Below are 51,106 nucleotides of genomic sequence, written 5' to 3'. Positions count from 1 at the left end.
AATATATGCATGTTTTGTAAAGTCTAATTTTGCGCGCCGAACACTTATTTAAAAACGGAAGAAGTATAAGAAAACCTGCAATATAGAGACTGACCAACCTCACAGTCCTTCCCTCCGAGCAATTAGCCGAGGGAACATGCGTCAGCCTAGTTCGTGAAGGATGACCTCCGGCCTTACGCGTCCAAATTCTTTTACAGCCGGTAAAATTTTTAGGATATCAGGCATCAACCAAGTTCATCATCGTAGAAGTTAATGAGTTAAATTTTGCCAAAGATAAAAGACAAAATTAGTGGAGTAGTGCTAGCCCGTGCCTACGGCACTATACATCCCGGTTTGAAGGGGATGTCAGTTGTGTGATTTAGGTAAAAATCATGGCACTTAACCGGGAAGCGGGAGGATGCATTACAGCCTTTGAATCAAATGAATCTAAGCGGTTCCAACAACTTGTCTCCATACTCTTCTGTTTTATAATAGAGATATTGATAGAAAAATATTTTAATATTTTTTTTTTCTCTAAATTGTCAATAATGAGGGCAATAGCTGATAAGTGGATAGAGACGTGTGTACCTTCATTCTCTTATCGTCTCCACCGATAGCCTCAACTATTGACAATTAGATACTCCGTAATAGACAGGATTAAAACATTTTTTTCGTCAATTAGGATGTTTTAGCATGATTACGCATACAATACCTTTTTAAATTTACTGACAATTGGGTTTAATAGTAATATGTAAGACCGGTATTTAATTAGGACGTGCCCGACACTAATGGGTAACAATAATAGGTATTATGCTTGTGAATTTTCTTTCGCTTTACATTCATGCAGAGGTGGCAATTTCTTATTCGACTTTACGCCATCAATCTCCGGTAAAATGTACAATAACAATAGTATTAAGGGGCGGACCAAGGCTTGTGCCAGCCGGCCCATGGCCCACCCTCATTATATGTATATATATGAAACAGCCATATTTGATGTGATTGTCCTACACTTGAATATATATGATTCTTCATTTTCTGATCAAAATTTTGTATTATCAGCTCACGATTGTTGATTATGTTACTAAACAGAAATAAATCTCTTCCAATTTGACCCCTCTCGAATTCAAATGTTGGTCCTGCCAATATTGGAATACGAGGGGATGAACGTCACGAATCAATGATCTACTCCACTTTTTCACTCCCCTAAAAATTCATATAAGGGCCTAAGTATGGAAACTGCTTGGTGGGTGCGAGACGTCGAAACTAATGTGTATTCGAGAAACTCATTGGAATATTGAAACCTCAAACACCTCAAAGACGACACATAAGTCGGTCCGAACACCCGAGTTATAAAAAAGAAAACTCATATATGAAGTTCTTAATCTACAAGGACAATAAATATACCAAGTTTTTGTCTTGAGCTACCAAAAGGCTAGTGGTACCAAATAGCTAGGGACCATCCGTATGAAATCATGTATTGTCACACACTCATTTGGGTGCAACTTATTAATTAAGGCCAGGTCGGAGAAAGGGATGGCTTAAAATTTTCTTTTCCATTTTTTTCTCCCCACTCTTTTTTGTGAGTCTGTTGTGAGATAGTGAGAGGTTTTCTTTTTCAACGCCAATTCTGGATTGGCTTTTTCGGTTGCCCTTGAAGAGATGAATTGTTTATTAAAACCGAGAATGGTTGAGTAGTCTACACAGAGGACCCCAATGAAGCTGATTCATGCCTAATTTATAACAGCGGTGCTACGCCCGCCGCTCCGTTTCACCGTTCAACATCTCGTTGTCCGTCTCGGCAATCAACGGTCCGACTGTCCAAAACACTTTTGGACTGTAAAATTAAGAACGATAGGAGGAGTTGTAAAAATTGAGCGGTGAACGTAGACTTTGTGAATTTTTAATCATTCACAACCAATAATATATCTGCAAAATTATGGTGGGTAGTGTGTGCCAGTTTTAACTACCATTTACCCGGCAGCCTTTGTCTCCAAAGCAAGATTATCCAATTCCTAATAAGTTTTAACCGCCTAAGGTGGTTAAACAACTTATTTAGAAAGCAAACCTACTTTTTCCTTGCGGGTTAAAAAAAAAAAACCTTCTTTTGTCTTTGGTTACACAAATAAAAGTGCAGATGTGGTACCACGTCACCTCTACCAGAGAATATTGTCCCGTCACATCACACTACTATTTATAGGGACCACACCGCACCCACATCGAGATCGAGATCGAACCTAAGATCATACTCGATACGTGTGGGTGGTGTTGGGCATATGAAAACCAGACCACCTACTAATTACAATTATGAGCTATTTGGTGTCCACAGTGATATACTATATTTCAACTTCCAAAGGATTTCTAACCTAAAGTTTGGCACAAAGTTGGCTCGGATTATGTTATCAAATTAGGTCAAAACATGATGACGTTTATCAGTAGAGGAGCTTGACATTGGTAGTTCTCACGTAACAGTCGAAATTGAAGCTTAAACCAATATAGTAGGAGTAGATACATATTAATTAGTATAACGAAATAATTTCCTCGGCTGGGTTGGATTGGTCTTCTGGGGGAGTATGTGTTCATTAATTGGGTTGTTTATTAGAATTAACTATGGAATATGGGTTCATTAATTAATTAGGTTGGTATTATTTTAATATTTTTCCTAATACTAATGTAATATCTTATGGTATTTGTGATCCATAGTCCATACCCATGAAAAGAACAAAAGAGCTAATCCATGACTTGATCATGAAAACAATCAGCTCTAACTTTAGTAAGGTCCGTTTCGTTAAGATTCTTATTTTTTAAGTACTTAGAGTATTCACAATGCTATAATAAAAAATAAAAAGTTTTTAAAATTAACAATGTTAGTGCAAAATATGGCTCACAATGCTATAATCAAACTTAACAAACTCCTCAGAAATAATTAAATTTTGGATTTTGGATAGCCAAAACTAGTAACCTTTTGATAATAACCAAATTTAATAGACCTTACATATTCTCAATCAAATACACCAATCATTATACAAAAATGTTTCTTTAACCCTACGTATTCTCAATCAAATACACCAATTATTATACATAAATGTTCTATCTCTCTTTCCTTTTTCTCTCTCTTTCTTTTCGAACTATATTTTTGTAAAAAAACTATTTTCTAAAAAAAAACAGAATTTTTTTTTTTAGAAAATAGTTTTTTTCCAAAAAAAAAAAATTCATAAACTATTTTTTATTTCTTGTAGATAGCTTTTCTTAGTTTCAAAATTATCTTTAGAAAAACTAATTTTTAATGTTCACAGTTTTAGTTTTTTTGTAGTTTGAAAAGATGATGTGACAAGTTTTGATTATTCAATCTGGATTATGCCATTATAGACATCTACATTACTAACTTTAACAACCTCTTGAATAAATAATAAAAACCTGATGTGACAACTTTTGGTTATCAATTTTTGATTATAACATTGTGGATACCCTTACTTTGTGCTTTACGAAACAGGTCATTCTCTCACGATGCATCACCTTTAATTCAAAAAAATAAGTACTTATTTGCATGTCTCGGACGATTGAAAGCGGGCGGGCTGATATCTTTACCATGAGGGTTTTGGATATTCCCACTTCCAACAGCTCTCTTTAAGCATTTGATGCTTACCCTGTTGGCCACTCATTGAAAAAGAAAGTAAAAGGCCAATAAGTAAGCATGATAAGCATCAGTACTCTCCCAAGAGTTATGCATGTCATGTGATGCTATCTACTTTACGATTATGAATTTTTCTTGAGTTGGGAATTAAACTTGGAAGGCAGTGGAATCATCTCCCAATGACTATGTCTACCTACCCAAATGACAACCCCCCAGAACAATATTTAGGTCTTATATGAGTCCCGGAATTAGTCGACGTACGCGTAAGGTGGCCAGATATCTTCTGGTTATTAAAAAGAAGATATTTCCACAAAAAAAGATGAGCGTGTTCTTATTTTTTTATTGACTTGTCTCTTTTCTTCAACAAATCCATTACCCAAACAATTCTTCGATGTTTTGAAATTTCAATCGCAAAATGGAGGCAAAAAGAGTAATTTCTTGGCTATGGGGACACAATACGCAGGAATCCATGGTTGGCAGACAAAATCCTTGTTTCTTTGATCATTTAATAGGAGATATTAAAACAGAGGACAAAGTCCGGAGCTTGGCCTGATGTTTTCTAGTAGTCGAAATACATGATTGAAAATGAGGTTGGTAATCATTGAAAATACATACCTCCCTTGTGACTCGACGCTTGATCTCCCCCCAAAATAAGAAAATATACTTAGCTGTGATTAGAGGGGAATAACAAACAAGGAAATTATTAGGCAAGCGAGATTTTTTGAATCCATTACTAGAATTAGTTCAAACGTCGATGGACAGAAACTTATAAGAATAGTTATCGTATCATGTAGCCACATTCGGCTTACACAGCTACGCCCCTTTGGAAAATCAGATTAAAAAAACTAGTTGCGATGTCTCCTTTCGGAACTAAAGTACCATAGGTGGGTGATTTTAAAAACCTCAGTGCAGAGAGGGTCATTATAATCCCTCACATCACACCTTAGAAGATTCACATTTGAACAATTATTTGATAGAACTAATAGAAAAAAATCAATGACAAAGTAGAAGAAGGTCATGGCCTTGACAGAACTGAAGCTTGGATCCTAAGTCATGGGATTGATTTCGTGACTCCACAGTTTCCAAGCCAACAAAGCAGGTGAAACCTTAAGTCATGGGTCGGATTGATTTCGTGATTTCACAGTTTCCAATCCAAAAGCAGGTGAACCAACTACTGCACTAGTCTTGTTTAGTTAGCCACCGAGACATGAACATTTCCACCTGGGAGGTCATAGGCCATGAGGCAAGCCTTGCCACAACTACAAGTAATGTTTTGGGTATTTTCTTCCCAGACATGGGAAACTTTGTTGATGCCTTTGTCCTTGTTGGACTAGTTAACATTAGTATTTATCTATCAATAAGTCAAGAGGACCACTCCTACCGACCACTCCTCTCTCATATATGTACGTAGCATTTCTCTCTACCTATACTTATAAAGAAATGTGGGAGTGTGTTTTTCCGTCTTACTCCAAAATTGACTTCGATACCATTAAATCTTTAACTTTTCCGGAAGGCAAGTGGGCGACCATCAAAGGGACCCACCGCATTCGATTAGCAAGCTTTGTGATCCGCAAAATGTGTCATGTCTCTTTTCCTCATTAAATGAAGCAGGCTATGTGAGATCCGCAAAATGTGTTATGCCTCTTTTCCTCATTAAATGAGATAGGTTATGTGGGATCCGCATCAACAATTTTAAAACTTGGAATTAAATGAGTATAACAATAATGGGGCTCACCACATTTAGTTAGCATATAAATATTCAAGTTTTGTGGAACCTGCAGTATTGTTATGTAGAATATGAAATTGTGCGGAAAAATATTGGATCTATAAATTATAATTTGATGGTCACTATAAAGAAACAGACGAAAGCAATCAAAGATAAAATGTATACACTAAATCATGAGTCTGGACTTGTGGGATCCAACGTCAAATATAAATGCAAAGTGAAGATTTACATAAAAGGTATTATGGTCGTAATTGGAAATTGGTACACACAAAATAGTATTTGTCAAGTTTATGAGTAGCAAAAGTACGACAAATAGTTATAAAGGCCAATGATGCTCGTGGAGGATATTTTTAACAAAATCGTGTATGCAATATTTCCATCGAAATAAAATTTTTACTAATATATGTTGACGGGGTATTGAGCACGCAGAGAGCACGTGCCCGGCACTAGTTGCATAAATGTCTCTCAGCCATTGACAAAAAAGAAAGAAAGAAAATATTTCACATAATTAAGCCCAGACAGTGGGCCTGTGGCCCAAATACGTTATTTCACATTCCAAGCCCATACGGTGGGCCATCGGCCCCAAATGCGTTACTATTTCATGAGCCCATTTCCCGCCTTAGTTTTTGGCATTCGACTTTCTAATAATTCCGTATAATGCTCAATTGCTAATGCAAAGAGAGCTTCGAATCAAACAGTACGTACCAAAAATCGATTCAAATTTTGGGATTCAAACAATCCAACTGATCAACTTCTGAAATTTCGATCGCAAATCGATCCTTCTTCGATAGCTTAGGGTTTCAATCAGTCAAACTCACACAGCTGGCGTTAATTCTCAGTGGTCTCAACCAGTGGTTCGACGAGATGAGGATGAAGATCAGTAAAGCTGTCGATCTCAAATCCATTGTTTCAGTTCTTCCTCCTCACACGAGGTTCGATCTCATCGGCTTCTGTGTATTTGAATGGATATGATATCAATGTCGTTTTCTGAACTTCTGGTGTTTGCTTTTGGTTAAAACTCCGAAAGGAGATTTTCACTCGGACATTCCCTCGTTCGTTTCGTTCGTCCTCTCGCACACTCTATCGTATGTTATCTCATACTTCGAATCCCTATAATTTTGAATGAAAAAGGATCGTACACTTTGAGCCAACCTTTTAGATGCATTAGCAAAGGCGAAAGGTGCTTCGACAATGCTAGCGGTACCGAAATATTGGGGTACCGAAAATGTACAACGGCCCACTTTCGGGACCCACAAGAAAAATCCGAACCGTTTCTTATTTTAATACTCCTATAATTTTTCGAGTGGTCCTGCAAAAACTCGGCTCAATTGGATATGTTTGAGTAGTTGATCCAATCATCCAAGTGTTCGTTCAGAATTTAGGATCCTGAATTGTAAATTCTGAATGAAACTTGAAAGATTGGATTGACCACTTACACATGTGACATATCCAATTGAGTTGATTTTTTGCAACGCCACTTGAAAAATTAATTTACAATTAATTAACGGATTGGTATATTCCTGAGGGATGCAAAAATGAGCCCCATATGCCATTGTATATTTTCGGTAGACCTATATTTCGGTACCCATAGTCGAGTTCAAGGTGCTTAGTGTCCTCAAATGACTGTTCTTTAGAAGGTTGTACATAAAATTGGTTCAAAATAATTATGGACTTAAAGCTTACTGTCATTCCGTGTTTCCGCGTGTGGGTACATTAGTACATACATACTAGATGCCCGGGTACACACGATTCGTGTGCACATCATATTACTTGAAAGAGGGAAAGAGGAATTGAGATTAATTTCCAGTGAAATCCAAGATTGAAAGCAGAAGTGTGGGCCAGCCTCATAACACCAAACGGGGTGCTCCTTTTATAATATTAAATTATTAGTAAGATGTATAGATATATGTGTGTGTGTGTGTGTGTCATTTGTGCATATGCTTGGACCGGTGAACTCATTGAACTGTTGTTTGGATGGCCTCCTGTGGCTTAATCGAGAATGATGTTATTGCATTGTCTCTTCATAACATAGGAAATAAATGAACAATGTTCAATGCATTTTCCATGCAGTATCCCCTGTACGTATGGTTTGGAATGTTTGAGACATTCCACTACTAATTTTTATAGCAAATATTAGTAGGTTTGGAATGTTTGAGACATCGTGGCACCATCAGGACTCCACTCCAGTTTTTGCCAATGATGGGTTTTGAATATCTATTATTTTTCTTGATGAATTGCACTTTTGACTGCAGAAACCAATTTTATAGTTGTACCAACAAGGATTCTCCTATTGAGAAGAACACCTGTTAATTTTAGTGCTAGGGAATAACTTAATTCTATGCTCACTGATTGTATTTTGTCAATTTTCTGTACTAAATCCTTTTGTTGGATTCCGGTGGATAAATGGAGTACCTTGTAGTAGTTTTGTTTTGTTTTTGTTTGCTACCAACTTTGTATTACTTGGTGCCATTTGGAAACTTAGAATGGGCTTGTAAGAGGAAGTGGAAGACTAAAGGCTTCTATTCTCATGCCAACATGCTTAAACTCCTCCCATTCTTAGTGATCTGACTCTTGGCGATTCATTTGCTCTTATCCCATGGAGTTTAATGGTTTCATCTATGGTCCATGTGCAGACCCCCGGGTTTATGAGCCAGTTGATGAAGTATTAAAACTGTTTCCAACTTCGGGGATTCTTATTACAAGTCTCACAAGATTGGGGCTGCCTGATTGCTTCATTTCTATGCACTGAGCCCTAAGTTTCAGAAATTGTGGTACATTCTATTGCTCGGGCCATGTTCCAATTGGTTTTGGTAAGTTGCATGTTTCTTCTTCTTTCTCCTCGCTAGCTATATTCCTTAACAAAAAATTGGTTCTTAGGAAGGCTGTACATATGTCTGCGTAGGTGCAAAGATGGAAGAGAGTAATATAACAAGCGAGGCCCGGTAGGAAGATTTGATGTCCTTCAAATACTAACGTGGCTGTCGTGTGAAAACTGAGTTAATTTAGCGTAGTTTTCTACAGGATTCGCAGGTACAGTCCAAGAGATCTTCTGTACGAAATTGACATATGATTTTGGACTTGTTATAAAAATCGTCATTTCTTGGCCATGGATAATGGCAACAAAAAACTACTTGAGAACAATCAAGCTTTTAACACATTTTTAAGCTTGTTAAATTTTCCAAGCAAAGTTTGAATAGTGTACTTTGTGGCTTACTTCGGATATGTTTATAACTCTACTCAAACGTAAAATCAAGTAAGGCTCAGGTTGAGAGTCTATGTTGTTGTGTTACTGGACCCGGTAAGAGCCCAACTAAGAACCTTTATGGGTCGAAGGTTGGAGGCCGGCTAAGAATCTTTACAGAAACCATCTCTCCTAACTAGACTGTGGGTCTCTGTGGCCTAACTTTTTAGGAGCTTTTTGGCATGGTCTTTATGGATTTTTTTTTAAAAGTTTATAAGATTTTGGTCAAATTTTTGCATCATATTTTTTTGCTTTGACGACAGAAATCGAAAAGTAAAAAATTGTAGACCGTAATTGAATAAAGTTCATATAGGACGACGATAAAGACAAAAAAGACAACCGTTTGGTGTTTTTTCTGTCTTTAGTGAACTTTTTTTTGCTTGTAGTCATAGGTTTTTTTTTACTTTTAAGACTCCTTTCGTCGAGACAAAACCTGATGTCATCTGTTCACGTAGTACCGAAAACGACTATTGGCATGATAATTACTACACCAAAATCCATGCAAACAAGAATTTAACTGCATATTTGGATAGATATTGTATAGTATGTAGACAATATTACCTTCATTTATAAGTTCGTATTCTCGTTACTTAAATCAGCATCAAAATTAAGTGCCAGATAGCATTTGTTTTTACATATTTTCATGGATAGCATAATTAGCATTTGCAATTTGTTGAGCTTTTTTTTTTTTTTGGGTGGGGGGGAAGGTTTGTCTTGACTCTTTCTAGTAATGTCCAAGTGCCTATGATGGCTTCCGAGTGATAGGTAACTAATAAGTCAAGGTATCGTTATATTATGTCAATCACAAACTATAAGACTATCCGGATAAATTGGTCGCATATCACTGAGAAACAGAATAGCCACACACAAACACGCATACACAAGTCACGCCTATCATGGTTGGTCGCTTATACAGCGTTGCTTAGTCCTTGGATTTTACGTCAACCTTAATGTTTTTCAAAATAATGGTGGAAACTATTAGTTTTACTTAATTAGGATACAATGAACTGATCAATACAGTAGTTTTTTTGCTGATATCATTAAACAACCTTTTCTTTCTTTAGATGAACTGATCATAGTAACACGGTTTAGGAATCTTGGAATTAGTCTCAGGTCAATAAAAGGAATCTTTTTTTCTTCTCACTCTGGGCATCCGATTTCTGCAGTTCGCATCCAAATTACTTCGTGGTACAAAATCTTAATTAAGTGCATATCCAAAACCCGACTTAGACAAATTAATCAAGTCAATTTCCTGAGTCTACTTAATTTCCCACCATCAAATTAAAAAGTTGAATCAGTTATCGCCCGACTTATTAGGCAAATTAATCAATCAATTTCCTAAGTCAACTTAATTGCCCACCATCAAATTAAAAAGTTGAATCAGTTATCGTTGATTGATTCCACCAACTGTGTTTGTGTCTTACTAATTTGAAACTTAGAGATAGTTTGGTCCGAATTACTATGTTTTTCTCTTATGTTTAGTTTTTTTTTCTTCAAATTTTGTCAGTTTTAAGTCTCAATTTTATGCTTTTAGATTCATCTTGACGATAAAACTTAAAAATCAATACATTATGACCAAAAGCCAAATAACATATATATTTTTAAATTGTTTTTGTTTTTTCTCTATTTTTTTTTACTCCGTTAGTATTTTTTATGTTTTTCCCTCCGGTTAAATTTGGCATATTGAATTTCTCTAAGATACATATAATTTCACCTTCATCCATGTAATCAGTAGAAGTCTAAGGCAAGATGTCTCTGTCTAGTGTAAAATACTACTCATTCCTTCTCAAATTGTGGGCAATTAGGTTGACTCAGGAAATTGATTGATTAATTTGTCTAAGTTGGTTTTATAATTTCGGATTTCTTCAAAAAATGTATAAAGTCGATTCAATTTATATATTTTATATGTGCAATATAGGTCTTTTTTTTTATAGATCTCAATCACTTTTATTAGACAAAGTTTTTCCTGATATACTGTAGGTATCTTTGTTACACTGGGACGAGATTACACACGGAAGAGAGAGAGAGAGAGAGAGAGGAGACGGAGTCGGCAGCCGGCTACGAAATTGTATGCGCAACTTTACATAATTATAGCATGTATATATGAATAGTATGTACTATGTAGGCTGTTACTTGTGGCATATGACAAGCAACCCCTTTTGAGGATAATCATTAGCGGCATATAGCCATATACTATGATTTCAATCCATTTATCGTAACTACTATCATACAGATACAGTTATTATTTTACTGATACTTCAATCAATCCATTAAGATACCCTGACATGGATATCTCCGGAATCATGGCAAGTAGTAGTGAAACCATCGAGGAATCACCACTGCGGCCAGTTCAAGTTGTTCAAGATAAGATGTATGTTGCAGTGGGAAAGGAAGTTAAAAAGAGCGAATCGGTTATTACATGGGCATTGCAGAACTCTGGTGGAAGAAATATATGCCTCCTTCATGTTGATGAGCCTGCTCAGCGGATTCTGAGGAGTATATTTCTTGCTTCACGCACGCACACACACACATACGGTATAATATTTTCAGTTAACCGATGAATTTTCATATTTTTTTTATCAGAAAAAAAAAAAAAAAATTCCCTGGTTACTGAAAATCCCTGAATTTTCATTTTTTGTTCGATAGTTAATTGAAATTGGATGGTTGACTCAATTTTGATGATGTGAATCTGCACTTCAAACATGATGTGTAGCACGGTCTCCTGGTTACCATGGGGGTTAAAATCATGTTAATATTAACCGCTCTAAGTCTTGCCGCCTGATATTGTGTTTTCTCTGCTCAGTGTGTTGATTTTGCTGCTGAAGCACTGCTATTTTTTTCTCTTTTTTTGTCACTTCCCAGCTTTTCTTGACATGGGTTTTATTTGATAAATAATGAGTATAGAAATGGTTTTCAAGTCAATTGTCAAAAAAAGAAAAAAAAAAAAAAACAGGTTTTCGGTCATTTCTTGGATGTTCACATCCACTCTGTTTTTATTGTCTTTTTGGTTTGCAGTGGGTACCAAATTTCCAACAAGCCAACTGAAAGAGCATCACGACTGGTTATACCGCGAGGCTGAGAGGCAAGAGATGAATAAGCTTCAACAAGATTACAGCACAATGTGTAGCCGTGCAGGGGTACTCTCTAATTCTTCTCTTTTAAAGCCATGCAACCTTTTTTAATTTCATGGCTTCTTTATCATGCAGCAGGATGAGTTTGTAACGTTGTGTTAGTTTTACTAGACACTATAAGAGAAAATTCTTCCAATAGAAAGAAGGAATCACACAATTTCCTTGTTTGTTCTGCTCCACGTAGGACCACTTACGATATTTAGTTCTATGTTTTTTCAAATAGCTCCAAGCTATTGATTTTATATTAACACCTATGATTTCCTTTTGCCTAGACTCTAGAGGAATCAATGGACTCACATAACTTCATTTGTATTGTGTCTTTCTTCTTGTCTACGTACATGTTGACGTGCTACACATTGAAATGAACTATATTGAGAAGGGCATTGTGGAACTCATAAATCAGCATGGTATCAGGAAGCTTGTTATGGGAGCAGCAGCAGACAAGCATTATTCAAAGTAGCAACCCTATTAAGACCTTTTTAATTTACTTGTTCATTGTCATTTCTTTGCGGGTAGTTATTTGGTTGTGGCAAACCTTTTCAGCTGTAGTTCCGTAATGAACTCACCTTTTGTGATGAGGAATACATACAAGCCATTAACTATCTAGTGCTTTTATCTGCGCTGTTTTAACTTGACAAGAAATTTCTCATCGCCTCATCCGTATCGCGCTAGAGAGGAAATTTGTTTCCGTAAATCGCTTACCCTTGTGCCTTCACATTGCAGGAAAATGATGGAGCCAAAGTCTAAGAAAGCCATATATGTCTGTGAGCAAGCACCTACATTCTGTCACATTTAGTTTATCTGTAAAGGCCACCTAGTTCACACAAGGTATGCTTGCAATTTTTGTTCTTACTACTCTCCAAGTCGTAGTTCCAACTATTTGAGATTATGATCATCATACTTTGTAAGTTCGTATTCTGGTCCTTGTAAAGCTACACTTTTTTTAAATTTATGTTTGGTTTGAAATCAGGTACATTGAATGGGTTGAGTATGCATGTGCATTTGTCCAAATGTCCTCAATGGAGAAACTTTAGAGCTATGTGTTTCGTGCATTGTTTTTCACAAATTTGCACTCGTTTTTCATCTTTATTCATTTGAATTTTCAACTTCACCCTTTCTTGAGTGAAAATGTTAATTAGAAGTTATATAAATAAAAAAAACAATGTTGTAGATCTGTCTGAATAAAGGAAAAAAAAGAACCGTGCAGGTACAAAGAGGGAATGCTAAAATCACTTCCCAGTTGTGTCTTCCTATCCTCTTTATGGATCACCTACTTATGATCATTTACTTATGGTCACAACATTCTCAAATCAATTTATAACAGGAGAAGGGAGTCCTGATCGAAAAAGATGCCTACCTTTAAAATTGCTATGCATGTTCCTTAACCATATAGAGAAGGGACATCAGATGGAGTTAGCATGCAGGTTGCATCTTCGATGCTGAGATCACGATCTGATGCAGAAGGGACAAATTATCAGCTCAAACTTACCAGTTCAGGTCCGAATTTTCGTCGTGGAATACAGTCTCTCTTTCGTGGGATGAAAGTCTCAACCTTGTCATCGGATGACTCCGGTGGGGTAACTTCCTGCAGCAGTTCTGCTGCAGAAGGGAATCCTGTTGATATGGATGAAATTTCAATGAGTCGTAATAATTCATCATGGTCTTCTGTTGACATGGCTGATGATTCAGCTTTGACCGTAGATTCGACCAAAGAGGATCATCATCAGTTTTCATTGCGTTCCAGTGTATTGGTATGTTCCAAACTGTGACGATGATGAAGCATGCATGTATATTGACATTTTTTGGGCATTGTAATAAAGGCATCATTTAACTTGGTTGTCTGGTATCTTTGGTAATATGAGTGGGTTCAGTGGCGCGGGCCTTTTGGAATTTTACTTGTCTAATAATTAATAAGTGGCTGAACGGCTAATCATTTTAGCAGGAAGGACATACGAATGACGAACTTTAAGATCAGCTTAAACAATCCATGGAAGAGGTAGAGACTTCCAAGCAAGAGGCCTTTGACGAGTCAAGGAGACATCGGAAAGCTGAAAAAGATGCCATTGACGCTATCCACAGAGTAAACATTTTCTTACAATGCAGTTTGTTTCTTTTCTTTCCTTTGATGAATTAGTTTCAGATTTGGAATATGCAGGGAGATTTGTTGTTTTCTTTTCATACATATCTGATATCGTAGTTACAAAAAGTTACAAGAAAGAATGTTGATGTCTACCTATTACATCTATGGATGAGGAGCGTATTAGTAAATTACATACTTTTTGTACCCAATCTCGGAAAAGGGAATGAAGCCCAAGGGCAGGTGTTTCCTGAGTAGCACAGACGACGACATGAAACACCACACACATGTGACAATGCAAGAACTACAGGGCACGACATGCCGGGGGCATGTTTGTCTCCATACCCTGAGACTAATTTAACATAATACAGAGTATAGAATAGGACCCATAAACATCAACAATCTGAATTGATCATATTTTGAACCACATGAGAAGGGTAGGCATCTCTTTGGATTAGAAACGGTGTTCTACATTTACGTGTGTAACTTGAAATTGAAAGCCTCTATGATCTTGTGCTAGTTGTCAATCATGACTTCCAATTTGCAGGCCCAAGCATCGGAAAACTTATATGCCGTGGAATTAAGACGAAGGAAAGAAGTTGAGGAAGCACTAGCTGGGGGAAAACAAGAACTTGAAAAGATGAAGCAGCAGGTGGGTGTAGTCGCAGAAGAACTCGATATTGCCCTGGAACACAAATCATCTCTGGAAAGCCAGATTGCAAACTCTCAGCAGAGGGTAAAAGATTTGGAACAGAAGATGTTCTCTGATGTGCAACTGTTGCAAAAGTGTAAGCAGGAACGAGATGAATTTCAGATAGAGCGTAACAATGCAATTAAAGAAGCAGAGGAGCTGAGGAAAGAATGGGCAGAGTTGTTGAGGAAAAACAGGCAGAGGTGGTGGCGGCTAATACACTTCCGCCTCAGTTTTTCTCCGAGTTCTCATACTCAGAAATTGTGGAAGCGACTTCCAATTTTGATCAATCCTTGCAGATTGGGGAAGGAGGATATGGAAATGCTTACAGGGGTCTCCTTCGTCACACTCAAGTGGCAATAAAGAAGCTGCACTCTAATAGCATGCAATGCCCATCAGAGTTTGAACAAGAGGTGACGTTTCTACTCAATTTTATTAGCTGCGTCGACAATTTACTATACATTGTAGTTATCATGTATGCAGAAACTGGACATTTATTATACGTTAACCAAAACGAACTTCCTGCATTATGGCACTAATCGGTTATGCAGTGTATTAAACATGCACTCGTATACATCTGAGCTTTTGGTGTTGGTTTGTTTGCTCAGGTCAATGTTTTGAGCAAGTTGAGGCATCCAAACCTTGTCGCACTCATCGGAGCCTGTCCAGAATCTTTTATTCTTGTCTACGAGTATCTTCCCAACGGAAGCCTTGAAGATCGACTGTGTTGCAAAGATGGATCTCCTCCGCTCTCATGGCAAACTCGAATCCGTATTGCAACAGAGCTTTGTTCTGCTCTCATCTACCTCCATTCCTGCAATCCCGGCAGCATAGTTCACAGTGACCTAAAACCAGCAAATATTCTCCTAGATTCCGACTACGTGAGCAAACTCAGTGATTTCGGAATATGTCTTATACTTAACCAAAACGAATTCTCAAGCAACAACACTGCAGTCTGTTGCATAACCAATCCAAAGGGCACTTTTACGTACATTGATCCTTTTTTAATCTCCACTGGAGGACTTACCCCAAAATCGGATGTTTACTCATTTGGGATCATCTTATTGCAGTTATTGACCGGAAGACCAGCTTTGGGGATTGCCAAGGAAGTAAAGTGTGCACTGGATAAAGGGGACTTTAAAAACTTGTTGGATCCAACGGCTGGGGACTGGCCTTTTGTGCAAGCCCAGCAGTTGGCTCACATAGCAATGAGGTGCTGTGAGTTCAACCGTCGGAGCCGGCCAGATCTTGCCTCAGATGTGAGGAGGGTGCTCGAAGGAATGAGAGTGTCGTGTCGGGCCCCACTGTTTTTTGATGAACTCTCTTGATTTGTCGTCTATGGGTTCTTGTACAGAAAATGAAGTCATTGAGGTTGGAGATATCGAGCATATTGACCTGGAAAGTACTGAGGTTGTACGTGGTCAGAGTGTTGAGAAGATTGAAGTCCACGATCTGGAGGTTAAAGATGTTGAAGTTCACGACCTGGAGGATCATGAACTGACTCCCCCCGCGAAGAGTCACCCTCTAGAAGCTGCTGAGGGTAGTGTTGGTCATTTTCTTCAGGGTGATCAGGTTCTGTCTATTGGGGGTCCTTCTGTTGCTCTGTTAACTTCTCAGTCCTTTCTTGCACTTGCTTTCTCGTATTGTCGAGGTTCTTAACTTGTCCACCTTTTGCTTTCAGGTTTTTATGGGCATTGTTCCTGCCGTTGGAGGTCAGGCAGGGTTGAGTGAGGGCACCTCAGTTCAAGGTGGGCGGTACATTCAACATTTTGAAGACGGAATTGTGAAGCTGATTCGCGATGACAAAATCGTGATTCTTGATCCTTCCAAATTGTTTGCTCATTATGGCGACTGTCCAGAGGCTCTTTCGTTGCTAGGCAAAGTGTTGGAAGTTTTGGCCCGTTACCTTTGCAGAAGTGTTGAATAAGGGCGATTACTTCGTCAGGACAGCCGTGGACACCGTCTACTTTCTGATGCAGCAAGCTGAACTCTGTTGTGCTAATCCGTTGAATGAGACCACCTTTGCCGAGATCAAGAATACAGTGGAGGGGCCTCCGATGTTTGGGTGCCAAAGTGGACTGGTATCTCCCTCTGCTTCAAGGCGCACTTGCTCGTACCGTTGCTATGGCAGAATTAACCCGCATGGAGGAGAAGCTTGAGGAAGCTGGAGTTGAGGTTGTGGCTCTACGGGCTAAGAAGATGGAGGTTGAAAAGGAACTGAAGGCGGCGGTTGCGAAGAAGACGGAGGTTGAAAAGGAACTGCACGCGGCGGAGACCGCCGCTGCTGCGGTTGTGGCTAGGAAGGAAGAACTGAAGGCCATGCCAACTCCCCTCGTGTAGAACAGTAAGTCTAACGGTACAGAAAAAGTGTACAGATTTTGCGTACAGATTTTGTATGGGGCCCACTACGGGTCCCACACAAATGATTCGAGCCATTTATTAAATGTAAAACAGTTTTTCAAGGGCCCCCGCGAAAAATCAGTTCAATCCGATACATATAGATGCTCAATCCAATCATCTAACTTTTGATTTCGATTCCCGGATAATGAAACATTCTATTATTGGATTGAGCATCTATAAGTATTGGATTGAACTGATTTTTCACGAGGGCCCTTAAAAAACTGTTTTATATTTAATGAACGGCTCGGATCATTTGAGTGGGACCCGTACTGGGCCCCATACAAAATCTATACACTTTTTCTGTACCGTTAGACTTACTGCGTGTAGAAACTCAGTAGTCTCTTTTCTTTTTCTTTTTTTTTGTAATGGCTGCGAATGTTTTTATTGGACCGTCTGTATTTTGTTGTAATGGCTGCGTTCTCTGAATGTTTTTATCGGACCGTCTGTATTTTGTTGTAATGGCTGCGTCCTTTGAATGTTCCTTTGTAACGGCTTGGATAATTGATTCTATTATTAGTATATACAGTCTCGATTAATTTGTACGAATCAGATGTGATAGATCTTGATGATAAAATAAAATATCAAGTCCTCTCTTCTAGTTCATCCGTTACTACATTTTTATACAGTAAGTTTGTATTCTCGTTACTTAAATCAGCATCAAAATTAAGTGACGGATAGCATTTGTTTTTACATATTTTCGTGGATAGTGTTCGCAATTTGTTTGGGGTTTCTTTTTTTTTTTGGGTGTTTACGATGCATTCCTCTGGGACAGAGTTGCGGTCTTGACTCCTTTCTAGCAATGTCCAAATGCTTATACTGTGTGTGGGATCTACATGTATCTGAGAGGTTGTGTATGGATTGTTGTGTAGAGTCGTAGACTATCCGGATAAATTGATCGCATCGAGAAACATTATTAACTTTTTTGATTCCCAAAGTATTTACTTCGTCTCATTTTTGTCCCCAACGTAAATATTGAAGACATTTAGTCCCCAACATATCAATTTTGTACCAATCAAGTCCTTGGCGCTAACATGATCAGCTCCATCTGTCAAAACAGGGGGCATTTTCGTCATTTCACTCACCCCCACATATCTGTTTTTAATTCCATAGCATCGTTATCATCCTGCAGGATGCGTTTGTAACATTGTGTTAGATTCCAACTACGTGAGCAAACTCAAGTTCCGTTCCAGAATACCTTCTTAAAAAAATAAGTACTTATTTTATATTTTTAAACTCAAAAATAATGTAAATAAAAAATTATTTTTTTACTTTTTTTGCACCATATAAAAAGATCTCGATAAAATCTATAAAAACAATATCCATATTGTTAGAAAAATTATTTGCGTAGACACATTATTTTTTAGCTTGAAATTATCTTCATAAAAAATAAGTACTTAAAATGAGTTTCGAAACGGAGCCTGACAGTGACTTTGGAATATTTCGTATACTTAACCAAAACGAATTCTCCAGCAACAACACCGCAGTCTGTTGGATAACTAGTCCAATGGGCATTTTTACGTATATATTGATCCTTCATTTGTCGCCACTGGAGAACCTACTCCAAAATCAGATGTTTACTCATTCGGGATCATCTTGTTGCGGTTATTGACCGGAAGACCATCTTTGGGGATAGCCGAGGAAGTAAAGGGTGCGTTGGATAAAGGGGACTTTAAAAACTTGTTGGATCTAACGGCTGGGGACTGGCCTTTTGAGGAATCCCAGCAGTTGGCTCACATAGCAATGAGGTGCTGTGAGTTGAACCGTCACAACCGGCCGGATCTTGCCTCAGATGTGAGGAGGGTGCTCCAAGGAATGGGAGTGTCGTGTCGGCCCCCACCCCCATCGTATTTCCAGACGCCATATTCTATTTTCCAGGTTGGTCCACGACTTCTTCTGTTAACGTAGACTCTTCTATACTTTTGTCCCAAACTCTTTGGAATTTTCGAAGAAAATAAAATTGCTGGGAAATATACTTTATTAAGTAAATATCCAACTATGAGGTCGAAATATACTCGTGAGCGCAATCGAGTACCTGAGGGTAATCCAGGATATGCCAATGAAATTGACATTGAGATCGAAAAGATGTGTTGGAAGGGGTTAAACCAGCCACTCATGCGCTTGTGGCTAGGAAGGAAGAACTGAAGGCCATGCAAAGTAACTCCCCTTCATGTAGAAGCTCAGTTAGTCTTTTGTTTTTGTTACAAAGCTCTTGTACCCATTGAATGTTTTAATTTGTTTGGACCGTCTGTATTTTTTTCCGGTAACGGCTGCGTCCTTTGAACGTTCCTTTGTACTAACGGTTTGGATAATGGATTCTAGTAGTATTAGTTTATACGCTCTCGATTAAATTTTATACAGTCTCGATTAATGATTAATTTGTACGAATCGGATGTGATGGATCTTGATGGTAAAATAAAACTCTTCTAGTTCTCTTCTTAGTTCATCTGTTAATACTCCTATACATACATAAGTTGATCTGAAAATTCGGTTTTTTTTGTTTCTTTAAATAACAATGTCAAACTTGCACTCGATGATCACTCTTTTCAAACTTTTTTAGTTATTTCTGCCCAATAGTAGGAAAATGGACCCCACCACTTATTTTTTTTCTCCGCAAGAATGTCTCCCCTGTCAGTTTTCTGTTTTTTTTTTTTTTCCTCTCAAAATGATGATAGCTTAATCTGACGTCTGTAGTAATTATTCAGTGATTTTGAGCGATGGTCACATGACTAATTTGCGGGGGTTTTTTTTATATTTTTTTGATGGGGAGATCTTCTCATATACGTCATTCAACAAGAACAAAATTATAACCACAACCCGATAAAAAGAAAAGAGAAAACAAAAACAAAACAAAATATAAGAAAAGTCTCTCACCGCCGCGGGATTCTTCATTACCATACAATTATGTAAGTTCATGTTATGGGAGATGAATTTGGTCTTGTTAGAATAAAGCACTCCACTTTGCAGCGGTGTTGAGTGGCCGATCATCACGATAATCACCAAATTTGCTTTCAACTCTACAATACGTCCAATTTTCCACGGCGTCTCATCTCGTGGCCCTTAAATGGTTTTTTTTGGGAAATTGCATTCACCAAATCAAGTGCCCAATGGCCGATTTCGTTTATTTTCTTTTGGCTCTATTTTGAAAAATAAATTTCGCCTTGCACTTTTACAATACGTTTTTAAATCGTCTTTCGATGCTATAACCACATACAACACAATTTCAGATGTACAAGACATCTTTTGAGGTTTAGTGTGTGTTTACCAATTTTTCCCTCGATCGAAATCGACGGAGATTTCGGGAAACAAAGCCAACAACAAAAATAAAGGCGAATGCGGCTTGTCTCCACAAACGGATTTGAGGTTCCTTGCCGTATTTCAGGACTTCACCGGAAAAGAAATGGCGAATGAATCAAATGCTATTTTTTGGTGGTGATGAATTGACTCGTAAAAGAAGACCGTCACCCGCCAATCTTCAAGAACGGAATCGACCCATCGATTGGGCGGAGTGGATTGATGGTTTAGTGAAGTGGGGTGGAGCGGAAGAAAAATAACAAATGGACTTTGTTATTTTTCCAACGTAGATTTACAATCAAAAAGGACGGATCCCCATTGAAAGTAAGGGAGTTAATTTAATCCTACTCCTAGGAAGACAAAAATAAGAACAAAGTGAAGACTTTGATTTGTTTGAAGGAGTTTACAATGAAGCCAAAAGAGGCTATTTATAGAAAATACAATGTGTAGGAAATAACTTCCTAACTTCTCACTACTCTTCATCATCTTCCAAGTGTCCAAATAACTTCCCACAAACTCCAAAGTGTGTAGGAGCATGCCACTTGTCCAAATAACTTCTCTTCAACTTCAAAGTGTGTAGGACGATGACAAGTGTCTTGCACTTTATTAAAATGCAAACAAATAAAACTAGTTATATTATTAATACGAAATAATAAAATAGGAAGCATTCCCATAAACGCCACCTTTCGGTCGATCGACAGGCGGTGAAATATGGTACAAACAATGCCCCCCTTATTCATTTGGGTGAAGTGCTAACGTAACCCAAGTGAATAATTCAACTAATTTTAAATCACCCCTATATCGATATCGACGGGTAATTACTCTTTACGGTGTAAACATTTGCCCCCCAACTCTCGAAGCGTTTTTAGATAAATGTTACACCAATGCTTTTACTTTTTGGCTGAACAAAGCCTTCAAGGCTGAATTCTGCCGTCGAAAACCAAGTTTGGCTTTTAAGAGGCAATATTCCCTCTGTCGATAATGATGGGATAATATCGCTTTCGTCGATTAGTTTGCTTCACCTATAGTTCCTACTGATTACTGAAGGAAAACAGGAAATATGGTCTAAGCATATCATAGACATACTATTAGGCATCAACTTCCTTAGCCTTGTCCATTATCGACGTAAGAGTGTTCCCATCGACGGTAACAAAAACCATGGGCAACTGGGTCTAATTACAGAATTTAATAGCACGTGGATTGAATACATTTACTCAACGAAGCCTATATGCAAGCCAATTGACGAGAATCTGCTTTTATAATATCCATGCATGAACCCATAGTGGATCATTTTGTACATCGACCATTTATGGTCTAAATTAAAAACTCTAGTCGAATTATCCTCATAACTTGACTTGCTTTGAGTTTCACCCTTTCGAGCCACATTGGCTCTTTGAAAGATGAGTTTGCCTCCCATGCAAACTCGATATCAAAAGAGGGTTATTTCTCATTTCAATCGTACTTACTAAAATCTGGATGAAGATGTAGATGCCAACAAGACCTTTCAAAATTTTCCAATCTCTAATGATAAACCATGGCCTCTTTTAAAACAGTTGAAAACCATTCAACAATCATAAACTAGAAGGCCTTTTAAGATCATGAGTGGCGCCCAAAATCATAATCCCTACTTTTGTTTTCTGGCATTCTTTGGAGTATTCTGCCTTTCCAAACAAAGCCATGAGGGCCTTTAAAAGATAACCATCTACATCTTGCCGTGTACGTAATTGATTAAGAACCTTTTTTTGTGTCCAGATTTAAGGCCAAACATCCACATACCACACATGGCCTATTTTTTGGACAAATAATTTAAACTTCAATGCAATGCTTAAAATTCGACTCATTCCCATTGGACCTCTGTCGATTCCAAAATTTTCAAACCCAGAATGGTCCAATAAATGGCCAATGCATGGCCGACGTAACCCTTTTGTCTTTTATTCATATTAACAACAGAAAGAAGGCAATCGATAGAACGGCTGAGGTTGGGGAGGATTCTCTATCGATTCGTTTTTAATCGGAGAAGATATCCGTATGGGATAGGCCGTAATGGTCTTATCCTTCTTCCGAGCATTGAACAGGCCAACAAATGGCTTTCTTTGCCCATAAATTGTTCAAGCCTTGCAAGGCTTTCCTGTCGACTTATATTCAACTCCTGTCGAGTTTCAACACCAAAGCCATTTACATTGCATAATTTGGCTTGAGTTTGCCCCCCATGCAAATTCCATATCAAAAGAGGGCTATTTCTCATTTCATAATTGGCCACACATGTTCTGATTTTCTTGTAAAATCTGGAACGAAAAATTTAATGAGCAGCCATTGGCCTTTGTTTGGCCAAAATATAATTAAGTGCCGCTTTCTCTATTGGCAACTTATAAGCCGTACCCTTCCAAAGTTTGTACTGGGCACATATGGGGAAGCAATTCGTGGGTAAAAGGCCAACTTATGGCCAAGGATCTTTTCGCCCCTTTATATCTAAACACAAGTTTTCGATCATAATGTCTTCTCTCGTTTTTTTTTTTTTAAAAACAAAATTGATCAAAATTGTAAACCCCCAGATTGTTCCAAAAATTGGCCAATTAAATGGCGGCCTCCTTTGAACAATTTAATTGATCAAGCCTTCAATGCAAGGCTTAAATGCCATTTTAGATACTAGAGGCCTGTGGAAAGGAAACGAGGCCACAAACTATTGGCACTGATCGATCGATGCATGGCAATAAAATTCTCAGAAGATTTCGGTATAAAAATTCTTATAAGATTGGGCCTTCCATAAATTGGCCTAAGTGTTGGCCATTTTTGCTTCTTCATAAACTGGTGGCCATCACTCATAGGATGCCGACATCCATGCACACGGAATACAGTTTGTTAGATTTTGTCTAAGAAAAACAAAGCCATTACAAATGGCCATGTTTTGCCGGAAATTAGTTTCCTCTGTTATCATAAATGAAGCCTTGAAAGGCACCAAGATATATGGATCTCTCTATCCAGGAATTGGCCAAAAAAATGGTCGGTTTTCTTTTTTGCAAAATTGTTCAAGCCTTCAATGAAAGGCTCTCGTTTACACACTTGATCTTTGCCATTACTTCCGATTTAGTAATGTTGCCCTCCTTCTAGCGCCAAAATTGTTTACCAATTTTTCCCTCGATCGAAATCGACGGAGATTTCGGGAAACAAAGCCAACAACAAAAATAAAGGCGAATGCGGCTTGTCTCCACAAATGGATTTGAGGTTCCTTGCCGTGTTTCAGGACTTCACCGGAAAAGAAATGGCGAATGAATCAAATGCTATTTTTTGGTGGTGATGAATTGACTCGTAAAAGAAGACCGTCACCCGCCAATCTTCAAGAACGGAATCGACCCATCGATTGGGCGGAGTGGATTGATGGTTTAGTGAAGTGGGGTGGAGCGGAAGAAAAATAACAAATGGACTTTGTTATTTTTCCAACGTAGATTTACAATCAAAAAGGACGGATCCCCATTGGAAGTAAGGGAGTTAATTTAATCCTACTCCTAGGAAGACAAAAATAAGAACAAAGTGAAGACTTTGATTTGTTTGAAGGAGTTTACAATGAAGCCAAAAGAGGCTATTTATAGAAAATACAATGTGTAGGAAATAACTTCCTAACTTCTCACTACTCTTCATCATCTTCCAAGTGTCCAAATAACTTCCCACAAACTCCAAAGTGTGTAGGAGCATGCCACTTGTCCAAATAACTTCTCTTCAACTTCAAAGTGTGTAGGACGATGACAAGTGTCCTGCACTTTATTAAAATGCAAACAAATAAAACTAGTTATATTATTAATACGAAATAATAAAATAGGAAGCATTCCCATAAACGCCACCTTTCGGTCGATCGACAGGCGGTGAAATATGGTACAAACAGTGTGAAGATCATTTTTGGATATTTTACAAAGAACCCTACTATGGAAACAGACCATAGCCACTGACGGGAGCCACCGACCTGCACGTGAGGTCCACTCTAGATTCCCAAGTTCTAAAGCCAGAACTTCACAATTCCGATCTTGCGAACAGGCACTTGATGCACTCCGGTGAACCAACACCAGTTACACTAGCACCAAACTCACAAACCAACACCGAAAACATTATTTGCTAAATGCCACCACTGGATTTGGTCAAACCAGAGTCCGGAGTAGAGGTAATTGAATTGGGGAAAACCTAGCTGAGGTAACAAAACCAGTAAACTGGGAGAAGCAACTCCAAAGGAAAAAAACTAAAACATAGTAAATAAATTCACCGGCTTCCCTTTTTTTTTATTCAACCGACGCTCCGTCAACCCCAAAGTATCGATATCAATATATTTTTTTGTTGCATTCCACTTGTATTATTGGATAAACACATACATAAATAATACAGTCTTAGGTAATCAAAATATTTACAGACAGCAAGTTCAAACATATCAACAAGCTTAAGAGAATATTCGGAGATTACTCAAAGAGCTCAGAACTAATAAGATTATGATTGGATTGGGAACTAATACAGAGATTATAAGAAACTCGTGAAATAACCTTGCTAGTTAAGATTCTTAAGAATTAACAGTTTCTTGCGAGATATAACTGTTCGTTTTGGATTTTGAAAGAGGTTTTTAAGAGTAATAAGTGAAGAGGGATGAATAAAGAAAATTTATTGAGAACCGTATGCGCAAGGATTTTGAATATCCCAAACAAACAAGGTCTAGTGACTGATTTAACTGTTAACCAATCAAAACTAATTCAGTTGGTCACCCTTGTTTCCTCTGTATTGAGAGGTCAAGACATCAAATTTTGCCAAAGGCTTATCACTAGTAATTAATTCTCATGTTCAGGAATCTTTCTTCGTTGTTAGTTTATTTCTTTTTCGTATGAGGCTATCTCTTGAGTTATTGTGCGTTGGGTTTAGTTTAGTTTAGTAATTGCGGACGTCACGTAATGGATGTAATGTCCCATTATTGTAAAAATTTTGGAGGCAATTCTTGTACCGCTTGATGACATAAAATAAATCACAATGATTGATTGAGATGGTTTTGAGGACACCTAAAAAAATACCTCATAATTTTCAATTAAATTTTGATAATCTAAGCCGTTCAATGTGTTTAAAACGTGTTTCTAAGAGTACTCGCTAGAAATCAGCTCAAAAAACAAAGCTTTGTATAGACTGACCTTGAATGAGTTGATACCTCAGAGGTTTCGTTAAGGTCTTGAAATTAGTTAGAGCGCATATAAACTACTCCGTAGTAAAACCAATTAATTATTAATTATTTAAATTTAAATTTTCACTAAAGATAAAAAAAATAGTAAAACCAGATAATTATTTAAAATTTTTTTTTTAAAGGTTGACAAGGGAAATTTTTTGTCACAAAATTTTGATGCACATATTTAAATAGAGTACATGAAAGTGCCGGTAACATATAAATATCACAAAAATGAAAAAAGATCTACTAAAGTTCAGATTGTTCAGTAGTTGACTGGGAATAAAGTGCGACACTAGGATATTCGTTCACAAACTGGCCCCACCTACTATAATTATTAATTAGTTAACGATAATAGGGAATTAGGGAGAGTAATAAAATTGTTGGCAAATTGGCAACATTCCCTTTGCAGGTTGGCCACTCACCATCATTGTTGACCATCTTATAGTCTTGCCAGTAATTATCTGAACTGCTAGGTTTTCACTTTTCATGCACCAAATTTTCATAGGATAAAACTTCTTACTTTGAAAAAAGAATTAGTTTGTACAGAAATAATGTGACAAACTCAAATTTGGCATATCGAATTTCTCAAGATACGGACAATTTCATCTATGTCATCACAACTAAATCGCGAATGCATATCTATTGTAAGAAACTACTACCGAATAAACCTCAAATTTGAAAGTGTATGAACAATATGTACTTTCCTTTGCTTTTTCAATTACCCCGTGCTCCTTTTTTTCAAATGGAAATCATTATTCAGTCTCTCTAGCCTACATAGCAGTTGGTCCATAAAACTAAAAATACAAATGTATAATATGGCCCTACTACCGCCCAAGTTAAAGCGGAAATATAAGTTCAGGTGTTTTGATAACTCGTCTCCCCTTAGAGTATATACTCACCTAGTGCTCATTTTGTAATCTGTTTTGGACCTATCTACTGGTTTGGACCCCTCAATCTTGCGATCCGGAAAAAGTACCCCCCTTTCTGAGGAAGTTTTACCCTAGGAAGCAGACACACACGCACTCACCTGGAGAGAGAGAGAGAGCTAAAGGAGATGGAGCCCGCCATGAAATTGTATACGTAAGTTTGACAGAATTTTAGTAAACATATGTAGAGCCAGCTTTGTCGTGGTGTAGTTGTTTCTTTGTAGCTTAAATAGTAGTATAAGACAAGCAATCCCTTTTTGGGTTAATCATTATCATTAGCTGTAAAGATATAATCTTTAGCTGCAAACACTTCAATTTCAAACCTTCGACCGTAGTTGCTATGAAAGTTTGTAATTTTTATTTTTTTCTTGAACTGATGAAAGTTTGTAATTGGTATGAAAGTTTGTATTAGAACTTTCTTCTGTTCTAATCTTTCACCAATTTTAGGGGTTCTGACCATTGAAGAAAGAAGAAGGAAGAAGGAGAGAGAGAGAGAGAGAGAGAGAGAGAGGTTGAATTGATTCCAGCCAACCCTTCCGAATTGATTCGCAAAATTTAGGATTTTTATCGGCGGGAGAGAGAGAACTTATGTCAGCTTTCAGCTGTGAAGTTAAAGTTGGGTATGTAGGAAGATTTACAGAATTTGGGTATTTGGGTGGATCAAAAGAGTGAAATTTACTGAAAAAGGGAAGTTTAAGAGAGAAAATTTGGGCTTGCTACAGTGAGAGGAGTTTTACGAATTTTCCATGGCTGTGGTGAGTCGTCTACCGTTGATACCACAAGAGATACCCTGGAATCGGAATCTCCGAAATGATGGCTAGTGGGAGTGAAATCATGGAGGAATCACCACCACGACCGGTTCAAGTTGTCGAAGAGAAGATGTATATCGCGGTGGGAAAGGACATCAAAGAGAACACATCGGTTCTTATTTGGGCATTGCGTAACGCTGGTGGAAGAAAGATATGCATCCTTCATGTTCATGAGCCTGCTCAGTGGATTCGCATTAGTAAATTTCTTGATTCATGCCCTCCATATATATCTTATGTTGACGTATGAATGAAATTTAATTTCGTGCTTGATAGCCGTTTAAAATAGTATTCGGTGACTAGATTTAAGTTTTGATGATTCAATATCTACGCTCCAGAAAATTGGTATATACTATATAGCGTGGACTCTTGGTTACTATGGGGGATAGAATATCAACATAGACTATGTGAAGTCTTGCTTCCTTCTCTGCTGAATGTGTCGATTTTGGTGCTGAAGCACTGCTCTTTCTTTAGGTTGCCATTGTTGTCACTTCCCAACTTTCCTTGACATGGGTTTTGTGTTTGATGGAATCATGGAGCATAGAGATGGTTTTTAGTCATAAGTTCAATGTTCGTGTACTATTTCTAAATGTTCTTGATGATTTGCAGTGGGTACCAAATTTCCAGTAAGCCAACTGGAAGCGCATCACGTCAGGGCACACCGCGAGGTTGAGAGGCAAGAGATGAATAAGCTTCTGCAAATTTACAAAATAAAGTGTAGTCGCGCAGGGGTAATCTCTAATTCTTTTCTTCAAGACCATGTAACTATTTGTTTTAATTCCAGAGCTTTGCTATTATGCAGCAGAATGAGTTTGTGTTCGTTTTACCAGACACTGTAAGAGAAAATTCGTACTTTTTTGTGTTTCTTAATATGTAGGACCTATTATGACAGTTAGTTCTGTGTTTTTTCAAATAGCTCCGAGCTATTAATTTTATAGTAACACCTTTGATTTTCTTTTGCCTATAGGAATCAACGGACTCACTGAACTTAATTTGTATTGTGTCTTTCTTCTTGTGTAGGTAGTAGACTTACTACACATTGAAATGAACTCTATTGAGAAGGGTATTGTGAAACTCATAAATCAGCATGGTATCAGGAAGCTCGTTATGGGAGCAGCAGCAGACAAGCATTACTCAAAGTAGCAACCCCATAAAGACCTTTTTTATTTATTTGTTCATTGTCATTGTCTTTACAGATAGTTTTCAGTTGCAGTTCCGTAATAAACTCATCTTTTGTGATCAGGAATACATACATATCTTGCTAGAGTGGAACTTTGCTTCAATAAACAGCTTACCCTTATGCCTTCACATTGCAGGAAAATGCCAAAATCTAAGAAAGCCATCTATGTGCGCGAACAAGCACCTATGTTTTGTCACATTTGGTTTGTCTGTAAAGGCCAACTAGTTCACACAAGGTATGCTTGGCATTTTTGTTCTTACTACCCTCTTACTTGGAGTTCCAACTATTTGAGGTTCTCATCATCATGGTTTGAATTTTGGTCCTTGTATAGCTATGCTTATTTTGGTTTCAATGAGGTATATTTAGTGGCTTGAATATGCATGTGCATTTATGTCCTTGATGGAGGAACTCTAGAGCTATGTGTTTCATGCATTCTTTTTCACGATTTGCACTCTCTTTTTGTCTTCATTACTTGAATTTACAGCATCACCCTTCCACGTGTGAAAATGTGAATTAGAATACTAATATAAAAGGACAATGTTGTATATCTGTATAAATAAACGAAAAAAAGAACAGTGCAGATATAAAGAGGGAATGCTAAAATCACTTCCCAATTATGTCTTCCTATCATCTTTATGGATCACCTACTTATGGTCATGATATCCTCAACTCCATTATAGCAGGAACTACCTTTAAAATTGCTAATGCATGTTCCTTATCCATACAGAGAAGGTAGATCGGAAGGCGTTAGCGCTAGTCCAAACTCTGAAACTGGGCAATCTAGATACGGGAGATCACAATCCGTTGCAGAACTGCCAATTGATCAGCTCAAGCTTACCAGTTCAGGTCCCGATATTCGCAGTCTCTCAACTTTATCCCCCAATGACTCCAGAGGGTCTGTTGATTCGAATGAAATTTCAAGGAGTCCTCGTGAAGCTTCACATACATCATGTTCTTCTGTTGACATGCCTGATGTTTTACCTTTGATCCCAGTTTTGACCATAGAGGATCATCATCAATTTTCATCACCTCCCATTGTATTGGTATGTTTTAAGCTATGATGACGATGAAGCATGCATGGATATCACATTTTGGGCATTATAATTATAGGCTGTTTAACTTGATTGTTTGGTAGCTTATGTAATATGGGTGGGTTCAGTGACACAGGCCTTTGGATATTTACTTGTCTAATAATTGGCTGAACGGTTAATGATTTCAGCAGGAAGGACGTACCAATGACGAACTTTATGGTCAGCTTGAACAATCCATAGCAGAGGCAGAGACTTCTGGGCTTGACGAGTCAAAGAGGCATCGTAAAGCGGAAAAAGATGCCATTGATGCTATCCGCAGAGTAAACTTTTTGTCACTATGCAGTTTGTTTCTTTTCTTTACTATGATGAGTTAGTTTCAGATTTGGAATATGCAGTGAGATTTGTTGTTTTCTTTATAGATATCTGATATCCTAGGAACCAAATGTTATGAGAAAGAATATTAAATCTATCTACCTATAACATATATGAATGGGCGACTTGTTACCTGCTTTTTGTGCCCAATATTGGAAGATGGAGTGAGGTCCAAGAGTAGGTTTTTCCTGAGTAGCACAGACCACGGCATGCAACACCTCACATACGTGACCATGCAATCCTAAAACTGCAATGCACGACATGCCGGGGGCATGTTCGTATCCATACCCTATGCTTGCTATGTGTCATATATAGGAGAATATCTCTCATAGCTAGTGAAAAACTCCACCATGAGACTCATTTGAAATAATTCCAAGTAATGGGAAGTACAGAATATTACCCATAACTCAAGTTCAATACAACAATATGTAACGGTTGTATTCCACGTGTAACTGTAGGTAATACATCATACAGGGATTGCTTTTTCTTTTTCTACTTCCATGGATGGTGTGCATTATCTACACAGATAAATAGGTGAAATCACACATTGTTGTTATTCTACCAATGTATCTGCAGTTATTTTTTTTACAACTTGTGATGTGCTTGTGTCTTAAGTGATGGATATGTGTCTCCCTCAAATGTCCAAATGGTGCATGGTGACAAATTGATAATGTGACTTGTTTGGATGGTTGTCTTGGTGAGTGTAGGATGAGTGGTCGGATAAGTTGCATCCAACGGAAACAAACCACCTTATTAGAAGTGTTTATGCTTCTTAGTACTCAATTATCATATGGTGGACCATCTTTTGTATGGGATAAAAAACCGATCTAGGTGCATAGTGAATGGAGCTCTTTCGTTATGTAGTTGGGAGTCTTGGGATTATTGCTTTTCTGGTCTTCCATCCAAAGGTGGTGTTGAAGTTTGTCCCACATCGGTTAATTATCTCCTCCAAAACTAGTATATGAGCCTGAGTGGTCCCTCCACTCGCTGCCAATTGGTTATGTGTTGGATGCTTTAACTTGATATCAAAGCTAGGGCCCCTTGTTTGTGGCATAAGTGCACCGTTGTTGTATCTATGTGTTATGGATCATTTGTTTACCTCTCCACGTGCGAGTCGGGGGTCACACATGTTGAAGTTTGTCCCATATCGGTTAATTATCTCCTCCAAAACTAGTATATGAGTTTGGGCGGCTTCTCCACTCATTGCCAATTGGTTTTGAGGTGGATGCTTTAACAGGTGGATTATTTAATGATGTTTTGAACCACATGAGAGGGTAGGCATCTTTTTGGATCAGGAAACGGTGTGCTACATTTACACTGTTGTAACGGAACGTTATGAACGCGAACTAAGAACGAGAAAAGAAAAATAAACAAGAAATCACAAGATATACGTGGTTTCCCAAGATGGGTTTGTCCACAGGCGAGGAGAGAGGGGAGAAGAGATACAAAGAGCTGGCTGTAATCTGTAACTCTAGAAAGGCCACAATATAAGAGAGGCCACCCAAAAGATAATTCCTAGAAGTCTACCAAGTCCCCTATTTATAATAGGATGCAAAAACAGGAATAACAGAATTAACCAATGTGGGACAAACGAATTCTAGGCATTCCCAACATACACGTGTAACTTCAAGACTTGAAATTGGAACCTCAATGATCTTGTGCCAGTTGCCAATCATGACTTCCCGTTTGCAGGCTAAAGCATCGGAAAACTTATATGCCGAGGAACTAAGACAAAGGAAAGAAGTTGAGGAAGCACTAGCAAGGGGAAAAGAAGAACTTAAACAGAGGAAGCAGCAGCTAGGTGAAGTCACGGAAGAACTCCGTATTGCCCTAGAACACAAATCATCTCTGGAGAGCCAGATTGCAAACTCTGAGCGAATGGTAGAAGATTTGAAACAGAAGATGTTCTCTGCTGTGGAAAAGTTGCAAAAGAATAAGAAGGAACGAGATGAATTGCAAAAGGAGCATGACAATGCACTTAAAGAAGCAGAGGAGCTGAGGAGAGAAAAAGTAAGCGTGGCTGCCAATAGACTTGCACCTGAGTTTTTCTCTGAGTTCTCTTTCTCCGAAATCGTGGAAGCAACTTCCAATTTTGACCTATCCTTAAAGATTGGGGAAGGGGGCTATGGAAATATTTACAAGGGTCAACTTCGTCACACTCAAGTTGCTATAAAGATGCTGAACTCTAATAGCATGCAGGGCCCCTCAGAGTTTCAACAAGAGGTAACATTGTTTTCACTCTCAACTTTATTAGCTGCATCTTTCCTTTAAGCCATTCCTTTACAGAGCCGGACGGTTGTAGTTTTCATGTAGCAGAAACCAAAAATTTAAATGTTTATCTTCTGTACTGGAATTGGATTGATACGGTTTCTGATTCTGGTGTATTATGAATCAGTAATATATGGTGTGGTTTGGATCACTTTAAGCAATTGGACTGTGGCCGTGTCACCTTTATATATTCTCGGTTTCATTGGCCACAGCCCCTTGTGTCCAACTTCCACACATGTCCATAAATCTTGCGGGAAAGTATTGTACTACTTCATTATCCATTTCACCATTTACCCGGTGTCTATATTTCTGCAAAATATTTCACTCACAATGCACTCTAAAAATAGAAATATTATATTGTTACATGTGTTACTGTGATGCATGCAAAAGTGAATTTAGTTATGGATGTTATACTGTTGGATTGTATTATGTACACTAAATCAGTAACAAAAATTGAGATTCCGGGGAACAAAACTACCGTGAAACTGAAGAAACAGGCTTCTCTGAATGCAAAATAGCGTAAACAGATTTCCTGCCATTGGCTTTAATCTTTTGTGCAGTATATTATTCGTACATTCTACTTTTATACATCTGATCTTTTGGCTTCGGTTTGTTTTACTCAGGTCACTGTTTTGAGCAAGTTGAGGCATCCGAACCTTGTCACACTCATCGGAGCCTGCCCCGAATTTTTTGTTCTCGTCTACGAGTATCTTCCCAATGGAAGCCTTGAAGATCGACTCTGTTGCAAAGACAACTCTCCTCCACTCTCATGGCAAACTCGCATCCGCATTGCAACAGAGCTTTGTTCTGCTCTCGTCTTCCTCCATTCCTGCAATCCCCACAGCATAGTTCATGGTGACCTAAAACCAGCAAATATTCTCCTAGATTCCAACTACGTGAGCAAACTCAGTGACTTCGGAATATGTCGTATACTTTGCCAAAACCAATTCTCGAGCAACAACACCACACCATCTTGGATAACTGAATTTCCAAAGGGCACTTTTACGTACATGGATCCTGAGTTCCTCTCGACAGGAGAAATTACCCCAAAATCAGATGTTTACTCGTTCGGGATCATATTATTGCAGTTATTGACTGGAAGACCAGCTTTGGGGATAGCCAAGGAAGTTAAGTATGCGTTGGATAAAGGGAACTTAAAGAACTTGTTGGATCCAACAGCTGGGAACTGGCCTTTTGTGCAAGCCCAGCAGTTGGCTCACACAGCACTGAGGTGCTGTGAGGTGAACCGTCGGAGCCGGCCAGATCTTGCCTTGGATGTGTGGGGATTGCTCGAACAAATGAGAGTGTCGTGTGGGACCCTACCGTTTCTGATCTACTCCGAGGAGGATTGCCAGATTCCACTGTAATTTATATGTCCTATTAATTGTACAGGTTGGTCCATTGCTTCTTCTGTTAAACCTACGTATAGACTCTTTTATACTTTCTTGATTATCTATTTTTCCCAGCTCTTATGAATTATAACGTTCTTCATTATATCACCCTGGGAGAGTCTCCTGCAAGCTAAATGTACTCGGATAGGAATGTCAGGTATTGTGGGTATGTGTCTAAGTGTGGCATTCATCTTATTCCCATGTTAAAGACCCGCGGGTGCTGATTTTCAAGATATGGGCAGAGAGGCCTCTTTTATGTAGTACTAAATTTGTTCCGATCTGAATATTATTAGACTCATTTAGGGTGTTTAGGCTTCGGCCTTTTTAGGAGGGCTTCGTTCCTTTTGGGTGTCCTCGATTGGTTTCTTGTCAATCGTAGGTTTGGGTCTCGGATTGGACAGAAGATTGTTCTTAGAACATGACGATGTTTCTGCCATTCAAAAAAAGACCCAGGGACACGAGAAAAATATTTACTTCAATTTTATCCTATTTTATCCTCTAGGTATGTGGTTTTTTTTGGGTCAAGATTGTTGTGACCGAAAAAAGTATTTGATTTTTTTCTTACAACTTTTGCTCAACCCATGCAGGAAATCATGCAAAATTCACATGCACGTAGCAGCTGATGGATATACATATGAATTGGAGGCTTTAAAAGGATGGCTGGACGGGGGCCACGATACTTCACCCATGACAAATCTCGAGCTTCCACACCGCAATCTTGTGCCCAATCGCGCTCTCCGGTCTGCAATTCAGGAGTGGCCGCAACAACGGTGACAAGTTGCTTATAGTCTTGCTTTGACATCCTCCGTTACATTATCATGTACGTATGCACAGTACACCTCAAAATGGAACTTGCCAATAAGCTGCTGAGGAAGTAGATTAGGAAGAAAAACATTTTTACTTACCATTATGTGGCGGACGGGTGAAATTGTCCCTTTATAAATAATTTATTCACAAGGGAGTCGTGAATATGTATCTCTTGTAAAATAGGATAGTTTGGTTTAATTTATGTTTCAAAAACAAAATTGAATCAAGTGCCACGTGGAGACGTTACTAGACAGGAATCAAGTGCGGCACGAGAATATTCCATCACAAACTGGCCCCTCCTTGCTGTTTTTCTTTCATGGGAGCCCCACCTACTATAGTTTAATTACTATTAACTCCCCCAAGTAGTGTCGACGACTCAACGATAGGTTAAAAAATGTTGGCAAATGGCATTGTTTCCCTTGCAGGTTGGCCCCTCACAGCCACTCACCAATGTTAGTTGACCATCTTATATATATGGATAATTTCATTTATGTCATCACAACTAAACCGTGGATGTCTTCCTATTAGTATAAGATAGATACTACTGAATAAACCTCAAATTTTGAAAGTGTATGTACAACGTGCAGTTCCGTTTGCATTTTCTATTACCCGTGCTCCTTTTTCAATGGAACTCTAGTACTGTAGCAGCCTCCAAAACTGAACAATTCTCCAAAACTAATCAATTGTTCGAAGAGCGCGGGAAGAAGAACGTCTCTAGCAGTTGGTTCAAAAAACTAAAAATGCAAATGTATTTGGCCCTACTAACCGCCCACAATATAGCGGACATATAAGTTCAGTTGTTTTGATAACTCGTCTCCCATCAAAGTATTTATCACGTAGTGCTGATTTTGTATGGAATTATGGAAAACATTTGAAAAAATTAAAGTAAGTTTCTATAAGCAACCAAACAAAGATAAAAGGAAAAGAAGCGGAGTGTAGGGACTAATTCAACTGCATATCATTGGGAGCTAGCATTTTTTTAACGTCTGAATACTAAGGGCCCGTTTGGTGGCCTATTTGTTTTTGCATTTTCCAGTTTGCATTTTTCCTCATTGACAATCCACTCACCACGATCCCCCCTAATACTACATAACGACTTCCGAGTGACAAGTACCGTATTGGATAAGTCAAGCATTGCTAGTAATAGTTGAACACAACACGCTTCAACTTGTGGTTGTTCAATCCGGCAATTCTTCGTAAATTGTATGATTACGCGAATAAATTGATTGGATATGATCATCTCCTTTTCAAGAAATAGAAGAATCGTACACAAACGCGTACACGTGTCACGCGTAAATGCAACTGCGCAATCCTTGGAGTATAAAAATATGAGACGATGACTCAAAGTATACATCGACAGTAATGTTTAACAATGGTGCAAACTGTTAATTTTATTAAAAGGAGATAATGAACTGAATACAGAAGTTCTGTTTCTGATATCATTATTAATCAATAACCAACCTTTTCCAATAGGAAATTGATTTTGGCACTTCTGTTTTAGTCACTGGCACTCCACTTTGTGTCTTGATCGTGTGAGATTATAAAACAAAATGTGGAATGCCACTGGTTAAAACTGGAGTGCCAAAATCTACCTTTCTAATACGGTAAGCGTCGGTCAATAATAGCATACTAGTTGAACACCACGCGTTTTAACTTACAGTTGTTCATTTTTGACAATTATTCATACATTGTACGATTACGCTGATAAATTGATTGAATACGTTTCTAACACGGTTTAGAACTTGAAATTAAATTCCAACAGTACTTGAAAGAGTAATTATTATTTAGTAGTTCGGGCGCACCGCCGCGAGGTGCTCCGGGACCACTCCGAAATCACCATTTATGTAGCGTTCATACACTTAGTCGTTGACACTACAAGAATGTGTGGCTGTAGAGTGATCCGGAACACCACGTGACGGTACTCCAGGATTATTGTATAATTTCGCTTCTGTAAATGTAATAAATACAAAGGACAACCTTTTATTGTCCTTGTTAGACAAGGAATCAAAGGTCTCAATCCTGCAATAAATGTATTGTCCTTGTTAGATAAGGAATCAACGGTCTCAATCCTGCAATAATAAATGTATTAACTGCAAACCATTGTGCTAGCTGGACAGACAATGGAGTACATACTCCATGCAGAGATTATTTTGGGATCCGTTTTGTGTTCCATAAAAATAATCGGAACCGTTCATTTTATTTAAAATATTTTTTTTATAATTCTTGTAAAAAATAAGTTCTACCAGATACCGATAAGAGCCTTTACAAAACACCCAACTTTGTCCCAAAATTTGGCTTGAATTCTGGGACAAAGTTGGATGTTTCGTAAAGGTTTCTACCGGTATCCGATTGAAATGATTTTTTACAGGGGTCCTAAACAAAATATTTTGAACAAAATGAACGGCTCCGATCATGTTTGTGAGATCCAAAACGTGTCCTAAAATGATCTGTGCATGGAATATGTACTCCATTATCTGTGCAGTTAGCATAGTGTTTCTATAACACGGTTCAGAATCTTGGAATTTATAGTCTAACCATTCCTTTCTTTTTTTTCCTTTGAGATTATAATTTGTATTTTGTAGTATAAAAATATAAATTTACACGATAAAGGCTTATGAGCTTGCTCTCTACGAAGGGCTCAGATTCAAATCTTCTTGCTGGTAATTTTTTGGTCACCTTGCCCCATGCGTAAAGGTATGAAAGGGCTTTAAGAGAGACTATAAAGATTAGTTAAAACTTAGAAGTGCGGGTAAAGTCAAATTAATCGGGACACCCGGAGAGGAAAAATCAATTTCCTGACTACTGAGTGAACTTGCTGAGAAGCTGCCGAGGAAGTAGACTAGGATCACAGTTCATCAGTTGTGGTTGATTGATCTCGTTTTCAACTCATTTGAAACTTTATAGAGAGTTTGGTCTAACTTTCTAGACTGCAATCAAGTGCGCGGACTAGAGAATATTCCTTCACGAGAAAAACATTTTATTGGAGTTTTTCATGAACGGTCCGTCTAACGGGTGCACTATTGCACTTGTTAATCACTTACTGTAGTAAGCCAGGTGTCCACCTTATACTTTTTATATTTGACAGGACCGATTCCAGTCTGTCGCCTTTTACCAAATGACAATATTGTCCTGTTGTTTTTATTGTTTCACAAGACTCTCTCTACAAGAACACCAAGAAAAAATGAAACCCTCTTTGGCTTTCTTCCAGTTTTTACTTTCAGGATAGTACTTGATCGATAGATAGATTTTTTATCCGTACATCCAAAGAGCTTGAGTACAGACTACCATAATTTTTTCTATCTATTAAAAAAAAGAGTTATTTATACGAAATTGTCTCCAATTTTAAAAGGAAAAAAAAAAAGTAGATCGAAGTGAAAATAATGAGTATTTTTTTTTTTTAAAATGCCATTATTGATAAACATTCAAATTCTGAGGAGTTTTTCTTTCAGGTAAATGAAATTAAGAAAAGCATACTTTAGGGATTGTACCCAAATCTCTCCCGAAATCAGTAAAATCCACTATAACACACATACATAAATCTGTGTTATATATATATATACATATATATATATATATGGAGAGAGAGAGAGAGAGAGAGAGAGAGTGTTTGCATTCAACCAGAGAAGGAGATGAGATTTCTAACGGAGAATTTACATACTTTTGAGTACACTACAGAACCCCAAAGTTGAGAACACCAAGTTGCTGGCGGACGGAGCTTAATTAGGCCGACTTGGTTGAAGAAGCCGACGCCGGCAGTTCTACCCACCAATCTGAATTTGAAAATTACACAGAGAGAGTTGGTAAAAGGACGTGCAATATATTTTAGTTTGTGGAATTGGGAAACCTCTACTCCTTCCCAGGCAGAGAATCTAGATCTGGGTTAGTTCAACTTCAATCTAAAGCGAAGGGGAATATAAGAGAGAAGGAGAAGAGAGGGGAAATTTTAGGTTTTTTCCAATGAATTTTTTGAGAACTTTAACCAGGAAACCCACAAAATAAATTATGAGCCCTAGCCCTCAAATTAATCAGAAGAAAAGCACACAAAATATAGAAGTCATGTTAAGTGGGTCAACCAGAAAGCGCAAAACCCCTACCCATCTCTTTATTTTGCCAGCTGAAGAACAAAGAGAAATCGAGGTGAAAATTTGCTGGTTGGAAAATCACACGGTCGAATCCAGATAAGATAGAGGAGAGGCTGATTTTGGTGTATTTAGGAGAGAGAGAGAGAGAGAGAGAGAGAGAGAGAGAGATTGGGAACAACAAAGAAGGGCAAAAATGTCATTTTAGAGCACATGGTAAAAGTATTACTGCACACTCAGACATTGACCTGACTGGGACAGTTAAAAGGCTGCAAGGACGGGCGCGTGAGGTACACAAACGAGTGCAATATAGCGCCAGTTAGCTTTTGCCTTTCACGAATATTGTCTACGGAGGTGAATCTCAAACGTCTAAAGTGTTTTATACGGTCTGGATTCTAATAAAATTTTTTCGGGATTGAGTTAAATCCGAAAAAGTTTCATTTAAATCCGGGCCGTCCAAAGCCGGAACGGACGGCCAAGATTGCGCGGCTCCATGAAAAGTCTATTTACGCGACTTCAGGAATAAGAGCCCATTCCAGAAACACAATAAGAACTTATTTTTTGTGTAATAAGAAAGCTTGTTCCGAAAAATAAGAAGGTTGGTACTTATAATGGGTGCTCATGTCAAGCACCCTACACACTTCGGATGCCGTTGATTCCCGCTTAAGCCCCCTCGGGTTTTTTTTCTAGAATTTTTGGACGGCTCGAATCGGCTGTCTGGTGGCCGGAGACAGCCCGGCGTGGCTGCCGGTACGATTTCCCTCCGTCGGCGCCCATTATCATTGCAACAGTCTTATTTTTTGTATAAGGTACCTTCAAGCTCAAAAATCATGTGTTTACATTAATAATTTTCCTACCACTATGGATCTTGTTTAATAGATTTCATTGAGATCTTTAATACGGTGCAAAAAAAATTAATTTTTTTTTTCATTTACATTATTTTTGAGTTTGAAAATGTGAAATGAACTTCTTATTTGGGTTTTGTGGAATGACCCTTCTTATTTTTGATTGAGAAGTGGCAAAATAAGTACTTATTTTTTAAGAAGGTTTCTGGAACGGAGCCTAAGTCTATCTCTCCCCACCTTGCTGTTTTTCTTTCATGGGAGCCCCACCTACTACAATTATTACTCACTGTCTTTTTAAATGTCTACCACAGTTTTGCGTGTTATTTTCAAAAATTCATATTTTTCGTCGTATATTATATTTTATGTTTTTAAAATCATTGTCTTAATAAGGAAAATGATAATGCTAAAACCGTTTTTGTTGGTGTCAAAACCGTTTTTTTTGGTGCTAAAACCGTTTTTGTCGGTGCCAAAACTCTAGTGCACAAAAGACTTGTATCATTTGCAATGTATAAAACTTTTATACATTGGAGTTTTGACACTAACAAAAACGATTTCGGCATTATCACTATCCTACCCTAGAAATAATTGAGATCTATCATATTTTAATAATATACATTAAGAGATATAGATAATTAAAAATAACACGCTGAATCTTAGTAAATATTTAAAAAAGGACGTGAGGAGTAATTACTATTAAAACTCCCCCAAGTAGAGTAAAATGTCGGCAAATTGGCAATATTCCCTTCCCAGGTTGGCCCCTCACAGCCACTCACCAACATTGCTGACCATCTTATAATATTGCCAGTAATTATCCCAACAGCTACGTCTTCATTCAGCAAAATTTCATAGGATAAAACTTCTGACTTTGAAAAAAAAAATTAGTTTGTACAGAAATAATGTGACAAATTCATTTCAGTTGCGAATTTGGCAAATCGAATCTCTCAAGATACAAATAGCTTCATTTATGTCATCACATCTAAACTACGAATGTCTATCTATTGTGTTGTCACCCAGTGCTCATTTGGCATTTATATTAAATTTTCCAAGATACACATAACTCGTCTCCCATCGAAGTATTTTATCACCTAGCGCTCATTTTGTATGGAATTATGGAAACGATCGAAAAAATATTACGGTAAGTTTCTATAAGCAACCAAACAATGGTAAAAGGAAAAAAGAGAGCGGAGTGTAGGGACCTACATCACATAATGCTCGGGTGGGTGAGCGCGAGCACAAAAATGTCTTTTAAAATCTTCTAAATAACTAAAATTCGCGAGCGCGAAAGAAAATCGAAAGCGAGAGCATAGGCCATCTAAAAGGATTATGTAATTGAGGTTCTTGTGACCCAAAACTGAAATTCACAGCAAAGTGTGGCAACTGACTTATCTACCTAATACTCTCTCCGTCTAATAATATTCGTCCGGTCCGCAAAACGAGAATGTAAAAATAATATAATTTTTGCAATAAAAATTTAAATTTTTTTCAACAATTCAAAAAATATTGATGAGTTCTTATAATTTATAAAAAAAAAGTTTGATTTTTTTCTTAAAATAAATGAATTATTTTTGAGTCCTTGTTTTGCGGGCCGGACAAACATTTTGGGACGGAGATAGTAAAACACAAGGATGTAGGGACCACACAAACATAAGTTGAAAGAAGAGCTAAGATTCATTTGATCCAAGAGTTGACAAAGAATTTTGCAAATGTAATGTATAAGTGTCAACATTCTTTGTAGTAATTGCGCAAAGGAACTTTAGCAAATGTAATGTAAGTGCCCACATTCTTTGTAGTAATTGCACAAATGCCAATGATCTTCCAATTCCAAAACCCTATACTCAAATTGATAGTTCTTTGTAATTAGCTTAAAAGTTTAGTTTAGTTGGGAAGTCCAGTAAGGATGAGTAATTCTCTTTCGTGTCACTAAAAAGAAGATTACATATTACACATTAATGAATCGATTTAGTGTTTGAGTCACTATCTAGCAAGTGCGTAGTGCCGTAGGCAGTATTAGTCAAATTACAAAACACGAATATTCCATTTTCATTGACTTTTCTATTTCCATCACTGCTTTTCTTTTGTTATCTGTTTTGGACCTATATACTGGTTTGGACCCTTCAACCACCCATTCTTGCGATCCCAAAAAGATACCCCCCACCCTAGGAAGCGCGCGCGCGCACACACGGAGAGAGAGAGAGAGAGAGAGAGAGAGAGAGAGAGAGAGAAGCAGGGGTGGACTAAAGGAGATGGAGCCCGCCATGAAATTGTATAAGTAAGTTTGACAGAATTTTATAACGTAAACATATGTAGAGCCGGCTTTGTTGTGGTGTAGTTGTTTCTTTGTAGCTTAACAAGACAAGCAACCCCTTTCTGGGTTAATCATTATCATTAGCTGTAAAGATATAATCATTAGCTGCAAATAGTTCAATCTCAATCCATCGATCGTAATTGCTATGAAAGTTTGTAATTGGTGTAGAAGTTTGTATTAGAACTTTCTTCTGTTAACTCTCTTCTGTTCTAATCTTTCACCAATTTTAGGGGTTCTGATTATTGAAGAAGTAGAAGAAGAAGGAGAGAGAGAGAGAGAGAGAGAGAGAGAGAGAGAGAGAGAGAGAGAGAGAGGCTGGATTGATTCATTTGAATTGATTCCAGCAAACCCTCCGAATTGGTTCGCAAAATTTAGGGTTTTTGTTGGCGGGAGAGAGAGAACTTATGACAGCTTTCAGCTGTGAAGTTAAAGTTGTGTATGCAGGAAGATTTACAGAATCTGGGTAATATGATGTTTGGGTGGGTCTAAAGGGTGAAATTTACTGAAAAAGGGGAGTTTTAGAGAGAAAATTGGGGCTTGCTACTGTGAGAGGAGTTTTACGATTTTTCCATGGCTGTGGTGAGTCGTCTACCATTGATACCACAAGAAATCAATCCAATAAGATACCCCGGAACCGAAATCTCCGAAATGATGGCTAGTGGGAGTGAAATCGTGGAGGAATCACCACCGCAACCGGTTCAAGTTGTCGAAGAGAAGATGTATATCGCGGTGGGAAAGGACATCAAAGAGAGCACATCGATTCTTATTTGGGCATTGCGTAACGCTGGTGGAAGAAAGATATGCATCCTTCATGTTCATGAGCCTGCTCAGAGGATTCCCATGAGTAAATTTCTTGGTTCACGCTATCTTATGTTGACTTTATGAATGAAATTTAATTTCGTGCTTGATAGCCGTTTAAAATAGTATTCGGAGACTAAATTTTTGATGATTCAATATCTACGCTCTGGAAAATTGGTATATACTATATAGCATGGACTCTTGGTTACTATGGGGGATAGAATCTGATCAATCATAGACTATGTGAAGTCTTGCTGCCTAATATTGTGCCTTCTCTGCTGAATGTGTTGATTTTGCAGCTGAAGCACTGCTCTTTCTTTAGGTTGCCATTGTTGTCACTTCCCAACTTTCCTTGACATGGGTTTTGTGTTTGATGGAATCATGGAGCATAGAGATGGTTTTTAGTCATAAGTTCAATGTTCGTATACTACTTCTGAATGTTCTTGATGATTTGCAGTGGGAACCAAATTTCCAGTAAGCCAACTGGAACCGCATCACGTCAGGGCATACCGCGAGGTTGAGAGGGAAGATATGAATAAGCTTCTGCGAGAATACAAAACAAAGTGTAGCCGCGCAGGGGTACTCTCTAATTATTTTCTTTTAAGACCATGTAACTATTTGTTTTAATTCCAGAGCTTTGCTATTATACAGCAGAAATGAGTTTGTGTTTGGTTTTGGTTTACCAGACACTATGAGAGAAAATTCGTACATTTTTGTGTTTCACAATATGTAGGACCAATTACGACAGTTAGTTCTATGTTTTTTCAAATAGCTCTGAGCTACTAATTTTATAGTAACACCTTTGATTTCCTTTTGTCTATAGGAATCAACGGACTCACAGTACTTAATTTGTGTTGTGTCTTTCTTCTTGTGTAGGTAGTAGACGAACTACACATTGAAATGAACTCTATTGAGAAGGGTATTGTGGAACTCATAAATCAGCATGGTATCAGGAAGCTTGTTATGGGAGCAGCAGCAGACAAGCATTACTCAAGGTAGCAACCCCATAAAGACCTTTTTTATTTATTTGTTCGTCGTCAATTTCTTTAGAGATAGTTATTTGATTGTGCAAAACTTTTTCAGCTGCAGTTCCGTAATAAACTCATCTTTTGTGATCAGGAATACATACAGGCCATTAAGTATCTAGTACTTTTATCTGCGCTGTTTAAACTTGACAAGAAATTCCTCATCACCTGATCCATATCTTGCTAGAGTGGAACTTTGCTTCAATAAATAGCTTATCCTTATGCCTTCACATTGCAGGAAAATGGTGGAGCCAAAATCTAAGAAAGCCAGATATGTGCTCCAACAAGCACCTATGTTTTGTCACATTTGGTTTATCTGTAAAGGCCAACTAGTTCACACAAGGTATGCTTGGCATTTTTGTTCTTACTACCCTCTTACTCGGAGTTCCAACTATTTGAGGTTGTCATCATCATGCTTTGTATTTTGGTCCTTGTATAGCTACACTTCTTTTATATATTTTTTTGGTGTCAATGAGGTATATTTAGTGGCATGAATATGCATGTGCATTTATGTCCTCAGTGGAGAAACTCTAGAGCAATCTGTTTCATGCAATCTTTTTCACGATTCGCCCTCTCTTTTTGTCTTCATTGCTTGAATTTACAGCATCTCCCTTTCATGTGTGAAAATGTGAATTAGAGTAGTTATATAAAAGGACAATGTTGTAGATCTGTATGAATAAAGGAAAAAAAAAATCAGTGAAGATATAAAGAGGGAATGCTAAAATCACTTCCCAAGTATGCCTTCCTATCATCTTTATGGATCACCTACTAATGGTCATGTGATAACCTCAACTCCATTATAGCAGGAACTACCTTTTAAATTGCTAATGCATGTTCCTTATCCATATAGAGAAGGTAGATCGGAAGGACTTAGCGCTAGTCCAAACTCTGAAACTGGGCATCCTAGAAACTGGAGATCACAATCCGCTGCAGAACTGACAATTGATCCGCACAAGCTCACCAGTTCATGTCCCAACATGCGCAGAGTCTCAACTTTTTCCTCTGATGACTCCAGAGGGGAAACTCCCCGCAGCAGTTTGGGTGCAGAGGAGAGTTCTGTTGATTCGGATGATATTTCAAGGAGTCCTTCTCGTACTTCACGTACATCATCTTCTTCTGTTGACATGCCTGATGGTTTAGCTTTGATCCCAGTTTCGTGCAAAGAGGATCATCATCAATTGTCATCACCTCCCTTTGTATTGGTATGTTTTAAGCTATGACGATGATGAAGCATGCATGGATATCAACATTTTTGGGCATTACAATTTATAGGCTTTTTAACTTGATTGTTTGGTATCTTAGGTAATATGGGTGGGTTCAGTGACACAGGCTTTTGGAAATTTACTTGTCTAATAAGTGGCTGAACGGTTAATGATTTCAGCAGGAAGGACGTATGAATGACGAACTTTATTATCAGCTTGAACAATCCATAGCAGAGGCAGAGACTTCTAGGCGAGAGGCCTTTGACGAGTCAATGAGGCGTCGTAAAGCTCAAAAAGATGCCATTGATGCTATCCGCAGAGTAAACTTTGTCCTATGCAGTTTGTTTCTTTTCTTTACTACGATGAGTTAGTTTCAGATTTGGAATATGCAGTGAGATTTGTTGTTTCTTTATAGATATCTGATGTCCTAGGAACCAAATGTTATGAGAAAGAATATTAAATCTATCTACCTATAACATATATGAATGGGCGGCATATCACCTACTTTTTGTGCCCAATATCGGAAGACGGAGTGAAGTCCAAGAGTAGGTTTTTCCTGAGTAGCACAGACCACGGCATGCAACACCTTACACCGCACATACGTGACTATGCAATCCTAAAGCTGTAATGCGCGACATGTCGGGGGCATGTTCGTGTCCATACCCTATGCTTACTATGTGTCATATATAGGAGAATATCGCTCATGGCTAGTGAAAAACTCCACCATGAGACTCATTTGAAATAATACCAAGCAGTGTTCTAAATGGCGGCTGCCAAGGCCGCCTAGGTGCTTGGAGGTGCCCTGCCGCCACGCCAATACCCCTTGGCGTTTGATTTGGTGCCCAGGGAGGTTTGGCGGTGTTTGGCGGCCGCCTAGGCGACCTTGGCGGTCTTGGCGGCGGCATCTTTGGCGGCCTAAAATGTATAGTATTAAACTAATGGAGATCAAGTTTTGGAAGGGTATGGAGGAGAAGAGTTAGAGGAAGGAGATGAACTTTGAACTTGGCATTAAGGATCTCCGATCTCGTTTATTTCTACTTAATTGTCTTATTCAACTTATTTGCTAGTTGCTACTACTTAATTTCATTTGGGTTTGTACATTAAACTTTGCATTTTGGTTATGTAGAACTTTGAGCTTGCATTATGGATACATAGAATATAGTTTGATTGGATAATGGTTTGTTAAAATAATAAAAAAAAAACGCCGAATTGCTTGGCGCCGCCTAGGCGGCTTGGCGCTTGGAGGTGGGTCTCTGCCCTACTAGCGCCAAGCGCCATTTAGAACATTGATACCAAGTAATGGGAAGTACAGAATATTACCCATACTCAAATTCAATATTACAATATATGACGATTGTATTCCACGTGTTACTATAGATAATACATTATACAGGGAATTTTTTTTTTCTCGTGAATCCCGTACTTTATAGATGGTGTGCATTATCATATGGTGGACCATCTTTTGTATGGGATAAAAAACCGATCTAGGTGCATAGTGAATGGAGCTCCTCGTTATGTAGTTGGGAGTCTTGGGATTATTGCTTTTCTAGTCTTCCATCCAAAGGTGGTGTTGAAGTTTGTCTCACATCGGTTAATTATCTCCTCCAAAACTAGTATATGAGACTGGTGGCCTCTCTACTCACTGCCAATTGGTTGTGAGTTGAATTCTTTAACTTGGTATCAAAGCTAGGGTTTTTTCGGAAAATTTGTTCCCCCTTGTTTGTGCCATAAGTGCACTGTTGTTGTGATCACTGTGTTATGGATCATTTGTTTACCTTTTCACGGGTCCCACGTGTTGAAGTTTGTCCCACATCGGTTAATTATCTCCTCCAAAACTAGTATATGAGCTAGGGCGGCCTCTCCACTCATTGCCAATTGGTTTTGCCTATTGGCTTTGAGTTTGATGCTTTTTACAGGTGGGTTATTTAATGATGTTTTGAATCACATGAGAGGGTAGGCATCTTTTTGGATCAGGAAACGGTGTGCTACATTTACACGTGTAACTTCAAGACTTGATTTTGGAACCTCAATGATCTTGTGCCAGTTGCCAATCATGACTTCCCATTTGTAGGCTAAAGCATCGGAAAACTTATATGCCGAGGAACTAAGACAAAGGAAAGAAGTTGAGGAAGCACTAGCAAGGGGAAAAATAGAACTTGAACAGAGGAAGCAGCAGGTGGCTGAAGTCATGGAAGAACTCCGTATTGCCCTCGAACACAAATCATCTATGGAGAGCCAGATTGCAAACTCGGAGCAAATGGTAAAAGATTTGGAACAGAAGATGTTCTCTGCTGTGGAACTGTTGCAAAAGTATAAAAAGGAACGAGATGAATTGCAAAAGGAGCGTGACAATGCGCTTAAAGAAGCAGAGGAGCTGAGGAGAGAAAAAGCAGGCGCGACTGCAAATAGACTTGCACCTGAGTTTTTCTCTGAGTTCTCTTTCTCCGAAATCGTAGAAGCGACTTCCAATTTTGACCTATCCTTAAAGATTGGGGAAGGGGGCTATGGAAATATTTACAAGGGTCAACTTCGTCACACTCAAGTTGCTATAAAGATGCTGAACTCTAATAGCATGCAAGGCCCCTCAGAGTTTCAACAAGAGGTAACATTGTTTTCACTCTCAACTTTATTAGCTGCATCTTTCCTTTGAGCCATTCCTTTACAGAGCCGGAGGGTTGTAGATATCATGTAAAGCAGAAACCAAAAATTTAAAAGTTTTCTTCTGTACTGGAATTGGATTGATACGGTTTCTGATTCTGGTGTATTATGAATCAGTAATATATGGCGTGGTTTGGATCACTTTAAGGAATTGGACTGTGGGGGTGTCAGTGTCACCTTTTTATATTCTCGGTTTCATTGGCCACAGCCCCTTGGGTCCAACTTACACACTTGTGGTCCATAAATCTTGTGCGAAAGTATTGTACTACTTCATTATCTGCTGCACCATTTACCTGGTGGCTATATTTCTTCAAAATATTTCACTCACAATGCACTCTAAAAATAGAAATATTATATTGTTAAATGTGTTACTGTGATGCATACATAAGCGAATTTAGTTATGGATGTTATTCTGTTGGATTGTATTTTGTACACTAAAGCTGTAACAAATATTGAGATTCCGGAGAACAAAACTACCATGAAACTGAAGAAACGGGTTTCTGAATGCAAAATAGCGTAAACAGATTTCCTGCCATTGGCTCTAATCTTTTGTGCAGTATATTATTTGTACATTCTACATATATACATCTGAGCTTTTGGCTTCGGTTTGTTTTACTCAGGTCACTGTTTTGAGCAAGTTGAGGCATCCAAACCTTGTCACGCTCATCGGAGCTTGCCCAGAATTTTTCATTCTCGTCTACGAGTATCTTCCCAATGGAAGCCTTGAAGATCGACTCTGTTGCAAGGACAACTCTCCTCCACTCTCATGGCAAACTCGAATCCGCATTGCAACAGAGCTTTGTTCTGTTCTCATCTTCCTCCATTCCTGCAGTCCCCACAGCATAGTTCACGGTGACCTAAAACCAGCGAATATTCTCCTAGATTCCAACTACGTGAGCAAACTCAGTGACTTCGGAATATGTCGTATACTTTGCCAAAACCAATTCTCGAGCAACAACACCACACCTTCTTGGATAACTGAAACTCCAAAGGGCACTTTTTCGTACATGGATCCTGAGTTCCTCACAACAGGAGAAATTAGTCCAAAATCGGATGTTTTCTCATTCGGGATCATATTATTGCGGTTATTGACTGGAAGACCAGCCTTGGGGATAACCAAGGAAGTAAAGTATGCGTTGGATAAAGGGAACTTAAAGAACTTGTTGGATCCAACGGCTGGGGACTGGCCTTTTGTGCAAGCCCAGCAGTTGGCTCACACAGCAATGTGGTGCTGTGAGGTGAACCGTCAGAGCCGGCCAGATCTTGCCTCGGATGTGTGGAGGGTGCTTGAACGAATGAGAGTGTCGTGTGGGGTCCCACCATTTCTGATGAACTCCGAGGAGGATTGCCAGATTCCACCGTATTTTATATGTCCTATTTTCCAGGTCGGTCCATTGCTTCCTCTGTTAAACTTACTAGACTCTTTTATACTTTCGTCCCAAATTCTTGAGAATTTTTGACAAAAAAATAGGCGCTAGTTTTTTTTTTTTTTGGAATAGGGGCGCTAGTGTTGGTACCCCAGCTTTTTGATTGGTAATTATAATGAGTTCTTGGTGTTGGTACCCCAGCTTTATGATTGCCAATTGTTAATGAGTTATTTTTGCGTAGCTAATCAGTTCTTGGTTCTCCTGCAATGATCCGCACCTCCCGACAAATCAAAGTACTAATTGATTTGTCAACCAACTAATGGAATTTTGATATGTGATTATCTATTTTTTCCAGCTCTTATGAATCTTAATGTGCTTCATTATATCACCCTGGGAGAGTTTTCTACAAGCTATGCTTTGAGTTTCGATCTAAATGTAGTCCGATAGGAATGTCGGGTATTGCGGGTGTGTGTCTTAGTGTGGCATTCATATTATTCCCATGTTAATGACACAGGGACACGAGAAAATATTTACTTCAATTTAATCCTATTTTATTCTCTAGGTAAGTAGTGTTTTTATGGGGTACCATAGGGCATTTTTGCTTATAATTGAAACTCCTTATGTCACGATTCCTCCTTTTGGGTCAAGATTGTTATAGCCAAAAAAAAGTATTTGATTTTTTTCCTTACAACTTTTGCTCAACCCATGCAGGAAATCATGCAAGATCCACACGTAGCGGCTGATGGATATACGTATGAATTGGAGGCTTTAAAAGGATGGCTGGACGGGGGACACAATACTTCACCCATGACAAATCTCAAGCTTCCACACTGCAATCTTGTGCCCAATCGCGCTCTCCGGTCTGCAATTCAGGAGTGGCTGCAACAACGATGAATGAACTAATTCTACCTGGTTTCACATTTTTTGTTCTCACAAGTTGCATATAGTCTCTTTTTTTTTTTTGACATCCTGCATTATATTCTCATGTACATTACGCATTTTCCATAGATTTGATATCAAATCATAGCATTCAGTGTTTCCCAGAGGCTGGTCTTGTAACCTCTGATGACAGTACTGTTGACTATGTTGGGTTCGGAATCCATGGAGTCAAGTAATTTAAGCTGGGTTGTCTTCGTTTCATTCTTCTTGTCTTTTGCCATTGTGTATTCTTTTGAAGTGTTATAGCGATTCGTCCTATAGTTTTCTTTTTTGTGTTTTCTTTTTAACATTACCAAAATATTGCATTCATATAAGCCAACCGACGCTTACAAAAATCAAAATCGAAAGCATTTAGGATTGGGAGTTTGGAAACTTCTGAGCCTTAACTATATTTGTATATTCCACTATAGATTGATTGATGTTGTTTATATTCATCATTTTTTCTTGTTTGAATAGTCTGTAACATATTGACGTCTGTCGATTGTACTGATTTTAAAGATTAATAAAGTTATTTGATTAATTATTCTTCCAAGTCTTTATTTGTTTCTAGAGAAGTCCTGATTTTCAACATTCAAAGTCTTGTTTTTAAAAACTCCGGCGACATCGGTCGAGGGAAAGTAACAGCATATCACGACTCAATTACAGGTGTGAGGTGGGTGGCAGTTGAAAATTGAAAAAACTTGGGGGTTCCGGCTTTCTTTCCCGCGTTACCGTGATTAATGACATGCTCGGGCCATTTTTTCCCCTCTCAATTTACGGTGTTTGGGTCCACTGACGCATATACATCTAGACTAATTACTGGGGATTAAATTTCGAATATGATGTTCGGGTTCGCTCAAACGTTATCACGTTCTAGAAAACTTACGAAGTTCCAAAACGATTATCATGCATGTGAAAATTGTATACTCCATATGAAATGTCCCATTGTTCCAAGGCCTCAACTACTCCAGCCAAAACCCCTACGAAAATTTATTAATCCTTTGCAACATCCAACGATCAACCAAGTACTTCAAACAGCTGGTCGACCAGGCATTTAAACTCTGTTGTTCTTTTTTTCCCCCACAATTGACCTGAGACCAAAAGAGGGTAAAACAATCGAAAATGATATTGGTACCGACAGTACCATAGGAAAAATGCACCGACGGCCGTGCCGGGCCGTCTCCGGCCACCAGACAACCGATTTGAGTCGTCCAAAAATTATAAAAAAAAAAAAAAAAAACCCGAGTGCGCTAAAGCGGGAATCAACGGCATCCGATGTGCGTAGGTTCTCGATCCAAATTCCTCATTTTTTCGTGTATACATGTATGTACAAAAAAATGGAGTGTTTAGATTGAGCACCTACGCACGTCGGATACCGTTGATTCTCGCGCAAGCCCACTCGGTTTTTTTTTTAAATTTTTGGACGGCTCGGATCGGCCGTCGGTGCATTTTCCCTACGCTATTGGTCAGTACCAATAGCAACACCCGTAAAACAATGGCAAGTGGTTGTTCGGCTAACTAAGCCAAGTGGCTTATTTTTTTTGTCTTTCTTCAAAAAAAATTTTGCAGTTGTTAATTTTTCGTCAATTTTTTAGGGATTATTACTTCGTTATGACGAGAGGAATCTAAAAAGTAAAAAAATTATGATCGAAATCCATTTTTTCCCCTCTCAATTTACGGTGTTTGGGTCCACTGACTCATATAGGAGTACATCTAGACTAATTACTGGGGATTAAATTTCGACTATGCTGTTCGGGTTCGCTCAAACGTTATCACGTT

At 38.3% G+C, this 51,106-nt stretch overlaps 2 protein-coding genes, 1 long non-coding RNA gene and 1 pseudogene across 8 annotated transcripts; all 4 read left to right on the top strand.

The window, feature by feature from the left end:
• Positions 1-10,589: 10,589 nt before the first annotated feature.
• LOC131334894 (U-box domain-containing protein 33-like) lies at positions 10,590-15,809 on the top strand (annotated as a pseudogene).
• Positions 15,810-18,016: 2,207 nt separating this feature from the next.
• LOC131334541 (uncharacterized) lies at positions 18,017-19,116 on the top strand. Its single transcript, XR_009202208.1, has 3 exons — positions 18,017-18,054; positions 18,302-18,696; positions 18,877-19,116. It is a non-coding gene; the product is annotated as an uncharacterized LOC131334541 (long non-coding RNA).
• Positions 19,117-26,239: 7,123 nt separating this feature from the next.
• LOC131334540 (U-box domain-containing protein 33-like) lies at positions 26,240-34,348 on the top strand. Of its 2 annotated transcripts, XM_058369612.1 has the most exons (10): positions 26,240-26,429; positions 26,723-27,281; positions 27,691-27,812; positions 28,102-28,220; positions 28,398-28,496; positions 28,989-29,304; positions 29,481-29,612; positions 31,357-31,887; positions 32,556-33,324; positions 33,911-34,348. In XM_058369612.1, the coding sequence occupies exons 2-9, from the start codon at positions 27,086-27,088 to the stop codon at positions 33,297-33,299; spliced, it is 2,259 nt and encodes a 752-aa protein (XP_058225595.1). In that variant the 5' UTR covers positions 26,240-26,429; positions 26,723-27,085; the 3' UTR covers positions 33,300-33,324; positions 33,911-34,348. The 2 variants fall into 2 exon arrangements, with proteins under 2 accessions (XP_058225595.1, XP_058225594.1); XM_058369611.1 differs by lacking the exon at positions 26,240-26,429 and having other exon boundaries at positions 26,472-27,281; positions 33,943-34,058.
• A 6,813-nt stretch (positions 34,349-41,161) lies between these two features.
• On the top strand, positions 41,162-49,549 carry LOC131334538 (U-box domain-containing protein 33-like). 5 transcript variants are annotated; one of them, XM_058369606.1, is made up of 10 exons: positions 41,162-41,323; positions 41,590-42,203; positions 42,615-42,736; positions 43,034-43,152; positions 43,421-43,525; positions 44,033-44,384; positions 44,564-44,704; positions 46,456-46,986; positions 47,663-48,427; positions 49,121-49,549. In XM_058369606.1, the coding sequence occupies exons 2-10, from the start codon at positions 41,930-41,932 to the stop codon at positions 49,301-49,303; spliced, it is 2,592 nt and encodes an 863-aa protein (XP_058225589.1). In that variant the 5' UTR covers positions 41,162-41,323; positions 41,590-41,929; the 3' UTR covers positions 49,304-49,549. The 5 variants fall into 5 exon arrangements, with proteins under 5 accessions (XP_058225589.1, XP_058225592.1, XP_058225591.1 ...); XM_058369609.1 differs by having other exon boundaries at positions 41,216-42,203; positions 44,033-44,378; positions 44,567-44,704; XM_058369608.1 differs by having other exon boundaries at positions 41,216-42,203; positions 44,033-44,378.
• Positions 49,550-51,106: the final 1,557 nt, after the last annotated feature.

The sequence above is a fragment of the Rhododendron vialii genome, chromosome 7a (assembly GCF_030253575.1).
Source record: "Rhododendron vialii isolate Sample 1 chromosome 7a, ASM3025357v1".
Lineage (NCBI taxonomy): Eukaryota > Viridiplantae > Streptophyta > Magnoliopsida > Ericales > Ericaceae > Rhododendron > Rhododendron vialii.
This window is presented reverse-complemented; position numbering and strand designations above follow the sequence as displayed.

Coding starts and splice junctions, on each gene's coding strand:
- LOC131334540 (XM_058369612.1), top strand. CDS start 27,086: ATGATGGCTAGTGGGAGTGAAATCATGGAGGAATCACCACCACGACCG. Junction 27,282..27,690: donor TGCTCAGTGGATTCGCATTA/GTAAATTTCTTG, acceptor GATGATTTGCAG/TGGGTACCAAATTTCCAGTA. Junction 27,813..28,101: donor TAAAGTGTAGTCGCGCAGGG/GTAATCTCTAAT, acceptor CTTCTTGTGTAG/GTAGTAGACTTACTACACAT.
- LOC131334538 (XM_058369606.1), top strand. CDS start 41,930: ATGGCTGTGGTGAGTCGTCTACCATTGATACCACAAGAAATCAATCCA. Junction 42,737..43,033: donor CAAAGTGTAGCCGCGCAGGG/GTACTCTCTAAT, acceptor CTTCTTGTGTAG/GTAGTAGACGAACTACACAT. Junction 48,428..49,120: donor TTATATGTCCTATTTTCCAG/GTCGGTCCATTG, acceptor CAACCCATGCAG/GAAATCATGCAAGATCCACA.